Source organism: Chrysemys picta, chromosome 24 (assembly GCF_011386835.1).
Source record: "Chrysemys picta bellii isolate R12L10 chromosome 24, ASM1138683v2, whole genome shotgun sequence".
NCBI lineage: Eukaryota > Metazoa > Chordata > Testudines > Emydidae > Chrysemys > Chrysemys picta.
This window is the reverse complement of record NC_088814.1, coordinates 7,067,828-7,139,916: the sequence shown is the minus strand read 5'-3', so window position 1 is coordinate 7,139,916 and position 72,089 is coordinate 7,067,828. Positions and strand designations below refer to the sequence as shown.

At 48.3% G+C, this 72,089-nt stretch overlaps 1 long non-coding RNA gene across 1 annotated transcript; it reads right to left on the bottom strand.

Moving 5' to 3' along the window:
- Window positions 1-34,863: 34,863 nt before the first annotated feature.
- Window positions 34,864-61,632, bottom strand: LOC112058841 (uncharacterized). Its single transcript, XR_002888029.3, has 3 exons — window positions 61,390-61,632; window positions 47,338-47,416; window positions 34,864-44,150 (listed from the first exon to the last, which is right to left on the bottom strand). It is a non-coding gene; the product is annotated as an uncharacterized LOC112058841 (long non-coding RNA).
- Between the last annotated feature and the right edge of the window lie 10,457 nt (window positions 61,633-72,089).

Below are 72,089 nucleotides of genomic sequence, written 5' to 3'. Positions count from 1 at the left end.
AAATAGGATACACTTTCCATGAAAAAAAAAAAAAAGTTTGGTTGGGACTGCAATTGCCACAACTATTAACTATTTGATGGTATTAGATTTCACTGGAATCTCAGCCATCAGTTCACCAAAGGTAAACAGGGAGTGACTGCTATATGTGAGAGATAATCGCTCCAAAAACTAGCTTGCAAAGGAAAAATCCAAGCAGTGGCTTGTCATCAGCCCTCCCTGGGAGAAGAAACTGCACCTGCCCTTGAAGCAAAATACACGGTTTATGGTTCATGACAAAATGCATTCCACCGGGGAACTCAGAAGACTGCAAGGCAAGGGATTTTGCAACTTACATCTTGCAACAAACATGTTGATCTGATTCCTGTTTTGCATTTTTCTAGTAAGACTCTTCCCAACTCAGAGCTCCCAGGAGAGATGGAGAATTATTATCTCTATTCTACAGAAACGGGAATGGAGGCGCAGACTGTTCTACTCAGTCTCTGTCTCCAAGAGCTTCCAGATTGGGGCTTGCAGGGGCTCCTGCATGACAAGTCAGAAATACCAGTAAGGCCAAGTGGTGTCCGATTTTGGGGGTGCCTCCGTTTGTGGGTGTCCAACTCAAGATAGAGGTTAGTCCTGTTGATTAATGCACTGCTGGAAGGCACTCAAACTACCGTGATGAGCTGTGTACAAGAAGTAACATCAAAGACAATATCTAGAATAGAAACCGGGGCCTGCTTTTTAGAGGTGCATTCCCAGTGACTTCAGTGAGAGTTCTTGGGGTGCCCCGCTGCAGTAAAATCAGCATTGCTCCATTGAAGTCAATGGGCCAGATCTGCCAGCTGGAGCACCTCAGCATAGCTCCACTGATGGTGTCATTTTGCACCAGCTGAGGATCTAACTGTGGGTCTTGTTTTTCTTCTCCAGTTTTCTCAGAATGGTTCAGAAGCTGGAAGAGTAGATTGTTGCAACATTTCCTCCCATTGGAAGGCACCTATTTGCACCAGTATCCCCGGTGAAGGTTGTGGAACGACTTGTGTAAGTGTCCACCAACAGAAAGGCTGCACAATCCAACCCTTGGTGAGCTACTTCTAAGCCAAGTCTAAATTCAGCCTGGGTGTAAAAGGGTGTGAATTCCATTGATGTCAATGGAGCTGCACCCGCTGACACCAGGGGCTTGAATTCCACCCAGTCACGTCTCATTTTTCACCTCCTGGGGTTGTGTTTGTTCAGGAGGAGCCGACCCTGTCACCAGCAGAGGGACATTCCGCAGAAGATGTTGTCTGGAAGCACGCACGCCCCCAGATTAGACCATCCTCCAAACATGTTTCCATCTCGACATCACTTGGAAAGAGTCTGAGTCATTCCTGAACACGGACTAAATGCCCTGACATAAATAGCAATGAAAATACTGCTAACCCTGGGCCACATTGGGTAATTTTTCCTACCCTACTAACAAACAAACAATACAAACCCAACTTCTTCTACACTGTATAGATTGATCCATTTGGGGTTGAGCTGTAAAAAGTACTTTCGAAATCCACCCCCCCACCATATTTGGATGCAGATCTTCATTAGCCAGGAAGGAGCTGCCCAATGAGGACTTTCAACATGGCAAGATCGACAAATCAGCACCTCTGTTCAAGGTTTTTCCTACGGCTTCACAAGACTTTCCAAAAGCAACATTATGCTTCACAGTAGACACTATTTCACTCAGCATCACAGCTGTGCTCCACAGTACAGCTGAGCAAGAAGTAGTTATGTCCAGTCATAGAGTGTCCCTATGCCTCTGTTTGCCAGTAGCTGGGAATGGGCGACAGGGGATGGATCACCTGATGATTACCTGGTCTGTTCATTCCCTCTGGGGCACCTGGCACTGGCCACTGGCAGAAGATAGGATAGTGGGCTAGATGGACCTTTGGTCTGACCCAGTATGGCCGTTCTTATGTTCTAGAGTTGGCAAAATTCACTCCAACACAAGGTCCAAATCCCACGTATGCCCTTAAACTAGCAGTTGGGGGGATGTAAGGGGCACGTAGACCTAGCACTAGGCATTGGCATATGGGTGAATTTCACCCTATGAATAATATTCCTTAATAGTCCCTTTTTTTGGCTACTAAGCCAATCATGAAGCACTCTGGTATTCATTGAACGGATTCACAAGTTTTCGCCAGAGAGTGTGGAGCAATGGTTCTCAGCTTTTTCCATGCTTGGATCCCCTTTTGTATCCAGGGTGTGTCTACACTACATAATATACGTGAGCTCTGACATATGTTTAAGCCCACCTACACCCCCCCTTACAGTCCGCACACAAAGCTCCCTGACAAGCACCGTTACCCCCTCAAAACATGGATTGGCAGGCTTACCCAGGACTCTGGATACGAGCCTGTGTGTGCCGATGTAACATATCACCAACCTTGACCATCTTGCACTTAGGACGTGCCTGGCAACATGAGCTTCAGCTTAGTGTCTGGGGAGTCCACTGTTGCTATCCCCCAATTCCCTGGATCTGTCTGTTCCGACCCTTCTATCTTGGCAACTTTCTGCTTGCCTCCCATGACCCGGAGGCTTCCCCATTGAGTTCTACTTCCATCTAGCCAGGATCTAACCGAAGCACCCCTCCCATGGCTCAATGATATGAGAAGGGCAGGATGGTCTTCATCTCCTAACACCTGTTTACAATGCTCTGGTTAAGAACCATTGGCTCAGTTGAATAATTGTCGGATTATGGGTTGTCTGCAGATTGTTCTCTTTGACCATTCATTATACGTCATTTGTGTGGTTGGCCACCCAAGTCACATGGTATCGTAGTTGCTCCCTGATTGGATGAGCAAAACACTGAACAGGAGAGCAATGAGCGACACACTCACGGCCAGAATTTGATCATCTGTGTTACAGTCCAAGAGACATTTGGGGTTTGAAAATGATTTCGCAACACCCCACTGTTGTCCAGATGCTTGCAAATAAATACAACCCCCTACATCACAACACCGCCAACTCACTGTTTTTGTTTTGTTTTTGCAACAGTAGGACCATAGAACTGTAGGGCTGGAAGCGACCTTGTGAGGTCATCTAGTCCAACCCCATCCCCCACAGGATTAAGCACACCTCTCAGGGGTAGTCTAGGTGTTTGGCCAACCTGATCTTAAAAACCTCCGACAACAGGGAATCCATACCTCCCGCACCACCACCTCCGGTAAGCTATTCCAGTGCTTACCTATATTTAGAGTTAGAAAGTTTCTCGTGTGTGACCTACCCAGGTTCTCTCAATCCACGTTTTTTAAGCCATTCACCCTGCTCTGCTAATGAAAGCCCTTTCTGAATGTACACCAGGGAAGAGGCAGGGGGACATGACTTCAATCCTTTTTTTGCTCTCTTCAAATAATTTCCAAAAATAGACTTTTCCTCTGTTTTTCCTTAAGAGTCTGATTTTCAGAGCTGCTGGAGCTCTGGGTGTCGAGCACTTCTGAGCCACAGTGCCTACAGATTTGGCCCCCACCTCCCATTGGGCTAGGCACTGTCCAGACACATAGCCAGGAAGTACCTGCCCCAAAGAGCTTACCATTAAAAGGCAGAAAAAGGCGGAGAGGGGAAAAACAGAGATGAAGGGACTTGCCCAAGGTCACCCAACAGGTCATTGGCAGAATAAATAGGGACTAGAAACTCAATCCGCTGAGTCCCCATCCAATACTCTACCCACTAGACCATGCTGCCTCAAGAATAGAACCCAGGTTTCTTAGCCTGTCCCACTAGACGGCAGGGGCTGGCAGATAGGGCATTGCCCTGTACCTTATGCAGTTATGTACCCAGTGCAAAGTGGGTGTAAAAAGTCACCATCGTGATGTTTTATACCCACTGTGCATGAGTGGAAATGCCTGTGCAAGATGCTAGGTAACAAAACACCTAGCCTCTAGTGTAGACACGGCCACAGGTCCGACTGGATCATTTCAGAACCCCGAAGTGGGAGATAACGTAGGAAGGATTCGCTAGAGGACTGCACCAGGACTCAGGAACTTAACTCCTGACTCAGCTGCAAGCCTCTTATGTGACCTAGTTGGATAAGTCACCTAACGTCTTGTTTACACTGGAATACTCAGGCATATTCATCCAAATTAATTGTTCGAATGGACTGGTTAAACCACATTAAAACCCTGTGTGGACATTCTTATTCCTAATGAACATGGTTAGCTCATGTCACATTGGAAATAATTCACTACCAAAACAAAACAAAAACCACAAGCTAAATCGAATGAGGGTCACTTTAATTCTGAATAAGAGTGTCCACACTGGGATTTAAGGTGGTTTAGCTAAACCACTTTAACAGTTAATTCAGATGAATTTTCCAGAGACAAACCCCTACTGCCCCAATCTGTAAAACGTGGAGAAGACTTCACAAGGGTTTATTAGGATACAGACCATGAATAATTGAGAGATCTTCACATACTGGGGCAATGAAGGCCATATACATAGCTAGCTAGCGAGGCCGGGCACACTGTGGGGAGGTGCCTGTGGTTTATGATGAGCGCAGGCAGCTCAATTTATACCAAAACCCAAGTGTGGCACGTGGCCCAGACCAGAGAGATTCATTTCATCTGAGGGATCTGAGAGTTGTGTGCTATTGTTCACCTGTACATTGTTCTCCAGTCACTGGGACCAACAGCACAATGGAGAACTGGACAGTACAGGGCTCTCCCAAGCAGAGAGTTTGCACAGATCGATCACAATCATTTTCCTGGCCAGAAATCTACCTATCTTAGGGCTTTATCCTGCTGCTCATCACTCTAACATCCAGGCACCTTCTATGTCAAATCCCTGGTGGACTTCATGGTGTCTCTGCCACCTCTCCCTTTTCAGGGTCAAAACTCTGCTTGGAGGAGGGTTTTTAAGATTTTGTTAAATTTCCTCCCTTTTTTTTGTAGGGGTTTGGAGACAGGAGGGGGTGTGTTGGGGTTTAGATCTGGTGGGGTCTCTGTGTTGGGGTTTGGAGAGAGGAGGGGGTGTGAGTGTTGGGGTTTAGATCCAGGGGGGTGTCTGTGGTGTTGGGATTTGGAGAGAGGAGGGGGTGTGAGCGTTGGGGTTTAGATCTGGTGGGGGGGCTCCGGTGTTGGAGTTTGAAGACAGGAGGGGGTGTGAGTGTTGGGGTTTAGATCTGGGGGGTCTCTGTGTTGGGGTTGTACTAGGTTTGGGCACTGGGCAGGGAGGAATTCACCTTCCAAAGCATCAGGTATGGGCCACTGGTGGAGACAACATGAAAGATTTTAAGGCCCCATTCTGCGTCCTTCACTCATGTGACTCACAGATGCCATGTGCCCAGACACGAGTTGGGGGGCGCAGAACAAGACTCTTGCTACACAGCGTTCTGCGTCGCTACGGCCCGGTCGGTGTCCCCAGGGAAAGCAGGTGCCCATCAGTTGTGGAGCTGCAGGGGCCCTGCAGGGGCTGGGTATTTTTTGTTTTACAGGCACATAGTAAAAAAAGAGGTCCAAGTAGCACCCGTAGGCACATCCACTGGTCCCTGGCACTGTCCAAAGGGGAATAAAATCATCCTGTGCTTTTCACAATGACATTGGCCCAGCACAAGGACTAGGCACTGCTTTGGGACAGATTTTCGAGGGCTCAGCAGCCAACAACACCCATTCTGACACCGATGGGTGGATGCTCCAAAAGCCCTCAGCACCCAGCCTGCATCCAGCGTGATGAGCTCTTAGGAAAAATCTGGCCACTTATTCATGCACCTAACTGGGAGCGGAGAGCTTTGGAAAAATTCTGACCTTAAGAACATAAGAACGGCCATACTGGGTCAGACCAATGGTCTGTCTAGCCCTGTGTCCTGTCTTGACAGGGGCCAATGCCAGGGGCTTCAGAGGGAATGAACAGACCAGGTAATCATTGAGTGAGCCATCCTCTGTCATCCACTCGACCTTAACTTCCATTTTGAGGGCTTGTGCAGAATTTAAGTAGTTCATAGGCCCTACGCTTGCACTCTGCACAGGGGAGAATTTCACCGTCTTTAGTACATTCTGCCTTCTAGATCAAATGCTCCTCTTGGCCAAGACCTCCATTGTGTGTCTTACACATGACAGGGCACGTTGGCGCTTAATAAAGAATACCGCGTCTCGATATTCCTCCCCGCCACTTGCCTTTTAGATCTGAAGAGGACAAGCTCCCAGTCCAAGGCATTCTGTCTAGCAGAAGGTTGGGTGGCTTTATGAAAAAAGATACAATAAAGAGTCCAGGGAAACATTTGAAGCCAAATAAAGGGCTGAGCCTTGGAGGAGCTAATTCCCTTTGGGATCCAAACATTAACAGGTGAATGATCTTGTAGAAGGAGCTTTGTTTAATAGGAAGGCAGCAGGTGGCAGACTTTTAAGTTCAGGGCTTGTACGCAGACAATATGCCAGATTTCCCATTCACCCCAGTGTAACTCAGCTGAATTCAATGGAGTTACTCTTGAGTTACAGCCGTGAAAACAGGAGGAGGGGTGGGGGGTCCTATAGGTCAGATGAAAGTAGGAAGGGCTAAGGAAGGGGAAAGAAGGAGCATGTGCCAGGTAACAAACCTACAGCCCCTCTGAGATAAAGGAAGGTCCCGACAGTTGTAATTATGCATTAGAGGTGGAACAGCCAGGGGAAAGCCTGAAGCAAAGTGCAGAAACTCTGGATTAATGGAAGCCCAAGGAGAAGTTAATAACAAGACTAGCGAACTGTCAGCAGACAGCCTGGCGTCTGCCCTCCCACGCTCTACCACAGCCATATTAACTGAACAATAATACTATCTAGCAACCGTGAGCTGAGACACATGAATAATAAATAGGGGCTGGGAGAAGAATCCAGGGTGCCTTTGCAAATAGGGAGCGTGTTTCTTTTTTAAATTTATTTTAAAGTGGCTTTTTTATTGCACGAGATAAAGGAGAAAGAGAGCAGCTGTAAAACCGACCTCAGTAGGTGTGTGTGTGTGTGTGGGTGGGGAGTTGGCAGAACCATTTTCTGGATACAGTTTGGAAATATACACAGGGCAAAAGCACGGGAAGAGTTTAAACAATGTGTTTCTGCCATCAGCCATAACAGGTGTTCGGGTTGTACGAAATGTCGGCAAGAGATTCCGAGCGGTAGCTGCTCACCTGATGTCAACTGTCGTCACCCCACGGAAGCCACTGCAGCTCTAACAATTCACATCAGCGGTGGATCTGCCCCATCACACTTATAAATATGTCTGTCTAGAAACATTTTTAATAGACAGTGGTATATAAACAGAGGCTTAGATTTTATAATTAGCTACACAGATTGAGTATATATGACATGTACACAGTTTATACATACATATGCAGTTAATTACCTAATATGTATACAAGAGAGAATAGCTAGCTAGCTAGCTAAACAAGTATGGGCCCTGATCCTGTGAAGACTTATGCATATAGGGCTTGATTGTGCATCACGTAAGTCATTGTGAGTTTAGCCATTCACTTCAATCGGAGCAGGAGCAGATCCATACTTCACTTTACCCCCCTCAAGTCTTCCTACTGAAGACTACTCATCTGTGTTAATGTAAGCACATGCATAGCAGGATCTGGGATCACACATAGATTACATAGCTATACTGATATGTGGATTGTATCTGTAAATGCAGAGATTTCATATATAATATGTCTGGCAGAGTTTATCTAGAGACATTGATTGTTATCGCGGATCGCAAATGAACTCTGGGGGGGAAATTGTCAGGGTTCAAGTGGTTTTTTTTTTGTAAAATTGTTGTGATAACCATGTTGATAAGAAGTATCAATATTATTCATTTTTAGCAGGTAAAAAGCGCCTAGAACCATTTCAAGTAAAAAAGAAATCATGAAAAAGCTTCACAAAACCGCCAAAGATTTTGACAATTTTTCATGAAAGCTGCCTTTTCTCACAATAGACCAATTTCCATTAGCAGAAGGCATCAACCTGGGGTTTTGCCAAGTCACTTCTGTAACTTACCTTTCATAAGCTTCACTAATTCCCTGTTTGTCAGATCACTTCTTTTCTTCATGTGCCGATCCCCAGCTGGTAAAAATCAACTTAACTCTATTGAAGTTAATGGGCTAGATTCCCCCAGATAGCATAAAGCAGAACAGCTCCTTTGACTCCAGCACTTACAACCATACACCTGCAGTTTGTTTAAACAGATATACGTTTCAATTGCTATTTTGTGTTTCTCAGGTAAAATCAATTGACTTCAATGGGGCTAAAATGCCCCCTAATTTTGTTTACCCGTGACTGGATCCATCAGTGATTATTCATTTTGATTTTTTTCAATATATATATATCATTTAATCTTTTTTTGTGCTCAAAAAATAGAGCAAATGTTGATTTGTTAACTGAAAATCTTGTCTAGAATCTCAATCCAGTGTTAGTTCCATTTTTCACAGGGATGATTGTCAACTGAAATTCATCGGAATACAAGTGCTAGGTTTTCCGCTGGTGTTAACGGAAGTCAATGGGCCAGATCCACAGGTTGTGTAGATCAGCACTCCATTGATTTACACTAGGCCCATGCGCTGATCTGGATTTAAGGGGAGGGAGAACAGAAAAACAGTTCCACCTTCAAATATTACGTTGAGTGGGAAACATTCTTTTCTATTTTAACTGATCCAGCTTTTACTGTCCTATAAATACATGGCTCTCAACCTTCCCAGACTTCTGGACCCCCTTTCAGGAGTCTGATTGGTCTTGCGCACCCCAAGTTTCACCTCACTTAAAAACTACTTGCTTACAAAATCAGACACAACAATACAAAAGTGTCACAGCACACGGTTACTGAACAATTGCTAACTTTCTCATCTTTACCATATAATTATCATATAAATCAATTAGAATATAAATACTGTCCTTACATTTCAGTGTGTAGAGCTGTATAAACAAGTCATTGTATGAAATTTTAGTTGGTACTGACTTTGCCAGTGCTTTTTAATATAGCCTATTGCAAAACTAGGCAAATTTCTAGCTGAGTTGATGTGCCCCCTGCGAGACCTTTGCATACTTCTTGGGGTACATGCACCCCTGGTTGAGAACCATTGCTATCAAATACATAGGGCCTGATTCTTTTCTCACTCACACCAAGTATACACAAGTGTAACTCAGCTAGCTTTGAAGGAGTGACTCCCGATTTGCAGGTGTGAGCAGGAGAGCTGAATCAGGCCACTGTGAATGCATACAGGGTTTTCCCTCTCTTCCTGCTGTTCTTTCTCGCTTTTATTAAGTGCCTGGAACTAATTGTGGGAGCAATTTTCTGCTGGCTAAATTCTCAGTGTCACTGTTATTCCCCTTTTGCCCTGACATGTGAAGCCAGTTTGGAAACTAATTATGCCCCATCTGGAAACCTTTGGGGAAGGTGTGAACCTGTTAGTGAAAAATGTGACATATTTAATCAATTATTCCATTCATTAGCCCCAGCCTCAATGCCTTACCCTATTAATTTGACAAGAGAGCTAGTTAAAGGGGCTTTTTAACCTTTGTTTATTTCACATTGCCATTAACAGAGAGAGATAGAAAGCACCAAGCTGAATTTACACTGTCTGTATAAAATGTGTAGATCTATTTTCTCTTTCAGATCTCTCTCGCTCTCTTTTACACATTACCTGCAGCTCTACGTTGATCACATGTTACATCTTTTTTGAACTCTGCTCATGGTTTAATTAACAACACACAGTTCAGGGTAACAGAGGAGTAAGTCCCCGCCTTACATTTAAATAATGCTACTAATAAAACTTTGCACATGTAGAGCTAACTTCAATGAGTATGTAACAAACATCCAATTTGCTAATGGAAAAACCTGGGGTAGCCCTTTTAGTTGCCTGTATTAATCACCGGTTTAAACTTTAAGGAAACAAAGCTGGTTTAAATGTACTTCCTTCTCATTCCATTTTTAAAACATCCCTAGGATAGAACTAAAGACTGCTTAGGGCCCTGATCCTGCTACTCCTTAGACACCTGTTTAATATTGTGTAATCCCACTGAAGAAACCATCTCATGTGAGTAAAGATGAGCATATGAAGGTTTTCCAGGATCAGACTCTAAGACCACCTAACAATCTCCAGTGCTGGAGGGAGGGAATATTGTCATGTCAGTGAAACTGACATGACATTTCAAAGCAACTTATCACTGCTGTAAGAGTTAGGACTGGGTCCTGCAACTGGCACAGTTTGGGCTGATCCACTGCACGGGTGGAGCGGCACCAGGGTTTTTGGCGCCCTAGGCGGGGGTCCTTCCGCGCTCCCGGTCTTCAGGGCACTTCGGCGGCAGGTCCCGGAGCGAGTGAAGGATCCGCCGCAGAATTGCTGCTGAAGACCCGGAGCGCAGAAGGACCCCCCCACCGCCGAATTGCTGCCCCCCCAAAATCCTGGTGCTCTAGGCAACCACCTAGGTTGCCTAAATGGAAGCGCCGACCCTGCAGGTGGGGTTCCAGGTGATGGTAGCCCTCGGCTCAGGGCCATATTTATCACTCTGCTACCCAATTGGATAACTGATTGCTTTTTACATAGAGGTACATTTATGCAAAATAGGTCCAGTCCCAAACCAATGGGAGCTTTTTCATTGACTTCAATGGGCTTGGGCTCAGGCTAACCTCACTGTAGCCCAAGGGTCGGCAACCTTTGAGAAGTGGTGCGCCGAGTCTTCGTTTATTCACTCTGAGTTAAGGTTTCGCGGGCCAGTCATACATGTTAACGTTTTTAGAAGATCTCTTTCTAGAAGGCTATAATATAGAACTAAACGATTGTTCTATGTAAGGTAAATAAGGTTTTTAAAATGTTTAAGAAGCTTCATTTAAAATTCAATTAAAATGCAGAGCCCCCTGGACCGGTGGCCAGGACCCGGGCAGTGCGAGTGCCACAGAAAATCAGCTCACGTGCTGCCTTCGGCACGCGTGCCATAGGTTGCCTACCTCTGCTGTAGCCAATAAGAGTTTTGCCCTGGTCTTCCAAGAGGCCAAGCTCTCACCCTTCCTTTCTAATTTGAAGCTATGCCATTATTTTTCTGTCCCTGCCTCAGTTTCATTACTGGAGCACAATGAATCTCATTGGATGGAGCAGATGAAAAGAATCACTCATATTTATTGTGTAGCACACAGGGCCTTTAAATAGTGGAAAATACTCTCCCAGCTTCTTACAGATCACTGGGCACAGATGCTGATTTCTCCCCCTAGGGTGAACTTTAAAATAAGCTCAATTCATATTCAATCCAATTTTTTTGCTATACTTCCAAGGGATTGTGTCCTCTCCCTACTTCCTAGCAGACTGACTTTTTCATTTGAGAAGCTATTGTTTCCCCCTTTAGTGGGATCCATTCAGGGATTGTAACTTTAACAACATAACAAGGCAGTTTGTAATAACTAGAAGCAGAATTTTTTTTTTAATGATAATTCAGCGTGCTGGCCTCTGAGCAGGGAGTTTGATCCAAAAATACACTGATGAATTTCTTTCAGAATAATTTCCTAGAGGCACATGTCTCCTAAACGTAAACTTTAGCTTGAGGATGAAAACGGGAGGGAGCTGTTGTATTGCTTTAAGAGCGGAGAGATCGCTGGTAGTTGGTTTTACATGCCACTGTGCTAAGAACAATCATTCACGGGACGATGTGCTCGCCTCGTTAGCCAGTCATGGTTTGGGCAGGATTTTAATATGACATTTTTAGAGATCTGTGCTGGATTTAGCGCTAGGCTATGCTCTGAGATTCTTTCCAGGTGCTCTCTACAGCCCTAGTTCAGGAAAGCCCTTTGGCGCAGATCCTCAAAAGTATTTAGGTACCTAACGTCCATTGAAATCAATGGGAGTTAGACACCTAAATGCCTATGAGGATCGGAGACTTCATCACTTAAATCCGCCCCTATTCAGGACAGCATGTAAACATGGGCTCACCTGTAAAAGACGGTTACTCACCGTTGTAACTGTTGTTCTTCGAGATGTGTTGCTCATATCCATTCCATTAGGTGTGTGCGCGCCGCGTGCACGATCGTCGGAAGATTTTTACCCTAGCAACCCGGCGGGTCGGCTGTGGAGCCCCCTAGAGTGGCGCCTTCATGGCGCTGAATATATACCCCAGCCGACCCGGCGCCCCCTCAGTTCCTTCTTGCCGGCTACTCCGACAGTGGGGACGGGGGGCGGGTTTGGAATGGATATGAGCAACACATCTCGAAGAACAACAGTTACAACGGTGAGTAACCGTCTTTTCTTCTTCGAGTGCTTGCTCATATCCATTCCATTAGGTGACTCCCAAGCCCAACTTAGGTGGTGGGGTCGGAGTGAGACATTGCTGTGTGCAAAACCGCTGATCCAAAGGCAGCATCGTCCCTGGACTGCTGCACTAGTGCATAGTGAGCTGTAAACGTGTGGACTGATGACCAAACCGCCGCTCTACAGATGTCCTGGATCGGAACTTGCGCCAGGAAAGCAGTCGAGGAAGCTTGGGCCCTCGTGGAGTGAGCGGTGAGGTGCGGTGCTGAGACACCTGCCAGGTCGTAGCAAGTCCGGATGCAAGACGTAATCCAGGAGGATAGGCGTTGTGAGGAGACCGGTGAGCCTTTCATTCGGTCGGCCACTGCAACGAAGAGTTGCGTCGTCTTTCTAAAGTGCCTTGTGCGGTCAATATAGAAGGCCAGGGCCCTGCGTACGTCCAGAGAATGCAAACGTTGATCCTGGCGAGTAGCATGTGGTTTAGGATGAAAGACCGGGAGAAATATATCCTGGTTGATATGAAAAGGAGAAACCACCTTAGGGAGAAAGGCAGGATGTGGACGAAGCTGCACTTTATCCTTATGGAAAACCGTGTAAGGGGGCTCGGATGTAAGCGCCCTGAGTTCAGCAACGCGCCTTGCTGAGGTGATGGCTACGAGGAAGGCTGTCTTCCAGGATAGGTACAGAAGTGAACAGGTGGCCAGTGGCTCGAATGGAGGACCTGTGAGCTTGGAGAGAACCAGGTTGAGGTCCCACGTCTGAACGGGCTGACGTTGTTGTGGGTACGTCCGGTCTAAGCCCTTGAGGAATCTAACGACCATCGGGTTAGAGAATACCGAGGATGCGAGTTCCCCTGGGTGAAAGGCCGATATAGCGGCCAGGTGAACTCTAATTGAAGATATCGCCAACCCTTGCTGTTTTAGGGAGAGGAGATATTCCAAAATGAGAGGAATAGGTGCCTGCAACGGGGACGTGGCTCGTTGTTCGCACCAACAGGAGAACCGCTTCCACTTGGCCAAGTATGTGGTCCGTGTTGAGGGCTTCCTACTGCTCAGCAGAATCTGTTGGACAGAGTGCGAGCACTGCTGCTCTGCCTGGGTGAACCATGGAGCAGCCACGCCGTGAGGTGGAGTGATTGCAGGTCGGGGTGACGCAGGCGGCCGTGGTCCTGAGAGATGAGGTCCGGGCATAATGGAAGCGGGATCGGTGTCTGAACCGAGAGCTCCAACAGCGTGGTGTACCAATGTTGTCTCGGCCACGCTGGGGCGATCAGAATCACCTGTGCCTGGTCTCTGCGCAATTTGAGCAGTACCTTGTGGACCAGAGGAAACGGAGGGAAGGCATAAAACAGGTGGTCCTTCCAGGGAAGGAGAAACGCGTCCGAGAGGGAGCCCGGAGCTCGACCTTGCAGGGAGCAGAACACGTGGCACTTCCTGTTGTCTCGAGATGCAAACAGGTCTATCTGGGGAAACCCCCACTTCTGGAAAACGGAATGTATGATGTCCGGACGGATAGACCACTCGTGTGTTTGAAAGGACCTGCTGAGTCGGTCCGCCAGAGTGTTCTGGACTCCAGGGAGGAACGATGCCGTGAGATGGATTGAGTGGGCGATGCAGAAGTCCCACAGGCGAATGGCCTCTTGGCATAGCATTGACGAACGTGCTCCTCCTTGCTTGTTGATGTAAAACATGGCGGTGGTGTTGTCGATGAGAACTAACACACAGCGGCCACGTAGGAGATTGAGAAATGCCTGGCACGCCAGGCGCACCGCCATCAGTTCCCGAACATTGATGTGCAGGGCTATCTGGGGTGCAGTCCACAGGCCCTGGGTATGGTGTTCGTTGAGATGGGCGCCCCAACCCAGGGATGAAGCGTCTGTGACCAGGTGTAGAGAGGGTTGTGGGGCGTGAAACGGCATCCCCTCGGAAACCACCTTGTGGTCTAGCCACCATGTGAGGGAGGTCAGGACCGAGTTCGGGACCGTGACCACCATGTTCAGGCTGTCCCGATGTGGGCGGTATCTTGATGACACCCAGGTCTGGAGTGGGCGAAGCCGAAGTCTGGCATGCCTGGTTACGTACGTGCAGGAAGCCATGTGACCCAGCAGGGTGAGGCACGACCTCACCGTGGTAGTTGGGAAGGCCTTGAGTCCTTGAATGAGGCTCGTGATGGTGCAAAAGCGATTGTCTGGCAGGATGGCTTGTGCACGTCTGGAGTCTAGAACCGCGCCGATGAATTCTATTCTCTGGGTAGGTTCTAGAGTGGATTTGTCCTTGTTGAGTAGGATACCCAACTTGTTGAATGTGTGCACTATTATGTGGACGTGATCTCGAACTTGTTCTTTGGTGCGACCGCGTACCAGCCAGTCGTCTAGGTACGGGAACACCTGTATCCCTTGCCGACGAAGGTACGCTGCCACGACAGCCATACATTTCGTGAACACCCTTGGGGCCGAGGATAGGCCAAAGGGAAGGACTGCAAATTGGTAGTGCACCTTGCTTACCACGAACCGCAGGAAGTGAAAGTATGCATCTTTCATGTCGAGGGCGGCGAACCAGTCTCCAGGATCGAGGGAAGGGATAATGGCCCCCAAAGAGACCATGCGGAACTTCAACTTTACTACGAATTTGTTGAGTCCGCGCAAGTCCAAGATGGGTCGCAGACCTCCTTGGGACTTGGGAATGAGGAAGTAACGGGAATAGAATCCCCTGCCCCTTAACTCCACTGGAACCTCCTCTATGGCCCCCATAGCAAGGAGCGTGGAAACTTCCTGTATAAGAAGTTGCTCGTGAGAAGGGTCCCTGAAGAGGGACGGGGAAGGGGGGGAGGAGGGGGGGATTGAAGAAAACTGGATAGCATATCCCCTGTCCACCGTGCGAAGGACCCAACGGTCCGAAGTTATAAGGGACCAGGTCCGGTGGAAATGGGAAAGGCGATCCCGAAAGGATGGGGCTGGATCCTGTGGGATGACTGGGGCGCCGTCCTCGACCGCACCTTCAAAAGTTCTGCCTGGGGCCTGAAGGTGGTCTAGGTGGCCCCTGGTTCTGACCAGGTTGAGGGCCGGTCCACCTTCTTCTACCACCTCTCCCTCGCCTCCGGGTCGAGTCCTGTCTCTGACGAGGCGGGGGGGGGTAGAAGCGCTGAGGCTGCGGTCTAAATGGCCTGCGCTGAGGGCCCACAACATGCATCCCCAAGGAACGCATGATCGTCCTGGAGTCCTTGAGGCTCTGCAGGCGAGAGTCCGTCTTTTCTGAAAACAGCCCTTGTCCTTCAAAGGGCAGATCCTGCAGGGTTTGCTGCAGTTCCTGAGGCAGACCCGAAACCTGGAGCCAGGAGATCCTCCGCATAGCGATACCTGAGGCCAGGGTTCTCGCAGCAGAGTCCGCTATGTCTAAGGAGGCCTGTAAGGAGGTCCGAGCCACCTTCTTACCCTCCTCCACCAGGGCTCCAAACTCCTCCCTGGACTCTTGGGGAACCAACTCCTTGAACTTCCCCATAGAGTTCCAGGAGTTAAAGCTATAGCGGCTCAAGAGCGCCTGTTGATTAGCCGCTCTAAGTTGCAACCCTCCGGCTGAGTAAACTTTACGGCCGAATAAATCGAGGCGCTTAGCCTCCTTCGATTTGGGCGCTGCGGCCTGCTGACCGTGGCGCTCCCTTGCGTTCACTGATGCCACCACCAGTGAACACGGCTGGGGGTGGGTATACAAGTACCCGTAGTCTTTAGACGGAACAAAGTATTTCCTTTCCACCCCTCTCGCTGTGGGTGGGATAGAGGCAGGAGTCTGCCATATCGTAGATACATTGGCTTGTATCGTGCGGATCAGGGGTAACGCCACCCTCGATGGGGCATCCGCTCCGAGGATATTCACGATGGGGTCGTGCACCTCCACTATCTCCTCCGCCTGCAGGTCCATATTACGGGCCATCCGACGCAGAAGATCTTGGTGAGCCCGAAGATCTATTGGAGGTGGACCTGTGCACGATGTGCCCGCCACTGCCTCATCCGGAGAGGAAGAGGAAGATGCCTCCGGTGGGACAGGATCCAAGGGAGGGTCCTGGGCTCCCTGCTCCTGGGCCGGAGCATCACCTGCGCTTGAGTCCAGGGCGTCAGGTGGTGCGGACACGGAAGCCTCCATGCCCCCTGGCGGAGGCCGAGAGATGGTGGACTCCGGGGCCCTTCTAACAGAGTGACCGGAGCGAGAGGTCGAAGCAACTGGAGCCCCTTGCGCCTGATGGTACGCCCACGGGGTCCAAAACGACCAGTGAGAAGGGCCATGAGAATGGTCCTCTGTTATGTTCTGCCAATGGCCCAAGCCCTGTTCCTCGGCTTGCCCTTGAGGGGGGTATGCCGATCTCGAGAGGTCCTCCGAGGAGCGAGACCCCGATCTCGATGGCCATGGCGGTGCCGAGAGTGTCGAGACGATTCCCGTGGGCTGCGGTGCCGCACGGTGCCGGTCTGGAGATGATCTATCTCCACGCGGTGCCGGCGATCGGTGCCGGGACCGCGACCGGTGCCGATGACCTCGTCGGTACCGGGAGTCGGATCTGGACCTCGACGAGGACCTGGAGTATGCCCGGTACCGGGAGCGGCCTCTCGACGTCGAGCGGCGACCGTAGCGGTGCCGAGAACTACGTCTCGACGTTGATCGGTGCCGACGATCATAGCGGTGCCGAGACGTAGAGCGGCGCCGCGAAGATCTTGGCCGCGAGTACGACCGGTGCCGAGACGATATTCGGTGCCGGGACTGCGAGCGGCGTGGGGACCTGCTTCGGGACCTGGATCGGTGCCGAGGTTCCAGCCCTTGTGATGGAGGGCGCATCAAGGCAGGTTTCCCCCTCGACTGGACCGGGCGAGTCAACGGTGCCGTCGGTGCCGGTGGTTGAGGCGGTGCCGGCTCCGTGAGAGCTATTAAGTCTCTCGCCGCCGCGAAGGTCTCTGGCGTCGACGGGAGGCACTGTATCACCGCCTGCCTCGGTGGAGACGCCGTCTGCACCGGACTCAACGGCCTCGGCGCCGGAGTCGACGGTGCTGGAGGCACCTGTTTCCGGTGCTCCACCGGCGTACGCGGCTCTACCCCCGGCACTGGGGGAGCCAGCGTCTTCGGCACGGAGGTCCCCGTCTTATGGGCTTTCTTATGCCCTGGGGATAATGACCGGCGCCGAGGCACTTGCTGTGCTTTCGGTGCCGACGAGGTCCGGTGCCGGGAAGGCTCATCTGACGCCACTCGCGTGGTCGTCATGGCCGGTGCCGCCGGGGCACTGCGCACCGAGGCGCTAGGTGCCGGGGCCTGACTTGTAGATGGAGCGTCCGGACTAAGTGCCGCCTCCATCAGGAGTTGCCGGAGCCGAAAGTCCCGCTCCTTCTTGGTCCTTGGTCTGAAGGCCTTACAGATCTTGCACTTATCTGTTTGATGGGACTCTCCCAGGCACTTCAGACAGGAATCGTGCGGGTCGCTCGTGGGCATAGGCTTAGCGCAGGAGGCGCACAGCTTGAAGCCGGGAGCTTTGGGCATGAGCCCGGCCCCGCGGCCGGGGGAGAAAGGGGGAGACGACCCCCTTAATCCCCTGAACTATTATAACAACTAGACAACTCTTAAAACTATTGAACTATTTAACTATAAACACTAGGACTATAACTATAACTATAACTGCGAATAACGAACTAAGCTAGGGAGAGTGGAGAACAGCTAAGCAGCGCTCCACAGTTCCAACGACCGTCAGGGGCGGTAAGAAGGAACTGAGGGGGCGCCGGGTCGGCTGGGGTATATATTCAGCGCCATGAAGGCGCCACTCTAGGGGGCTCCACAGCCGACCCGCCGGGTTGCTAGGGTAAAAATCTTCCGACGATCGTGCACGCGGCGCGCACACACCTAATGGAATGGATATGAGCAAGCACTCGAAGAAGAACTATGTATTTAAGTCCCATGGTGTCCTGAACAGGAGCTTAACAGCGGGTTTCATGTGAAGCCTTAGATCTACTACCTATAGAACTAATAGCTGAACTGGACATTTGAAAATCTGTCCCCTTATTGATCAGACCCACTCTGAGCAGAGTTACATGAGATCAGGCTTGAGCCTGTCCCCATTGAAATAAGCCGCAAAGCTCCCATTGACGTCTATGATTTAGGGTCAGTCTACAGGTGTTTCAAATGCCAGCAGCGGATGGGCTGTCTATTAAAGGGTTCCCAGTGTTGCTAACACTGGTGGAGATGAACCAATGTTAGCAACAGGGAGATATTTGTGTAATATTTCCCTGGCGCTCACAGATTACTGGTTAATTATCCCCTAGAACCTAGCACAGGATGGCACTGAGGACAAAGGGAGATTTGTGTGTATGACAATCACAGGACCATCTAGATCCAGAGACTGCTTAGCATATGGGCCCAAATTTTCCAGAGAGCTCAGGGCCAGATTTCCAAAGGCTCAGCCCGCTCAGTTGGGGCCAGATTTTCCAGAGAGCTCAACTTCCTTTTATACTTCTAAATACCGATCAGATTTTCTAAAGACCTCAGCACTAGCGCAGGTCACAATTTTTCAGACAATACCTCTTTTTTTGGACCCAAAAATGCACGTTCGGGTTGACCAAACCATGTCACGAATCCATGTCCATTTTGCTAAATTGTTTCCGTCGGAAACCCCCCCACAAAACAACCCACCGCCCCAAAAAAAAAAAAAAATTAGAAAAAAGGGAACATTTTGTATTGACATTTTCACAACTACACATTTAGGGTTTTCAATTTGAAACAACTTTTGGTTCTGAATTTTAATTTTAGTAAAGGAACAAAGCCCTCAAAAATGAAATGAAATGTTTTGTTTGAGCCAACACAATTGTTTCTCTCTCTCTCTCTTTTTTTTTTTGGTTTGCATTTTTCCATCGACCTAGCTGTGTCCACACTGAGGGTTAGGTCAGCATAGCTACCGGGGTGTGGATTTCTCACATCCCTGAGTGCTGTAGCTACGTTGACCTACATTTTAAGTGTAGACCTGAATCCAAGGAGGATGAGGTGCTATCCAGCTATCCACCTCCATTGGAAGGAACAACCTCCTAAGAACTTTTCTCTTCTCTGTCTTCACCATGAACAATGGGCAGTGTATCAGGTGTACCTGAGAGAGTGCCCTGGGGTGAGTTGGGAGCTTTGGCTTGTGGTCGAGGCCCAGGACTAGCCGGCAGGTCTACACTGCAGCTAGCAGGCTAAAGAGAGCGGTGTGGATGTTCCAGCCACTAGCTAGGGGGTTGAGTGGGCCTAAGCTCAAGTGCCTAGAGGCAGTGTAGACATATGCCTAAGGTCTGTTCCAGTCAGAGGTGAAGGTAAACCGGTCCGGTCCGGTCCAGTACGGCGTACCGGCAAGAGCCAGTATGCCGTGCCGGACCAGACCAGCTTCCGCGGTGGTGATTTAAAGGACCCAGGGCTCCGGCCGCTGCGGGGAGCCCCAGGCCCTTTAGAGCGCCGCCGGAGCTCCGGCAGCCGGGCTCGGACTCCGCGGCGGCCGGAGCCCCGGGCCCTTTAATTCCCCCGAGCCCCGGGGCTCCCAGACGCCTCTGCAGCTGGTACTCCGGGGTGATTTAAAGGCCCTGGGGCTCCCAGCCACAGCCGGAGCCCCAGGGCCTTTAAATCTTGAAAGGCCCCGCCTCTTCCGGTTGAGGCCTCGCCCCCGCCCAGGACTCTAGCATACCGGTAAATCCTTTAAGTTACTTTCAGCCCTGGTTCCAGTCTCTGTTCCAGGCTCACTGGGCTTTGCCTCTCAGTTTCCCAGCCTATCATATCATGTAATACTGATCCTCGTTTACTGACGATTCTGATGGGTGCCTTTGTCTCGGCTAGATCGGTACCAAGGGGCTGCTGAACTGGCATAACCCCAGTGTTGAAACCCTTCCCCAGCGCAGCGCTATCAGTACCTCCAAAGGAGCCCTGGGGGTTAGGGTTACTCTATGTCGGTGGTTTGGGGCTCATCCCTGCAAATCACCACAGAACTGGCCCTCCCCTCCATTGCTGGGCCGATGCTAGCGCAGGGATGAACCGGCCCTTAGAGACTCTGGGCCAAATTCACGGTCAGCGTGCACCCGGCGCACTCATGTACACTAGCACGCAGCGAATGTGAACGAGGGGCCAGCGTGATTGGGTAACGTTTTGGTCTGGTTTGCATCGGTGCGAATGACAACGCGTGGTGCAGGAGAGCGGAGAATCCAGGCTTATGGAGAGCGGTGCCGGAAAAAGGAGAAAGGGCTGGAGTCCGCTTTCATTTTCACTGGTGTCTATCCAGATTTACACTGGGGTAAACCAACAGCAGGATCTAGCCATTCCCCGGAGAGCGGCAAAGCGCGGATGTCCCACTAGATTTGGCCTTCCTCAGTGGTCCCGTAACAGGAAACCCTTTCCCGCCTTCCTCCCCCTGAAACCCGCTCCTCTCTAACTGGGACCCCTCTTCCCACTCAACAGGGGAAGAGTAGAGTGGTTGCAATTCTCCAGCAGAGGCCCGATGGCCCATTCCAAGCATATTTCCGAACAGCGCACCAGGAGGGGCACATCTGCAGTGCCAAGCCTCCTGACAGCTGGCTCTGCTGCTGGGATGAGTTGCGAGGAGGACCCAAGCAGGGGGGGATATGAATAAATTAGCTTAACACATCCCAGAACTCCTGCTGGGGCTCTTCAGTGCATTTTTATCTGTACTGCCCAGACTAGCACCGCTGGATGTGTCAGGGCTTGCAGGCTTGGGAAAGAATTTGCCGAGCATTTAAAGAGCCGACAGGAAGGGCTCAGGCTCGCGGCTGACAGCACATTCAGTCCTCATTTCTGAACACTTTGCCTGCTGATGACAGAAAATTGCTTTGTTGCCCGGGCTCTGGAGGAATGAGTGACGGGAGAACTGCAGAGTTCACACTAATTGGCAAAGTGGAATCCTTGGGAAAGGGGGGGGGGGATAACCTCCCCCTCACACACACACACACCTACTCTTTCTGCTGAAAATAGACAAGCGATTTAATCCCCCCTCCTGAATTGTATTCCATCAGAAAGTGCATTTAGCAAACGCCATGTGTTAGATTGACTGAGGCTAAGTACTGGCTCCTGGCTTTGGGAGAGCCTTTCTGCTTAGCCAGCGGTGGCTAGTCATAAAGACAAAGTAGCCCAATAGCAAAGATACAGCAGTAGGTGGAGAGCGCAACATTTTCTCATCAAAACTTTTTGGGGGGGATGAACAACATCTTTTCAATCAATTTCAGCAGAAAAATTTCATTTTAGTCAACGTTTTTCAATATTTATCAATAAACCAAAGATTTCACCAAAAACCAACTATCTTGTAGTGTGTGTGTGAGAGAGAGAGAGAGAGACTGAAAATTTTTTTTGCAGGAATTATTTTGATTTGGGGCGGGGAGGGGAGAAAAAGAAAAAAAGATTGAAATTTCTTGTGAAAAATAACGGGCATTTTTTGACCAGTCCTAGAGATTAATTCACAGGCACATAATGCCAGAGAAGATGCATTGCCTGTGCGTGAGCAGGAATGACTGAGAGAACCTTCACTCCTTTCCTTCAGCCCGGAAAGAAGTGTTAGAGGGACAGGTGGAAGGTTTTGGGATCAGATCCATTTTATTTCAGGTGCTGTGTTAACAACCCCGGAGATTAAAAGACGGTATTTTCAAAAGAACTCAATGTCGGTCTGATTCTGCCGTGGTTGATGTCACCGGCAAATTTCAGCGGAAGCAAAGTTAGGCCAATGACAAGTACTTTTGAAAAATCCCCCCTCCCCACAATCTTCCATTTACTCACAAGACAAGCAACAGAAGTGTGGAATTAACACCACTGATTGAGGCCTTTACCCTACACGTCCTACTGGTGTTTTAAAGCCAAGATTTCCTCTTATGGCCTCTGCCTCTGGTGACATTATAAATGTTGGAAATGTGACATCACACAGTGACCCCTGCGATGTCACAAATACAGAACTGTGACATCATTACCATGGTCCAAGCAGGAAAATATGGGTTAGGAAATAGAAAGGATAAAAACTTTCAATCGATTGCCCAAATCTTCACTAATTAGCAGCAGCAGACAAACAATCAGTGGAAAAGCAAGCTGCTTTTTGGTGTCACTTCTCCTCCCCCGCCCCCATCTCCCTGTTTGTGCTGATGTCACAATCCCTCTTTAAAATGAACCTACTTAAGCCTCTAGGACCAAATCCTGCAGTCCTGACTCAAGCAAAACTCTTGTTGAAATCAACGTGACCTTTGCCCGCACGAGGGCATCTTGCCCAGGAGGAGATGGGGCAGTGGATCCGAAAGCAGAATTGGGGTCCATTGTAGACTCTGGTTCACGACAGCTCAAGCCAAACATGTACTGGTTTACACATTCAGTGGAGACCGTGGTAGTGTAAGTGCAGAATTAGGCCAATGATCTGAATTCAGAATAGGTCCCTCTGGGGTTCACAGACTGTCAAATCGCCAACAGCCCTGGCTAAATGCCTTACTGGACAGTGAAAGCAATAAAGGTATTTTTAAAAAGTGACCCTATTGCTCCATGGAAGTTATAGGACAGACACCGAGATGTGTTTGGTCAGGAAAGGGCGAGAGAACAGACACTTGCTAGGCTGAGCTGCAGCCCTTCACATCCTTCCCTGGTTCAAATCCAGTAGCATCTGAAATAGCGGCTAGCCCCATCCCTACGGCACAGTTCCCACCTGGGAACCCCACACAGCAGTCCTAGGGAAGAGGGCTGAATAAACAAACGGGCGAGCACTATGTCTGGCTTCCATGAACAGGAGTTAGTAGATCTGATGCGCAACCATCCTACAGAACAAGCCTAGAGACTGAATTTCCCCAAGAGATGATGGTCTCGTGGGGAAGGAAGAAGGTGCATTAGCAGAAATATACTCCCATGGGCAGGGCATTAGCCTGGGATTCTAGAACAGGCTCGGCTGTGTGCACTGGGACAAGTCACCAGACTTCTGTTTCTCCCGTCTGTTTAGACTGCCAGCTCTTTGTGGCAGGAGCTGTCTCTGACTACGTGCATTCACAGCCCCTAGACGTACGGCACTCTGATCTCTCGAATGGGGCCTATACCTGCTATGATAACAGCAGCATGGGCCCCCGGGCACTTAGTGGACATCTACCCTGCAAGAACAGGCCAGCAAGTCTCAGAGCCTGGGTCTAGAGACCCAGGCTTGTGCTACAGTGCTCAAAAGAGCAGAGTAGACTTTCCCACTCAGGCTCTGAGTCCCAGCCCTCTCGCTGGGTCTCACAACTTGAGCTCTACGTCGAACAGGAACGTCTGCACGGCTCCTTGAAGCACCGAAGCGGGCGCCCCGGGAGCCGGAGTCTGTAGCGCTGGACTCAGATGTGCTGCCAGGGCTTTATTAAGTTATCTTGTAGCCATCCCCTTCGTGAGCACGGAGACTGAATTCCCGTCGGAGTTCAGAGCCGGCCCTCCTAGTCAGCTGCACTTTCCAATGAAGCTAGAACTAAAGCCACGCCCTGCTGCCGGGGCAAAGTGACAGACACCGCGCTCAGTTGGGGCAAAATCAGCCGGTGGTGGTGTCATCCAGCCATGGCCTTGCCCCAACAAAAAAATCTCCCTCTCCCCCCCCATAACCAGCTGCCTGCCAGCATGTTTGTAGGAGGTCATTAACTGGCGCTGACGATGCTGGGCTCCCCGCAGCCTGAGTTCTGTATTTACATATCTGGGGAAGCCTGAGCTTCAGGGGGAAAAAAAAGGGTGATGGTAGATGTATAATTAAAGTACAATTAAGAGGCGCCTCGGAGTCTCTTAGCAAGCAGGGCGGACAGACTATGACCATATTTCAGATCTACGGCTTTACTAACCAGCTCTCTGCTCAGCGATCAGCTGGGCCGTACAGCCTAGGCGTCTCCAGCCCCAGCTGGAAGGGCCGGTGGGTTGATGACAGCTCACACGCCGAAGCGAAGGTGGCGCTTTGCTCCTCATGCTGGCGACAGCGTAAAGGGCTCAAGGGCTATGAAGTCATTGCTCCAGCAGCCATCTCTCCTGGGCTGTTGTTCCTGGGCCAGATCCCGATGGGGAGAAGAGCCCTCAGCGTCTCACAGGATTGGTCTCCTGGGGCACAGCGGCTCTGGTCCTCAAAGGCTTTAAGCAAACGGGTGATTCTAGGTCCGATCGCTGCAAACAAGCCTGGGGTTATTTTTCAGCAAGGTGAACACCAAATTTATTACCTTAGGCCCAGATCAATGGGAATTAGGTGCCTAAATACCTTTGATGATCTGGCCCTTAGCAGCCTGCTACTGCCCCAGTAGAGCATGCAGGAACCCACCTTCACCTCTGCAGTGGTGGGACCTGCTGGGAGGGACAAGAGGTGGCCTAGATGCCTGGTGCAAACTCCTCCTAGCGGAAGAGATTCTGGGAGGCCTCGAGTGACCATTTCCCCTCATCCCCCTGCCGTGGAACCACCCCCGGAGAGGCCAATCCATGGGGGACCTGGGAAACACAGCCTGACCCCCAACTCCAACCACCCCAGAGGGACAGCTGGGAGAAACCCTTCTTGCTCCAGCTCAAACCATCCGCAAGGGGACCCCAAAAGGGATCAATTCCCCTCCTCCAAATCCCACCTGCTTCAGAAGGAGAACTCCAAAGAGACTCTCTTAACCTCTGCCTAGCCCACCCCCACCCCCACCGCAAAATCAAACCACCCCCCATGAGGGGGAAACATAAGCCCACCAAGATTATACCCTCTGCTGGCGGATACCAGGAAGAACCTATGGAAGCTGCTGTGGGTATGAGAAGAGTCGGGTCCTTTCCTCTTTACTGAGTTCTGCTCCTCTTTCACGCTGTATGTCCCCAGGACTCTGTCCATATTGAAGCCACTTAAGGCCCATCACCCTAACATCTGACGGCCACCTCTCAGCAAGCCCTAAATCCCACCCCGCTCTCCTACAGAGTCGGTCTTCCCCAGCCACTTGCTGGTTTTCTCTCCATGCGCCAGTCCCTTCTGTCTACTAGGTCCGCGTCTCCCCTCTTTAACTCAATTTTCTCACCTTCCCTGCGTCCCAAACCTCCTCCTCAAGAAGAAAAGCTCACTCCCATTCCATGTGACGGATCCCGCCACCGGCCTTTGCATTGTGATTCCCCCCCATACACACTGCCTCCCTGAGAGTTAGCTCAGAAATTCAGCGGTACCTGGCAATATTTTTCCTTCCACTGAAATTGTCCTAACTGTCAAGGTGACGTCTGAAGCGCCTGCATCAATTTCTGCTGCCAGATGCCAATGTGGCGGTAGCTCAAAATTTGCATCTTCATCCAGGGCTTTCCCCAGCCACTCCTGCTAAGAAAAATACAATGCTGCTGGGTTCGACAGCAAATCACCCTTTTTGCTCACTGCCTGCTGGATGCCAGCAACCCAGGGGAACAGCTGGTTAGGATCCACCTATTTGAATGGAAAAGCCACCTGCAGAAGACACCCATCTCTCCTGCCACTTTCTCTCCACCCCCACAACAGCCCACGGCTTCCTCATTAGCTCTGGTTCACCAGGCCTTGAATGGGGACTGGAATTCTTTAATCCACCTGTGACCTGCAGTGGAACTTTCAACTCCTGAGCCATGTAACCCAATCCAACTCAATACAATGGCTGGAAGACATCTCTTGTATCGGCCATCCATTCACGTTTCACCTCCTTCTGGTCACACAGGTCTGGGGAGCGGGGAAGCAGTGGGAGTAACTTTGCTTTCAATATCAACTGACAGATTTTCTAAAGTGAACGCTGATCCTTTGTCTCGTCATCTGCTTGGAAAATCCCAGCTTGTCAATCGGCGTGTTTTCCAAGCCACTTGTGGTGAAGCAGTATTTGTCTGGCTGGTTTGCATAGAAGTCCCTCCTGCTAGCAACACAGTCTTACCAGCCAGCTGGTAGTCCTGTTGAGTCCAGCTGCCAGACCATCATGAGCTGAGATCTTATCAGCTTCTTTACGTTAAGCAGGTGTGAGCATTTGAAGAGGAACCATACAAAGAAAACCCAGATTGTTGCAAGAGTTGTGGGTCCAGTTATGCCATTACTTCCCTCTGCCCCCCAACTGCAGTATGGACGGTCATTGTGAGGATATAACAGCAGTGAAAATGGACATCTTTCCATGGCCAGCAACTGTTATTACAGGTGACTTTCTATGCCCCTCCAGCCCCATGGGGTCATCAGGACATCTCTGCCTGTGCTCCCCAAGGGAGGATGCTAAACTCAGTGATGGGGAGGAAAATAAGTAGGAAAGCAATATCATTAAACTTCTTACTTGCAATGAGATACAGCCTTCTGGTTTCCATGACAAATGAAAACACGCCTTCATGTTAACATGGAAGACTGAGTTGTGCTCTTGAAGTGCGCAAGTTTTCTCCACACTAGCACAGCTCCCAGGAACAGACCTTCAGCATCTTCTTCTTTCCCCATGTAAATGTCTGATCCTGCACCATGATGAGTGACCTCAACTCCCACTAGAGTCAACGGGCCAGAGCCTCAGGTGGCGCAGATTGGCATGGCTCCATTGGAGTCAGTGTGCCAGATCCCCTAGCAGGCGTAAGTCACCATAACTCAAGTGACTTCATCTGAGCTTCCCCACTTCGCACCAGCTGAGAATCTGGCTCCATGAGACTGGAGGGCTCTCAGTGCTAGAGCCGGGCCCAAAAGTATTTTGTTCTTCCAGGAAAAATGTAAAAAAAAAAAGAAAATGTGGGGGGAATTCTGTGTCATTTTTGTTTAAAAAAATTGGCATTCTGGTCAGAATTCCGCCCCTCCTCCCCATCAAAGTTCCAACCAGCCCAAATCAACACCTCACAAGTTTAGGCTGAAAGTGACATTTCATGACTGTTTTCTTTGGGGAGGGGAGGCATTCAGGATGGACGGGGTTCCTTTAATTAGCAACAGGAATGAACTGAAGGACATGCAATTTCTTGGGCCTGATTTGCCCTTGCTGTGCAACTTGGAGAGGCTGTGATGTGGGTAAATTCCTCCATGCGTGTGAGATCCTCACATACCATGGAGATGGGGGGTGGCATGGAGGTACCGAGAGAGAATAGAAGCTTCTTTTGGAAATCATCGATTCCAAGGCCACAAGGGACCATTGTGATCATCTCGTCTGCCTCCTGCAGAACACTGGCCAGAGACCTGCCCCCAAATATTTCTTGTTTGAACTAGAGCAAATCTTTTAGAAAGACAGCCCGTCTTGAATTGAAATGTACATTCACAGAAGTGTGTTTGCCCCACCGTTCCTTCAGCTGTAGAGTCTGGGGCCCTTCTGAGGCCAGGGAATCACCCACCATTTTCTCCTTAGTGCCCCGTCAATGAAAGGCGCAAGGTCATCTCCAGTGTTTTCCAGCCTTTATCATCAGTTACCAAAACATGCAAAGCACCTTTTAAGCCACTGAGGGTTAATGGAACAGAGCGGGGAGGAGGTGGAGTGCGGAGCAGCCACTTAGTGCTGGGACAAAGCCGTGGATTAGGTCTCTACCCGGTGCCGGATGTGGTCTCGTGCCTGGATCTATTCCTTAAAAGACGGAGCACAATATAAATATGGCAAACAGGCGCAGGAGCGTATCATCTGAGGAGGCTCTGGAGAGGTACCTGCGTGTGTGTTGGGGGAAGCGAGGGCTATTATATTAATTGAGATGAATAAGGGGAGCCCAAGGTGTTAAACTGACCCTTTCACTGTCCAACATTAAACAGGTTCGGCAGGCAGAGACTTCAGCTGGCTTAGTCAAGGATGTTTAGAGGATGCTGTGAAGGCCAAGACTATAACAGGGTTCAAAAAAGAATTAGATAAGTTCATGGAGGATAGGTCCCTCAATGGCTATTAGCCAGGGTGGGCAGGGATGGTGTCCCTAGCCTCTCTTTGCCAGAAGCTAGGAATGGGTGACAGGGGATGGATCACTTGATGATGATCTGTTCTGTTCATTCCCTCTGGGGCACCTGGCATTGGCCACTGTCGGAAGACAGGACACTGGGCTAAATGGACCTTTGGTCTTACTCAGTATGGCCGTTCTTATGTTATGTCCCGCGGCAAACACACCATTAAAAATCCTTTTCACTTTCTATTAAAAATACAGAAAACAAACAACACCAGTTAAAGCATTTGAAATATAAAGTTTTAAGTACCAGTTTCATTTTAACAGCCTCCCTTGTTCCCATCACCGAGAGTCTTTAGAAGCCCACCCTTCACCCCTTGGTTGTCACCTCTTCAATGGCATTTAAGATGGTAATAACTGTCCTTTTAGGAGAAAGAGCACTTAGCTCCAGTCCCTGTGAATTCTCGTCGTTGCTGTTGTTGTTAAAGTCTGATCCCGTCTTCTAAAAATTGAAAGACAAACGCACACAGCAGGGGAAAGAAAAGCACAGCAAAGATGGAAAATGCAGCTTCGGTCTCTGGTGTTGACTCTCACTTGCAGCCTGGCTGCTGGAAACACACAGGCCCAGCAAACAGTCTGATCAGCTGCTCCAAGACCTGGCAAACTTGTGCCGACATTGGGCTGTTTAAAGCATTGCATTTAGCTGCCTTTCCGGTCACAGGACGAAGGCAGTGTTGCAAAATATGTAGCCTTGGCCGGCTAAGCCAGTGAGTCTTATTGAACAGAAGGACAAAGGAGAGGGATAGGCTAGAGATGGAATAAGGCAGGGAATGAAAAGGCCGCATTTGGAGGCAGGGTGGGAATGAAGTCTCACATCCCAGGTGATGGTGTCGATGTCATCTGGGCCCCTCTCTCACACCCAGTCTGGTCAGAATGTCTCTCAGGATTAGGACAAAGAAGATCCAGGGACCTAGAAGATTATGGGGATGGCGGCCATCTTTCAGTCAGCCAGCGTTGTGCTAACCTCATCCCTCTGGCTCCCCTCCCACGAGGTTTTTTAAAGGACCCCCCAGAAGGGAGCACTGGGCAGAACAGCCCATCCCCTCATAATTTTGTCCACCAATCAAGTCTAATTTCCGGCACACCAATTTTGGTTCATTGATTTCCGGTCTCACACTTCTCTCGTTTACCAGGCACGGTCCTTGTATTATGCCAGGAGGCCTTTCTGTTTGGACTAATTCAGTCTGATCCTGTTTGCATCTCTTCCCATCACCATTTGCTGGGACAGGCAATGGTGACACTTCATGAACGATCACTCACTTTCCAAAGTTGAGCTCACAAGTAGGGTAAATTTGTAGACCTCATTATCACAACAGGAGTAACCAAAATATCATCCCAGCTCCTGGAGTTGGCTTTATATCCAGTTCTTCCTGGAAAACACCACACGACAGCTACGTTTTCTTACAGCTCGGCAGGCTTTATATCTCCTTGTATTTGCCTACCCTGCTGCCAAATACTTTCCATGAACTCAGAGGCCGAGTGTCAAAAAGCACCAGACACTCACTTGAGCCCGTCTGACACGCTGGGAGGAGAAGAGCAAGACATTCAGCGAGGAGAGAAACCAGCTCACCTCGCAGAGTCTGTTGACCAAAATCCCAGGAGGATGGAGTGAAGAAGTGAGTCAAAGGTAAAACAGCTGGGCTCCCATCTGGATGTTCAGCTCCATCCACGTGCTCTGCTGCCTGCAAGAAGGCTGAGGTTTCTCGACGCAAACTGAAGTCAGCATTAGCGCTGGAAGAAGTTTTCCACGGGGTGATTTTTCCCTGAAAAAACGGCCTTTCTTACAAATAAATAAAATAAACCTTTTGCCCAAAATTGTCGACGTTCCCCAGATTTTCCCTTTTCTGATGCATTGTCAGTCAACATGTTGATCAAAAGTTCTTCATTGATCAAAAACCAACAAGTAAGAAATTCTAGTTTATGGTTAAAAAAAGTTTCATAAACAAAATTTTCCATTAAAAATCGCATAAACATGGAAAAGGGGCTCATTTTGATCCCCGGGAAATCAAAACACTATAATAATCCAGTCCGATTTTCAGGCCAGTTCTACTCAGAATTAATAGTGTCACAAATATCTGCAAATTTCTCTTTCTGTGGTACTTACGTGGCCCAATCCCTACAGTATATGAGAGCCTTACACTCTTTTAAAATGTTTTATATGCTCACAACGCCCCTGTAAGGCGAGGCGCTGCTATTATCCCCATTGTACAGAATAGACGAGGAACGGAGAGATTAAGTGGCTTGCGAAGGTCACATAGGAAGTCAATGGCAGAACAAGGAACTCCCAAATCCAAAACCAGTGTCCTGACCACTAGATGGCGCTGCCTCTAAAATCAAGGCTTCGTTTGTTCGCAAACGCTACGGATCCCGCTATGAAAGTGGAAACTCATCCAATACGGAGCTCCAGCCAGGGAGAGTTCATTGACTAGGCATGGAAATCTGAACTAGCGTAAATGGGAGTAGACTCACTCTGAACAGGGATGTTAGACTAATTCAGGCCTTGGCTACACCGGGAATTTGCTCCGCTTTCAGCCATTGCTGGTAAATCCCTAGTGTCGTCAGGCAAAGCTGCTATAAAGCACTATGAGCCCCCCAGCCCGAGCGTGCCCTTTATGCCAGGGGCTGCAACAGGAACCAATGCAGAGCTCGTCTCCTGTCCACAGTGTTGCCACCGCTTGCCATTTATCAAGAGTCTTGCAATAGTCACTGTTTTCTTTACAGCCCCAGCTCCTGGAGTCATGTGATTATCTGAGCATCTCAGCTTTCCTTTAAAGAAACAAGCCAGTAAGTTTCTAGCCCTTGGGGTGGCAGAGAAAAGTTTGAAAATGTGGCCACATGTCTCCTAACGGCTCAGAAATAAGAAGGGAAATGCAAAGAACCTACATTTAAAAAATCCAACAAGCATGATTTTTGAACCCTTGGAGGTAGCAAGACTGCTGGGAAAGCAGAGAGCTTCCATGTGGCAGGACCGTTCCTCAGAAAAGGGAGAACCTGTAAGGCCCTGGAACACAAAGAGGCCTTAAGGCATTGGCGAATACAAGCGGGAACGACCCACTTAGGGACAGCTGCTGGCACGTTTCTCCACGTTGTCCTTCACCTGATCCTCTACCGTCTCCATGTGTGTCGCATGTGGATGCAGGTCTGGGTCTGTCACGGTGAGGGCAGGCGTGTGTGCACAAGTGCATTTGGATAGGATGGCTGTCGTCCTGTGTGCCCGGGGATGTGCATTTGTAGGAGTGTCTTCGTCCATCGCTTTGTGCGTGCCTGCGTCTGCGTGTGTTTGAGTGAGCCTGGCTGTGTGCGTGTGCTGGTTGGACGAAAGGAGAGGGCAAGGGAAAAATTGTTCCAGGGCTCCCCTAAAACATCTGTAAGTGAAACAGGAAGGAGTTGGGCCCCAGTGAATATGACATACTGGGCCCCCAAATGTCTCTCGACGGCCGTGCCTGGGTACATGTCAGGGCGTGTACACACGTTCTCTTTCATGGAAGTGGCTTCACAGCAGGCGGCGGAGTGCTGTCCGAGCTGCCCACGGATCTAGTGTTTGCATTTGAAGCCAGCCGCTCTCTGAGTGCACACCCAAAGCCATGCTCTGCCACCAGCCCCCCATGAACACACGCTGGGGTTACTGCCCATATTACTGAGCCTTGGACATGCGTAGGCGATCTTGGCCATCTGCGTAAGATCAGCTCCGAATGTGACGAAGTGAAGACAGGGCAGGAGGCGAGTGCCCAGTTTCCACTAACTCGAATTTTCCATCGCCCTCCTTCCCCCACCACATCATCCCCATGAGTAATCGGGAGGGGCAACGTCTGTCTGGGCAAACTGCAGCACTGGGGGTCTGCTGGCGGGGGCCCAGCCGGACTGCAGCAAGGGGGACGGGGACCTGTTGACTTTCCTGGTCCTTTCTGGCTCCTTGGGGTCTGATGCACTTGATTGTTATTCCCAATGAACTACTCGGGAAGTGGGCCCTCATTAGTGTTTTTAAGAGCGTGAAAGAAACACAGCACTGCAGGGGACCTGCCAACTTTGCCTTCAGGCAATAAACCTCTCCAGCCCTCTGATTATTTATTGTAGGGCGGTAGCTCCTAGTTCTGGGCCAGGTCCCCAAGGTGCTAGGCACTGTACAAACACAGAGCAGAAAGACAGTCCTTGCCCCAAAGAACTAGCAACCTAAAACGCTGCCTCCTCCTTCTTTGCAGATAGAGCCTTTAGGGACAGAGGCAGGAATAGAGAAATCCTGTCTCCTGTCACCCAGGCCTATGCTTTAACCGCTACATCATCCTTCCTCCAATACAGAGAGTCCAGTCTGTGGGCAATGGACATGCACTCTGTCCAGTCTCTCAGGTACCCTGGGTTTTCCCACTAGTACTCTGAGATACGTCCTTTCTTGGAGGGTGAGAAGCGGGAATTAAAATCATCCTCCTCGGCATTTGCTCTCTGCCCCCCGTCATACACTCGGAAAGTAGGGCTGGGGGAGCAGGTAGCTGGAGGAATAGCTCAGTGGTTTGTGCATTGGCCTGCTAAACCCTGGGTTGTGAGTTCAATCCTTGAGGGGGCCATTTAGGGATCTGGGGCAAAAATCTGTCTGGGGATTGGTCCTGCTTTGAGCAGGGGGTTGGACTAGATGACCTCCTGAGGTCCCTTCCAACCCTGATATTCTATTGTGAAAGCAGCTCGAAAACACATCAGACAGAAACCTTCCCATTTGGATGGGAGCAAAGCTATGACCTGGGAGGGATTCTTGGCTTTGCGTGAGGGGGTGTGTGTGTGAATCTAGTAGGCAGCTCAGCAGGTATCACGTGGACCTTTGACTTCAGAGAACGTAGCTCCAGTCTGACCCACGGGAGCCTTGGAGGACGGAACCGGGACGTGTCAACGCAGCTCCCTACGCTACTGGATTCATGCTGCCCAGATCGCCCAGCGAGAGACACCCGCAGTAAAAGAGGCAGAGAAAGGAGACTGGCTCCCCATCAGCAAAAGTGACCCGGGCCCAGGAGCTGCACTGAAGTGAGCCCCCAGTGCAGATGGGATGCAGCTGTGTAAGCCCCATTTTGCACTGGTGTGATACAAACTGGTCCATATGGAGCCCCAAGGATCGAGGAGGTCAGACTCCGACCCTCATAAGCCACTCTAGTGGCATACAGGGACCTCAATAGCCTGGGGGAGAATTCTCCCAGTGCAGGGGTGTAGGGCCAGCCCTGAGCTGTCCTTCCTTGCAGCCCCCTAGCTTAGGGGGTGTGCGAAGGCCGAGTACTCAATGCTGCAGCCATTCTGGGTAGAGCAGCCCTGAGGCAGCTGTGGAGGACCTGGTCTAAGTGAAGGCAGCTGCTGGGGGCTGCCCCAGCGGTGCAGGTGGCCTTTGCCACTCCTCATTGTGGGGTGCACCCTTGGCTGTTACAGCTCAGGAGGTAAAGCACAGAACCTAGGATTGTTAAATGAACGGGGGGGAGGGGGAGGGCTGGGCGAGGCTTGAGGAAGAGGACGGAGCACCTGCTGTCACAAGAGAGTGTGACATCAGTGTAAAAATCTTGTTTATGTGGCTTCTGGAATGCAGGTGATTTTGCAACCGACGTCTGGTTTCCCAATGCGCGGTGTTAAAATTCAGAGTGTCCGTGGGAGGACACTGAGGAAGGGGTGGATCGCCATGGACAGGAAGAAAAATAATAAGGCCTGGAGGAAATATCAGAGACAGAATTGGGATCAGGGCTGAGGATTCTGTAATCTATGGGTTCTCCCGCTGGGAGGGGGAGAGGTGTCACGGCCACCCTGCTTTTCTTTATGGCTTGACAGGATGCTGTTCCTGAGATATTTGTGTTGCAACACGGGGTTTCTGGATGGAAAAGGTGGAGCTACATTATTTTAAACCTCGCTTTGTATTAGTCTTCCCACATACCCAGCCCAAAACATAACCCCAAATAAGGTTAGCATTCCAGTTCTGCATAGGAATGCCAGTGACTGTCTTCACTCAGGAGTTATCTCACACCCCTCATCTCAAAGAACTTGAAATAGTAAATTAAGTAAATAGCATTTATCAGGTGGGGAAACCGAGGCACACAAAGGTGAACCCTGCTTAAAAAAATAATCACAGAGTTGGTCAGAAACAGAACACACACACTTCCTGTATCCCCAATGCAGCACCCTCCTCTTTGGGTAACATTTCCACTGGGCACAAGAGTCTCTCAATGTCCTTTCAACTTTACATGCCTCTTAAAAACGGAGGGTGGGGCCCACCAGCAAGGTCAAGAATGGGACTCGGAACTCTTGCACTGTATTCTTGGCTCTCCTACTAACTCGCCCTCTGACTTTGTGTAAATCATTTCACCTCTCTCTACAGTAACTCACCTGGTTATCACAGCAAAGCAAGGAAAGGCCAGATGGCTTGATGGGGGGGGAGGTTATACACAGCCTTTTTATTTCTAGGCCCTCTGATTCAAATCCAGCCCACGTCAGCCCATGACATCAGACAGCTGTTCAGTCTTCTATTTAGGAGTTTCTGGTCTCAGGACGGTTCATAATAAATAGTATAGTGAGTCACTAAAACCACATCTGGCACTGACAGGTCACTTTTTGTTAGCCATCTCTGCAGAGAGACCAGGCACTGCATGGGCTACAGAGACAAAATTGTCCTCTGGTCCCTTGTGGGCATCCCTCAAGGTCGGGGTTAAGCCACGTTTGCATGAGGGAACGTGGGGATGAGCTGAGAGGTTCTCAGGACAAACAGAGGGTTTCAGTCTCTAGGGCTGGCAGTCCAGCACCTCGTAGATATTGTCACCCCTCTGCCAGCGGTGTCAGATTTTAGGTCACTTTCCTGTTGGAGGAGAAGTCAGTGACACGGCTTCTGTAATAGAACTTGTTTTATTTACACACAGGCACCAGTCCTGAACCAGAGACAGTCACACAAACAACACACCCCTTTCAAAACTCTCAGCCCAAACACCAACGCCTGGTTCCAAAGAAGCCACCCAGGCCCAAGAACTGATTCTAACACAAGAGATTAAAGGAGACCGCAAACCCTGCTGCTGCTTGCAACAACTCCCCACGAAAGAAACATCACAAAACTAACAATGCAGCATTTCTTCGAATACTGCTCACCTGCTGGAAATAACTGGTAAGACGGCATGTAACAGCGCCATCTGGTGACTTCATTTCTCTTTACATAACATAAGAAACCATATCTTTCATGTCACCTTGGAAAGCAGTAGGAGATTCATCCAGACCAGCACTAAAAGGAGGAGGAATCCATGTAGTGGTAGAGCTCCTCCCCTAATGTTTATGAAGCTTATGTCTTCTCCAACATAAAGATGAAGGGGACCAGAAAGATCAGTGGCAGCTGCTCAATCAGTCAGTTGAAAAACAACTCTTGTGGATGGTCCAAAGTCTATGGATTAGCCATCGCCAGGGCAGAGCTGTGTATGGGGCCTTAAGCTCTTACACACCTTGCCTGGAGGAATTGCCTGTGTCTTAAAGGCATGAGAAGGAGACGTCTGCCCTGTTTTAGGCTGGCAACACCCCAGCTCCCAGAATTCCAGGTTACGTGAAAGGTCTGGTCAGTGACGATGCAGCCACCTGTGGATCGGCACTTGATGAGTGAGATTCTTGCACCTTTCTTGACAGGGCTTGGGATCAAAAACAAATATGGGCCAGCGTGCGGGTGTTGCCGCAGCAACAGGCTGTATGCGAACTGAACACAAAATGGCGGCTGCTTTCAGCAGAACCGTTCCTGGAAATATAAAGCTGCAGGGCACAGAACACTCCATAACTACTTATAATACAAGATGCTTATTTTTTTTTAAAAAGAGAGAGAGACCCTTCCAAGGCTCCATCAGCAGGCCAGAGACTAGAACCAGGCACAGAGAGTGCAATCTAACCAGAGAATTTAACCGTTCTTGAGTACCTCATTTCCCCTTTCCCATAATTTAGAACCAGTGGCAAGCCAGGACACTATCAGTGAGGCATGCGATTTTACACTTGCATGCATGGAGTGGCCTCACACGGATGGTACATGTGAAGTCGGGCACTGCGAAGGACGACATTTTGTTCTGCATACATGTTGGGGGACAGACCAAGTTGTCCTGTGGGTACAGCTCGTCCTGCGGCGTGCATTGCATCCATTGATGGCTCTTCACTGCTGAGAACATAACTAGCCATTTCACAGAGTTGAGTAAATGCATTGATCACTAAATCCCCCACATTCCCATCCCAGGGACCAAACCCGCCTCTAAAACTAATAACTACCTTTTATACTGTGCTTTTCATCCATAGATTCTAAAACACATTACAAAAGGGGGGGTAAGTATCATTGTCACCATTTTACAGATAGGAAAACAGAGGCAATGAGGGGGAAGTGACTTCCTCTAGGTGCTCACAAACTGATTGTTTAATCATTTGTTCCAGTATCTTTCCAGGTATCAAAATTGGGCTGGCGGTCTATAATTCCCCGGGTCCTCTTTGTTCCGCTTTTTAAAGATAGGTGCTATGTTTGCCCATCTCCTGTCATCTGCGACCTCACCTGTTTCTTCCATGAGTTCTCAAAGATAATTGCTAATGGTTCTGAAATTGCTTCAGCTAGTTCCTTATGGATGAATTTCGTCAGGTCCTGGCAACTTCAATACATCTAACTTATCTAAATATTATTCCACCTGCTCTTTCCCTATTTTGGCTTGTATTCCTTCCCCCTTGTTGTTAATATTAATTGTATGGAGTATCTGGTCACCGTTAATGTTTTTAGTGAAGATTGAAACAAAACAGGCCTTAAACACCTCAGCCTTCTTGATGTCACCAGTTACTAGCTCTCTTGCCCACTAAGTAGAGGACCTCCTACACTTCCCTACATCTTTCTCTTGCTCATAATGTATTTAAAGAACCTATTCTTACTGCTTTTCATGTCCCTTGCTAGGTGTAACTCATTAAGTGCCTTGGCTTTCTTGATTTTGTTCCTAAATGCTTGTGCTAGTCTTTTGTACTCACCCTTAGCAATTTGTCCATGTTTCCACTTTTTGCTTTTCAGGTCAGAAAAAGCTCCCGATGGAGCCATCTTTCCTTCCCATCAGGATATCGTGCAGTGGTGTCTTTAATATTGGCGCCTTCAGAAACTGCCAGCTCTCCCAAACTCCTCTTTCCCTTAGATTTTCTTCCCATGGGACCTTACCTACCTGTTCTCTGAGTGTGTTAAAGTCTGCTTTTTTGACATCCACTGTCCTTGTTCTGCTGATCTCATGCCTTCCTTTCTATCTATCATTTCATGATCATCCTCATCCAACTTGTCTTCTATCTTCAGAGTCACTGCCAATTCCCCCCTGTTAGTCAGAATCAAGCCTAAAATGGCTGTTACTTCCTCCACTTTCTGGAACAAAAAGCTGTCTCCAGTGCATTCCAGGAACTTATTGGAAATTTTGTGTTTTGCCATATTACTTTTCCTACAGAGGCCTGGGTAGCTAGAGTCCCCCATTACTACTAGGTCATGTGTTTTGGATATTTCTGTTATTCACTCTAGATATGCCTCATCTCCCTCCTTGTCCTGACTTGGTCTAGGGTAGACCTCGGCCATGACCTGCCCTTTGCTGCTTCCTGCCTTGGCTTGTCTGCAGACGCTTCTCCTAGGACTACATCTTCAGGCCTCTCTTTCTCTCAGGAAGTCTGACTCCTTTTGTGGCTTCTTCCAAATCTGCTCCTGCCTCTTCTTGGCAATTCCCAGCCTCTCTGGCAGCTACCCTGAACCGCTTCATCCCTGCTCCCTTCAGGACCAGGATAGAGATTTCCTGTTGTAGCTCTCCTCTCTTGCTGGTTCTGCAGTCCTTGATAGGAACCACCCAGCCTGTTCTCCCCAGCTGGGTCTAATCTTTAACTACTTGTCTCCCCTCCAGCTGCCACAGAATGCACTAATTGGGCTCTCTAGTTCCCCGTAGCCCTGACACTGCCAGTGTGGGGTTTATAACACTCCATCACAGCTGGGTATTATTATTAACCTCTGCCACTGACCTGCTGCATGGCCTTGGGAAAGTCATTTCACCTCCCTGGACCACCCTGTCTACTTAGACTTTGGGGACAGGGGCTATGCTTGTGCAATGCTCAGTACAAAGAGGCCATGATTTCTCCCCGGATCTAGAGGCTCTATTGCAATACAAATAACAATAAGGGAAGTTTCTAAAGGTGAGACCATAGCTCTCTGGCCATTAATCTGTCTGGAACCAAAATCCCAACCCAAACCCTGCCAAGATTCATAGACTTTAAGGCCAGAAGGAACCATTCTTATCCTCTCGTCTGAGCACAGACCAGAGTTTCACGCACAAAAACCTGCTGTGGAGAGAATTATTCTTCCTTGCTATGCATTTACAAGGGACGAAGGCCGTGGCAGTGCCAGATTTCACAACCAGGGTTGGTTGTGGGGGCAGTGGCCAGCACCAGATGCTCCAGAAGAAGGTGCAAGAACCCTACAGAAGACAGCGATGGGATAGCTTGTTCCCAGGATAAGTTCCTTCCTGACCTCCTGTCAGTTAGAGGTCAGTTCATGCTCTGAAAATTGAGAGTTTATATCCTGTCCCAAACCCTTTATTTATTTATTTTTGGAGTTACTATTATAACTCCGGATATTCTTGCTATTCAAACACATGCCTAATCACTTCTGGAATCCTGCTAACCTCTTAGCGTCAATGACAACTTGTGGCAATGGGTTCCACAGGATAACTATGAGTTATTTCATCCTAGAGGAAAGTTATGAGATAGACTCTTATCTTGGCCTCTCAGAAACCAGTTGCCTGTAATGCATTACATTACAAAGACATCTTTTGTTTCAACTCCCCTTCTCTCTCCTCCTGGATCCACCTGGGCACAGAGATCTCTGCCTGCATTCCTGACAGCATAGTCACCTTGTTTGGTTGGTGTCTGATCTGTTTTGGTTTCTCGCTTGCCCTGGAAAACACCACCCACCACCTCTCCTTCTCCTCTCTGTGATCTCATTGTCTTGGGCACAACACGGCGTGCTCAGAACAGGCGCCACTTTGGCAGAGGAAGAGGACCCCCTTGTTTTCAATGGTTTTGGATACATGTTGCCTTTATAACTCTCTCCCTAGCTCTCGCCTGCCTGAGCATTCACCAGCAGGGGACATACTGCTGTCTTCTTCTTGGTTACACCTGCAGGGCACCCGGCCATTGGGATGGTCTCTTGGTTCTTGTCCTATCAGTGGACATTCCATGGAGCTCTGATAGCAATTTAGCTTGAAGCCAGGCCCTTCCCCACAGGGTTGTGTGGGTACCTCTCACAGCCTCTCCATGGCTTCATTGTTCAAGTCCTCAGGGCCAGAAAATTGTTCGTGGGGGGGCCAGGCCGCTGCATCTCCCTATGGAGGTGCCACACAGCAGCCTCATTGTATGTCTCCAGGCTTGGTAAACAACATTTCCCCAGAAGACAGTTGCAGCTACTGACTGGGTCACAGGCACTGGAGTGTGTCTGTGAGAACACCCACCTCCCTGCCCCCAGAGACAGCACACACTGCAAGTTGGGCCAGAGATCTGCAAAGGCTTCCATTCTCTCACACTTCTCGGGGACCGGATCAGCAGGGGCAGCGGAGATGCTGACTTGCTGGTGGACTTCATCCAGTTCTTTCTGGTGTTTCCTCCCACCTGCATGCTGCATCCTTCCTTTTACTGGCTGCCTCCTCTTGAAGCACTGACCAGGCTGAACACTGCTCAGTGTTTTTTATTTGAGCCTGCGTCTCCAACACGCAAGAAGACAAGCTATTATATTACCAGGCCAGATAATATCCCTGGTTTGACGGCATTCTGCACTAAATCAATAGGCTCTGCAGTTCCTCCTTCTGTGGTGCCCCCATGGTGGGAGAGATTTGCACTCAATTCTACCTGCTTGTGCTCATTCGAACCAGCGTAGCTACAGGCCAGGGCATAAGAGTCCTTGCAGAATTCTACTGGACATGAGCTTTGCCAGGTTTGGGGCCGGCTTCTCTGCAAACCTGGATCTCAAGGTATGTCTACACTGTAATCCGGGGATGTGACTGCCGCTCATGGCCAAGCTAGCTGTAATCTAGCTAGTTTGGGTACTGAAGCTGTGGCATAGACTATCAGGGTTGGAAGGGACCTCAGGAGGTATCTAGTCCAACCCCCTGCTCAAAGCAGGACCAATCCCCAAACAGATTTTTACCCCAGTTCCCTAAATAGCCCCCTCAAGGATTGAACTCACAACCTTGGGTTTAGCAGGCCAATGCTCAAACCACTGAGCTATCCCTCCCCCCAAAACCCACCTGGAATCCTGGGTAATTACTGGGGTGGCCATCGGTGCTGGAACTAGGGGTGCGACAGCACCCCCTGGATTGAAATGATTTCCATCATCTACAAGATCTGCAGTTTGGTTCAATGGCTCCCAGCACCCCCACTATACAAATTCTTCCAGCCCCCCCTGGGGATGGCTAGACTGCACAGAAGCCCAAGCTCTCATGGCTTTACTAGTCCAGTCCTGGAGCTACCTCGGATAAAGCTAGCCCATAGCTCCGTGACTGCAGTGTACGTGTACCCTCAGTTACACTAAGGCCTCTTTGTCACAGTGGCGGGAAATACTCCCCCGTGCAAGGGGACAACCTGCTCAGTACAGAGCCGGTGTCAGAGCCCATCTCTGACCCTACGCCCCACCCTGACTGTAGGGATGGATCAGGGAATGGCTGGAGTTGCTATTCCATAGTGCTCACTGGGAATTTTTCAACCAAATGTTGTTTTTTCCATTGAAAAATACTGATCCAGCAAAACCAATGATCAGTTTTGACCACTTTCCTGTTTAAAAACATTTGGGAAAACAAAACGTTTCAACAAAAGGAATTGTTGAAAAATCCTCAACCAGAGAGAGAAATTCCCGATTCTCGCTTTGATCTGAAAAGCGTGTTTTTCTCTCTGCTGGACAATAACCTGATCTCAACACAGGTGTCGTGTTCGCTTTTATCTCACAAGTTCAAGATTTCTACTAAATAAAATGTTGAAAGTAAAAGAGCGGTATTTAGGTTAAATGCCTCATTTCCAGCACTCCTGGGATTACTCAGACTGCAGTGATGTTTATGATCCTTTTGCATTTTCATGAGCTCCTTCACACGCAGATCAACCAATTACGAATGAACGCTGCTGCTCTTGTTTTGACGGAGATAAAGAAAAGAGGCTGTAGTCCTCTGCTACAGCAAGCCACACAATGAAAATGTATAAAGAAACACACACACACGCATGCCTCAATCAATCCAAACCAGAAAAGCCCAGAAGGACCTAATTTAACCTGTTTGCAGTGTTGTCGTAGCCACAAGAGAAACAAGGTGGGAGAGGTAGTATTCTTTTCTGGATCATCTTCTGTTGGTGAAAGAGACGAGCTTGAAATATATTACCTTGTCCACCTTAACGAGGAGTCCAGTGGCACCTTAAAGACTAACAGATTTATTTGGGCATAAGCTTTCGTGGGTAAAAAACCCACTTCTTCAGATGCATGAAGAATGACTCCGTGCATTGGAAGAAGTAGGTTTTTTACCCACAAAAGCTTATGCCCAACTAAATCTGTTAGTCTTTAAGGTGCCACCGGACTTCTCCTTGTTTTTGTGGCTACAGACTAACACAGCTACCACTCTGATACTTGTCCACCTTGTCTCTCTAATTTCACCTGGTCAGTTTCAGCTCAGTCTATATGGGAGTGACTGCTGAAGCTAACAAAGTTGTCCCTGCTTAAACCAGGTCTCAATTTGGCTTCTGATTCTCATTCTTTAAGAACATAAGAGCGGCCATACTGGGTCAGACCAAAGGTCCATCCAGCCCAGTGTCCTGTCTTCCAACAGTGGCCAATGCCAGGTGCCCCAGAGGGAATGAACAGAACAGGTCATCATCAAGTGATCCATCCCTTGTCGCCCACTCCTAGCTTCTGGCAAACAGAGACTAGGGACACCAGCCCTGCCCATCCTGGCTAATAGCTATTGATGGACCCATCCTCCATGAACTTATCTAGTTCTTTTTTGAACCCTGTTATAGTCTTGGCCTTCACAGCATCCTCTGACAAGGAGTTCCACAGGTTGACTGTGTGTTGTGTGAAAATGACAATGAATTCTTTGATGGTGCAAATAAATCAAACCATGAAAAACTTGTCTCTAGCAGCTCAGTGCTGTGAGCCACACCTAGACAGTCCCAGCACTTCACCCTTGGGTGCTCAGATTAGACTGTGAACCCTTTGCGTCATTATTCTCCTTCAAATCCCTCCTTAAAACTCCTTTTCCATGGTGCCTACAAAAAACTGGACAACAGTTAGACTGCAGGCATGTGGAGATCACTGCCCATCCTACCAAACAACACTGTCTCCTTGTTTCTTTGTATTCCTCCTGTCTGTGTTCACCTGTTGTCTCTTGTCTTCTACATAGATTGTAAACTCTTTAAGGCAAGGGCCATCCTTTTGTTCTGTGTTTGCAGAGCACCTAGGACAAGGAGTCCTGGTCCAAGACTAGCTCCTAGATGTTCCGGCTATATAAAATATAAATAAAGAATAGCAGCGTTTCCCACTGTGAGTTTGTACAGTGCCTAGCACGATGGGGGAACCATGAGCTCAGCTGTGTCTTGTAACCCAAAGAAATAAAAATGTCAGTGGTGAATCCATGAAGGGGCAATGCAAGGGAAGGCAGCCGAGTTTTGTTCTGGGCTAAATTAACCCAAACAGCCCCTGTCTGGAACATGTCTCCGCCACGCAGATGCATCACTTACACCAGCCTGTGTGTGATTAACCCCCTCAGCCTGCAGGGGAAGAGCGCAGCTAGCCACTCCGCCTTTGATCTGAGGCAAGGAGATTGGTGAAACTGAAGCGTATTTATTTTGGCATAGCTCAAAGGGAGGAGGGGGAGGAGGCAGTGGGGGTGGGTGGAAAGTCAACTCTTCTAGCAAGCACGTTATACAACTCACCCCAATGGACCCTGAGCAACGCCTGTGAAAGGACAAGATCTCTCTCTCTCACACACACACACACCCCCCTCCTATTAGAAGAAAGGTTTGTTCCAGTGAATTCCCCTTTAACCAAAGGGAGGCAGTGTGGCCTAATGGATAGAGCACAGGCCTGGGACACAGGATTTCTATTCCTACCTCTGCTGGTGGGCTGCTGTGTGGCCTTGGGAAAGTCTCTTCATGCCCCCGTGCCTGGATGTGCCATTGCTATGAGACTCCCTATGGCTAACACGGTAATATCACTCCTGCTGGGGAAACTCCTTTGAAAAGGGAATTGAGTGATGAGAACACACGAGCCCCATAGAGCCCAGGTGGGATTTCAGCTTCATAGAGCTGGAGTTTATGACAAACAAAATACTCACTGACATCTAGAACTACTGGCTGCCTCTCCATGGCCAGTAAGGCTTTCTGGTAAGGCAACTCCGTCAGGGAGCCCAGTGCCACTTTGCTGATGAAATATAGTTCAGGACTCCTCTGTCTATCCTTAAACAATCAGGAAATCTCCAGGGATGTTAAACATAGGGCACTGTTCCCTTCCGATCCTAGATCCCAGACCGGGGAAGAAGAGATCCTGAAACCCACCCAAAAGATTCTGAGAGCTGGAATGCTTGCTGTCTATCCATCCCCAATAATGAAGGATGATCAAAGCGATGGGTGTGAGCCAGAACGCTGAATCCAAACCCTGGGTTCTGATCGGAGGCTGCAGCTCAGATCCCTCTAATGGCTAAATGTCAACACTCCAAGATTTGGGAAAGTTTAGTTGCAAATTTCAAACCCACATACAGAGAAATGTGTCAAACCCGGGAATTCCTTTTGGCTTGTTATTATGGAGGCGTAGGTAGCAAGTCCATGGTTAAGGTTGTGTTGAGAAAAAACAGCTAAAGTAGGATTTTGCTGCAGTTTGTAGGGATATGAAGTTGGGATCCAGGCTTAGTTTTGGAGTTCAGGGTCCTATTTGGATTGGTATCTGGCAGCCTCTGGCTGCTTATCGGAAGCTGGAATATCCCAGTTTTGTTTGTTGTGTTGTTGTAGCCATGTTAGTCCTCTCTGAATATCCCAGAATAGACTCACACGAGCATCCTTGTCTCAACCAAAGACACGAGGAGAACATCAATCTTGGTCAATGTTGGAACTTCTAGAGCTCATCCCTGCCAGAATCCAGAGTGCACAGACTGCAGGAAAAGAAAGAAAGAAAGAAGTATATTTCAGAGCTCTCCAAAACATCTGAGTTCTAAGGATGGGCCCAAGACTGAAGGTGGGTTCTTGACTCCCATCCTCCTGACCCCAAAACTGTCCCTCCCTATGACCCATTCCCAATAGTGACAAAAGGGGTAGAAAGAGCCTTACCTAACAATCTGAGGAAGCTGGGATTTCTTTTGCCAAGTATGATGGTTTAATCAGACATTCAGCATCTCTGATTGCTTTGTGATGAAAAATTAGGTTTCTGACAGAAAATTTTTCCCCCCCACAAAAGATGACTGCTCTATGCAGAAAAATTTTGATTTTTCATACGCCTGAAAACCAAATTATTTTGGCCAAACCCCGAAAACTGTCAATATTCAAATTTCTGGCCAAAAAAAAAAATCAACGTTTTCCAAGAAAAAAAACACCATTTTTGCAACCAACTCTATACAGGGCGTTTTGCAGCCACCAGACGATGCCCTTTAATAAAAGTTTCATGAGAATGATGAATCCTCAATGAAATCACAGGATCACACGGGAGGGAAAGGGAGGACAGACGTAGTGTTCGAGCCGCCCTCCCACCTCTGCCTCTCGGTGGGCTCTAAAATCATTCATTTCGCCAGCAAACTCCAGCTGACTCTCCGAAAGTATCCCAGGATTGTTCCCGTTCCACAGAAGTCCTGCACGACGATGACTCATTTCTCCATGAGTCTAAATCAGCTCCTGTTTCCCGAGACGACACTGTTTATGAGCAGGGATGGAGCAAAGTAGTCGGAATAATTTAATTTACCCTCTCCCAGGCCCATTATAAGCCTTTGCGCGTTTCCAGAATGGAGCTGTATGATTCCACAATGGTTAGACATCCTCTTATTTTAAACATGCTTCCAGTTTCCATCCAGGACCAGCAGGAAACATGCTGAAAACCCGTGAGAAAGCGTCTTCATGTGGTTATTGCGGGCCCTACGCAGAAACAGAAGTGGCAGGATTCTCCTGGGATGAGTCGGTTAGAGAGCTCTCCTGCCTCCCCTTGCCAGCTGGAGAGGGCTGGATTGGTCAAATGAGCTTATGGATACTCCAGGTGAACAAAAGGAAGAACAGGAGGACTTGTGGCACCTTAGAGACTAACAAATTTATTAGATGCATCCGAAGAAGTGGGCTGTAGTCCACGAAAGCTTATGCTCTAATAAATTTGTTAGTCTCTAAGGTGCCACAAGTCCTCCTGTTCTTCCTTTTGCGGATACAGACTAACACGGCTGCTACTCTGAAACTCCAGGTGAACAGTAAACCTTCAACTGAACTGTGACATGTGGACGAGATCTGAATGTTACTGTACTCGTCAGCCACATGTCCAAGGCCGTCTCGTTAGTATCCAGGGCAAGGGAGGACCCACCAATCACTGACCCATCCGCTCCTACTATCTGAAACTTGAAGGATCTTCATTTCCCTAGAGGGACAAACTGGTCAAGTCCTCAAGGTGATCAAGTCAGCATTGGACCGGCGAACGGATGATGGGAGGTAGGAAGGGTGGGACTGGAGGAAGAAGTGCTGCTGCTTTGGGTCCATTTTTACATTTTGTCTCCTAAGTTCTTGTGTATCAAGGGCATCCACAGCTTTAGAGGGGCGCCCATGAGAGCAGAGGTGGTGTACGATTGAAACGGAAATCAATCGATTCCTGACAAGAGCTGCTTGCAGCATGGGCAGCAACTCCACGGACTCCTTCTCCCCACGCTAACGGGTGGTGGTGGTGGGGTAGAAGATGAGTATTCTGAGTATGTACTATCTCCGTGTCCACTTCCTTCCTTCTCACTACCCTGCCCTTCAAGAGCCAGCACTCAAATTCCTCCCTGTATGTTCATTTCCTAAAGAGGATGATGGTGACACTGGATATGTGCCCAGTGGGCATCTCTCCAGAACTTGGGCTCTTCTCAGCCTTCTGCCACCAGCTCCAACCTCCTAACCCTCTGCTGCCCCTCCCCACTTAATGACTTTAGAGGAAGAAGACCTCAAATCTTCACCCTTCCCCTCAACCCCCCACCCTCAGATCATCTTGTCCAATCCCCTGCATCAAACAGACTGGGGAGATGAACATACTGCTACGCTGGTTGCCCTAGAAATACACGACAAAGAGAGGCAAAGATCTTGTGGACAGGACCAAGGGCCCAATATTGTGCCTTGAGCAACAGAACTGCCAACCCTCTTGGCATTTCTCATTCAAAACAATGTGTCATTTCGGTAGCAGAGGAAGGCCCAGCCTTAAACGACTTGTCATTTGCTCCACTGCTGGAGGCAAAGGTGTAACCACTGCCCCGCCATCCACCCCGCTGCTTCCTGTTTTCCCTAACACCAGTGCACCTGGTGAACACCCTTGCTCATGACTGGTGCTTTCTGGCTTCCCTTGCACCAAGGTGCGTGGTTTATTTGAAACAGGTCACCCGCACACGATGCCGGATCAAAGCAAGAAGAATCCTATGCCGATGACATACCATGTCTGCTCAGTTGACTGTAGCTTTCTACTAGCTACAGCCCAACACAACCAATGCCTAGGTCAAGTTGTATTTTTAGAGCTAGTCTCCCCGGGACAACGTCACGGAGCATGGTAGGAGAGCAAACTGAGCTGCTGCTGAATAAAAATAAGGAGTTGGACTGAGGGTTTAATAATAACCACTGCCACCCCCAGAATCCAAACCTTTGCCCAACTCAGCGAGTCACTTTACCCAATGGTGCTGAGACGTTCCTTAAGGTCCCTGCCATTTGTACAACTTTCTGGGTGTATTTCTATGGGCATGGGCCAAAACAGAAGGGGCAGCACAGGCCAGTCAATGAGGCACTGGGCTGGGAGTCAGGAGACCTGGGCTCTATTCATGGCTCTCCCACCGTGTGACCTTGCGTAAATCATTTGCCTTCTCTATTCAGATGGCAAGCTCCCACTGTATGCCCGTAGAGCACCAAGCTCAATGGGGCTTCTAGGTACTACAGTAACAGCAATGAGACGTGAACTAGCCCAGGGCTCTAAATTCACCTGTCACTAACTTCCTTGTGTGACCCCCTCCTTCGTCTGAAAATTGTGGGACAAGTTATGAACAAAAGAGACAAAACCCATCAGACCCTCCGTAACTTGGAACCGCTCATCCAGGCCCCTCTAATTTTACTTTTTCCCTACATAGCCGTAGTACTTACTTTAATTACTTGACTTTCCACCGTCATGTTCCTGCAGCCTGTAAAGACAAGCAGGGCTCGGGGCTCCAGTCAGCAGTCCCTAGGGATTTAAAATGTGCTGTCAAAATCACTTCAGACAAGGAAGGCCAGCACTCTCGAGACATAAGCTATTGCCCAGTTTTCTCTTCTCTGCTAGACGCACTGATTCTAAGGCCAGAAGGAACCATCAGATCGTGTTGTCTGACCTCCTGCATAACACTGGTCATTGCATATCACCTGGTTACTGAATTGAGCCCAATAACGTGTTTGTCTAAAGCCGCCAGTCTCAATGCGAGATGGAGAATCCACCGCTTCCCTCAGGAATTTGTTCCAGTGGCTAAATTATTCTCACTGTTAAACTGCGTGTGCCTTATTTCCAACTGGACTGGTCTAGCTTCAGCTTCCAGACATTGGTTTCTGTTCCGTCTGTCTCCCCGCATTTAAAGAGTCCTTTACTAGCTGGTATTTTCTCACACACAGCAACCAAGTCACCTTTTAATCTTCTGCTTAACAAGCGAAACAGATTTAGATTGTAAGTTCTCTGCAGCGGGGACCATCTTTTTGTTCTGGGTTTGTCCAGCACCTGGCACAAAGGGGCCCTGGTCCATGATTGGAGTTCCTGTGTGCTATGGAATACAATAATAATACTAGAGTTCTTGAAGTCTCGCACTGTAAACTTTAGGAATACATCCATTTCCCAGATATCTTGTTAGGTAACTGAAAGGGTAAAGACCTCCTGCCTGGAGAGAGAAGGAAATTAGGTACATGCCAAGGAAAGAGAGAAGCTGAGTATTTCAGACTGGACCGGATTCAATGAGGACCTAGCAAAGGTAAAGTTATATGAAAGTGATAAAGCAACGTAGCTTGCATCTGACATTCACTATGGGTGCAAAATAAAGAGAGACTTATTAGTTGTATTACAGTGCTGTCCAGAGGCCCCAGCTGAGATCGGGGCCCAGCGTGGTTGGTGCTGTACAAACACATAGTGAGAGACACTGTATGCCCTGAAGAGCTAGCAATCTAAACAGACAAAGGGTGAGAGGGGAAGTGACTTGCCCAAGGTCACACATCAGGTCAGTGGCGGAGTTGGGAATGGAAGTCAGGTCTGGTGAGTCCCACTTCAATGCCCTACCCACTAGACCACTCTGCCTCTCATTAGACATTAAGCAGGCGGAAAGTTGGTGAGGGATACAGTAGAAAAAGCAGCTAACAGGTGAGGCAGGGGGTGCTTTTTTTATTAAAACCCTCCTGTTTCTTTCTACATCTCTTCTCCCCACTCAGTGGGTCAGCTACACTTGTTTAGCTCAGCTGATGCTATTCACACCTGCGATAAAGCAATGTAACTTGCATTGCTGTCGGCCACACATCCCCGAGACCTCCGCACACCAAGACTGAGACTGGCCCATTAACATTTCTGCCACCGGGGCCTGCTCAGGTGAATAAGATGAGCAGGAGCTGATGCATCAGACCCTGATCTCAGAGACACAGGTGAAAATCTGGAGTAACTACATTGGCTTTCCAATGAGACTAAGGCAGGGCTTGGTTTAAATATTAAGAGCTCCATGGCACTGGTTGATGGCACTGGTTTGGCATGAGATCCTCCCCTTTCTAGCTCGGCTTGTGGCATCAGAGTTATTTAGACATATTAGAGATTGGGCAACCCTATTCGTCCATCTCATTGTGAGGAGGTGGGAAGGGGTGTTCCTGAACCCAGAGGAAGCTGTCTTACTGCTTCCCCTGGGTAGCTTGTGCCTATCAAGTCATTGCTCTGAGTCTGCTATGCCTGCTCCTCCCAGGAGAAGAATGCCCTTGGGAGCGACCGATGGAAGTCATTTTGCAAAGTAATGCACATTGGAAAGCATAATCCCAACTAGACATATAAAATGATGGGGTCTAAATTAGCTGTTACCACTCCAGAAAGAGATCTTGGAGTCACTGTGGATAGTTCTCTGAAAATATCTACTCAGTGTGGAGCGGCAGTCAAAGAAGCGAACAGAATGTTGGGAATCGTTAGGAAAGGGATAGATAATCAGACAGAAAATATCATATTGCCTCTATATAAATCCATGGTGCACCCACATCTTGAATACTGCATGCAGATGTGGTCACCTCATCTCAAAAAAGATCTATTGGAATTGGAAAAGGTTCAGAAAAGGGCAACAAAAATGATTAGGGGGATGGACCGGCTGCCGTATGAGGAGAGATGAATAAGACTGGGACTTTTCAGCTTGGAAAAGAGATGACTAAGGGGCGATACGACAGAGGTCTACAAAATCATGACTGGTGTGGAAGAAGTAGATAAGGAAGTGTTGTTTACTCCTTCTCATAACACAAGAACTAGGGGGCACCCACTGAAATTAATAGGCAGCAGGTTTAAAACAAACAAAAGGAAGTATTTCCTCACACAACGTACAATCAACCTGTGGAACTCTTTGCCAGAGGATATTGTGAAGGCCAAGACTATAACAGGGTTCAAAAAAGAACTAGATAAGTTCCTGGAGGATGGGTCCATCAATGACTATTAGTCGGGGGGGGGGGGGCGCAGGAATAGTGTCCCTAGCCTCTGTTTGCCAGAAGCTGGGAATGGGCAACAGGGAATGGATCACTTGATGATTCCCTGCTCTGTTCATTCCCTCTGAAGCACAGAATACTGAGGTAGATGGACCTCTGGTCTGACCCAGTATGGCCGTTCTTATGTTCTTATTTTGAGCCATTCTGCTCTGTGCAGAAAAAAAAGTCTGGCCTACATTTCTGGAGAGCAACCAATCCAAGGGCAGGTGCATTCCAATGCCCCAAGTCACCGGCAGCTCACACAGTCCCACTTGGAAGAGTGCATTCTCCTGGGGTGCGTGTATGTGTTGGAGGGCACATTCCAGCATATTTGGATCCTACAGAGTCCTCCTCTATATGGGCGTGTGACACACAGCATTCACCCGCAGTCACATCTTTATAATAATGAAGGAAACTAGGCAGGAAAGCACAGAAGAGCAAGATCCTACTGTCAGATCTGCCACAGAATTCCTGTCGGACCTTGGGCAAGTCACTTAAAACCCCCAAAACTCTGCATGCTTCAGTTTCCCCATCTGTAAAATGAGGATGACAATATTTACTCACAGGGGTGCTGAGCTGTTGAAAATTATGTGGAGAGAAGGTGCCAGGAAATGCAAAGCCAAAATCTCCATTTCATAACGAGCACCATCTAGTTTAACAGAAAATCTGCATAATGGGCTTCAGGAGAGGTGGAAGACAGTGCTTCGGAGCCAGCAACCAGGGATTCCTAATGGAAGTGCACCAGTAGGAACATGCATATCTGGGGCCAATCCTGGTCTCATCCCAAATTTGGTACAGTTCCATTGCTTTTGGCAGAGTTACTCGAGATTGACAGCAGTGTGAGAGAGCACAGGTTGTTTATTTTCATGTAATCTACTACTTCCTTTTGTTAGTAACTCTGCACTTCGCTCGTCTATAGAGGGATCACAACACTCTTAGCAAACATTTGTGTGCTGACAGACACACTTATCCAGCTCTGCACAGACACATCCAGGTGACCTAGAAATGCAAAGCACTGACACGGGCCAGCTCTGAAACTCACAACTAGCCTGCCAGCCCATCCCAGTAACCTAATGGTCACCCATTACTTGTCTTTCCAGCTGGGCCTCTTTGTATTTTGCATGGCCTCATGGTCCGGAGTTTTCACAGGAGTTCAATTCCTATTAGGCAGTGAACGGAGTGCATGTTGAAAAACCTGGGCATCAGGGTTACAGTGGGAACTGCTGGGGACCTGAGCACTTTGGAAGGTGGGGGTCCAGTTGTGGCGGCTGCTCACCCTGGAAAATCCAGCCCTGATCTCTTTTGAAAATCTGGTCCGCAAGACAAAAATTACTTCACTTCCTTTTAGTGCTCTGTCTGGCCAGGGCCAGTCTGCCCCTGCCTCGCCCAGACAGAATTAAGCCATCAAAGCTGATGTTAAAAAAAAAAAGAATTTCTAGGCTGACAGCGTGCAAATGACACTGGTGGGTGATTGACAAATGTTCCAGTGGACAGACCAGGCAGCCTTAGTTCTAATTACAGACTGTCCCTCTGGCAGGACCTGTCAGATGACTCTCACTCCCATCTCATCCTGCAAAGTGTCTCCTTGTCTTTCCTTTTGCACCTCTGTGCGGCGGCTCCTTCATCAAAGCTCTGAGTCATTCTTCATCAGGTAGGAGTCTGGCGAAAGAAACCTCTCCGTCCACCTGCCACGCTTGTCATGCACTCCCTCTTGAGTTGGCAGGGAGACAGTTTGCATCCCGGAACATGTTAGAGATCAATAGATCTCCTCCATTCTCCTGGGAAGAAAAGATGAGTGATATGAGCCTGTGACTAGTGATAGAGTCATCAAAGGAGTTTAGCACCTGAAATTATTCAGCGCGCATGCAAAGCAGGGGCAGGACGGGTCAATATTGGAATGGAAATCTCCAAGCAGCATCTTGGAGATTCAGTAGACGGCCCCCTTCTCTTCATGGGGTGGGTCAACCCGTGACACAGAGCTCAGATTTTAAGTTTTGTGCAAGGCATGACCGTGACCTTGACACTTGCGGCTAACAACTCACCAAAGTGTTTTTCATGCTCCAGACTCTTCCTGCTAAGGATTCTGGGAGATGTAGTCCAAACAGGCAATTGATGGATGAGGAAGGATTACTAAGGAGTGCTCAAAACACTAAGAGCCATTTCCTACTCTTTGCTACATCAGTATAAAGTAAAAGGAACTCCACTGAAGTGAATGGATTTACACTGGTGAAACCATGAGCAGAACTCGACCCAGTGTACACATATGACCACATTACACAGTCTACGGCATTTTTCAGATAGTCCCAGGACAGGTGGTGAGCGGCCCTCCTTTCTATGCCTCGGGACCAACCGCGCCTGCACCAAGACACAGTTCTGGGAAGTGGGAACCTCTTTGTTTCTCTACCTTTCTGATAAATTGGAGGGCACTCAGAGAAGAGCAACCAGATGATTTTGTGGTGAAGGCACTGGCCTACAACTCAGGAAATTGGGGTTCAATTCTGGGGTTTTCCACAGGCTACTTGTCTCAGCCTTAGACATGTCACCTAGTCTCTCTGCGCCACGGTTCCCTTTCTTTAAAATCGGAATAACAATGCTTCCTTTGTCTGTAGACTGTTATTGTGTGTTTATATAGCATCAAGCCCAATGGGCCCCCACTCGACAATGGTTGGGGCCTGGACACGCTATTATAAACCGCCCAAAGATTGAAGTGAGTGACTTACGTGGAAGGGTTAAGAGAAGTCTAGGGCCCTGATTCACTGCTGCGTTACTCCAGTTACAACAGCGGTGACTTCAATGGAGTTACACTGGCATAAAACTGGAGAAAAATGCAGAGGTTAAACAGGCCATATAGATCTTGGCTTGGAGATTATGAAGGGTGGAGGACAAGGTAGGCTAGGTTTGAAGAGTGTAGCATCCTCCCTTTAGGAAGGATACAGCAATAAAGGAGAGGAATTATTTAGCATACTGTAAGGAATTCTAATGAGGTGTAATGGGACAAGCAAGATCTAGTTGTTTGTAAAGTTCTCTGAAGTAGAGAAAGTCTCCATTACTTGGAACATTTAAAGATAGCCTGGACAAGACACTGGGAATTGTTTAAGAAGGAAGAGGTGTGCGTTGGGAGACGGAGAATCATCATCAGTAGAGTTGGTCAGAAAAGTTTTGTCAAAACAGTTTTCTGTTGGAAAACGCTATTTCAACTAAACCGAAAATTTTCATGCAAGAGTATTTTTTTTTTTTTGGTGAAATTTTGTTTAGGAAAAAAAAAACTTTCAAGACCATTGAAATTTTGGACATTTTCAGAATGCAAAGTTCCAATATGTTGCTTCAAAACAACTCTTTGGTTTGCAATTTACTTTATTTTATATAGAAAAATTAACTCAATTTAAAATGGGTTGAAAACAAAACAAAATACTTTGAATTTATTAAACCCAAACAGTTCGATTGACCTGACGTGGAATTTTTTCCAGAATTTCATTTTGCAAATTTTTTTTTTTTTTGAATTTTTGGCTATTTATCCCAATTTGAGACGCAAAAAAATTCAAAATATCAAAAATGTTCATGGGTGACAACATCTGCTTTCTGACCAGCTGTAATGATTGTATCTATTACAGTAGCCCCTTGAGCGCCTCACCAAACCGGAGAGTTGTGCTATACACTGTAAGAGTTAACTGAGTGGAATTCTGTAAAAAGCAACAGAGGGTCCTGCGGCACCGGACCCTCTGTTGCTTTTTACAGATTCAGACTAACACGGCTGCCCCTCTGATACTTGAGTGGAATTCTGTTCATCCACCGTGGAAGGAAGAACATTTAAACTGGCAGTTCCAAGAAGTCTACTACAGATGCTTCCTGCCCGATGCTTAAAGTTCTTCGCCATTCCCTTCACCCATTATAATTCCCCAAGACAAGAAAAGAGAGGTTTTTCTTTTTCCACTGTTTTGGCTCAAAGTGTCTGTCTTTTCTCCTTCCCATCTGGGCCAAATCCTGGTCCCACTGAAGCTGACGGGAGTTTTGCCATGGACTTCAATGGTGCTAGGAATTGGCCAACTATTTTTCTTTTGTTTTTCCTCTCCTTTCTGAAAGGTCAGAGGGCCAATGGGAAACAGACCCCTCCAGCACACAGCCAAAAATAAAAATTAGAAGCACATGTCTTCTGCTCCTAGAGAGGCACACGTCGGGCTAATCACTTCGAAGAGTTCGTTTACAGCTGTTTCTTTTCCTCTAAATGAAGGAAGGAACATTCCATATCATTGATATTTCCCCCTCTTTCATGTGCTCCATTGGTGTCACCATTCTCTTCTCCTCTCTTTTAAGTCATATTCTTAAGACAGCCAAGCTCCCAGGTAGGTACCAAAATGAGTGGCTAGATTCATAGAATATCAGGGTTGGAAGGGACCTCAGGAAATCATCTAGTCCAACCCCCGGCTCAAAGCAGGACCAATCCCCAGACAGATTTTTACCCCAGTTCCCTAAATGGCCCCCTCAAGGATTGAACTCACAACCCTGGGTTTAGCAGGCCAATGCTCAAACCACTGAGCTATTCCCCCCATTTTGCCTGCATTGAGCTACCCCCCCCCAGATTGCCTGAAGAGCTCTGTGCCTTGGGCGCACACTGGATGCGGAGCACTTTGGAAAATGCAGCTCTCAGGGTATGCCTGTGCTGCACTAAAACATCTGTGGCTGGCCCACGTCAGCTGACTTGGGCTTGCAGGGCCTGGGCTGAGGGGCTATAAAATTGTACTGTAGACTTCTGGGCTCAGACTGAAGCCTGGGCTCTGGGATATAACCTGAACATCTACACTGCAATTGTATAGCCCCACAAGCAAGTCATGGGCCAGCCGTGAGTGTTTTAGTGCAGTGTAGACACATCCTGTGTGTCACACCGGGAGATGCTGGTTCTTGGACTTTTTGGAAAATCGGGCCCTTCTTGAGGTCTCTAAATGGGAACTGAGCTCTTTGAGAAACAGCCCTTATTACGGGTGCTGAAAATCTCATCCTTGTTATCTAACTAGTCTTTTATTCTGCATCAGGCCAGGGCTGGCTAAGCCAGGAGCCAGGGTTAGGCTGCCCTCCCCTTCACATTTGCTTTGGCAAACACCACCTTTAATATCAAAAACTGGCGGGGGGAAGCCCATATCTTGGAGAAACATTTGGATCCTGCATGATTATTAAGCATGTGATCTAGTTCCCATTGAAATCAATGGCAAAACTCCCACTGAGTACAATGGAAGCAGGACCAAGGCCAACGTAACTTGTTTAGATTGACACTGTGTAGTCAGCAGCCTCGCCAATGACTATTTTATCCAGGTCTAGGGAGACCCTCTGTGGAGACCCTAGGCAGCACGGTCTGCGTGAGACAGTGTGGGGAGCCAGAAGGAACCCCAGGGTCGGTCTGTGCCCAGCAGCGGCAGGGAAGAATCCCCTGTACACTTATCAGAGTGAAGCAGAGCAGGTTGGAATTTTTCTTCTGGAACTTTTTGCTGACAAAAAAACAGCCTTAATAAAAAAAAACCAACGAAAAAACAACAACAATTGGAAACCCCCCATGGGGAAATGGAAAATTGGGGAGTGGAGGGGGGCAGAAAAATGACCAAAAAAGGGGGAAATGTCCCAAAACTGACACTTTTTCCATTTTCTTTTTTTTTTTCTCAAATCAAACAATTTCAAACGTTCTAAATTCTTCTTTCTTTCTTTTGCTGAAACAAACATATACTATTTTTCATCCAACTTTACGATCAAGGCCAGTCTTCACTACAAAACCCAAGATAGAAAAAGCCACCCTGCAGGAAAAGAGCATGACAGATAGACAGGCCTTAAATGTACCCCGAGTGCTCAGCAGTATCCAACACCTGCCTGTCAACTGATTTAGTGGGTCAGGAAGCAGCCCGATTAGCCTCAGTTTCTCAGGCTTCCTACGATCTCCCTTCTGGTGTTTATTTCCTAAAGATCTCAGAGAGCATCAGTTACAGCAAACCATGCTGGCCTTAGACTGCCAGAAAAGAGTACTGCCAACTCCAAGGATTTAAAAATCATGAATCAGGCCTAATAAAATCCCAAGAAAACAAAGAAAAAATCATGAGATTAGATTAAAAAAATATGATTTTTAAGCCATCGACATTTGTCTTAAGCCTTTAGGGTCATGTTTTCACCCTATTATCCACAAATGAAGGCTAGAAACATACTTTAGAAAACATTTAAAAATGAATTCTGAGATTCTTACACAATCACATGACTCCTGGAGCTGGGGCTTTAAGAAAAACTCACAATACTGGGAGACAATAAAATTGCTAAAGTTAGGAACACTGAAAAACCAAGGCAATCCCAGTGTAGTTTACCACCACAGCCCTGCAGGAACTGGCACAGAATCTCCTTTACTCCAGCGCAATGCTAGATACTCTTATGGTATCTCCTGCCTGCCCCTTGAGAAGCTGGGGTAAATGGCTAAATCAGGTGCATGGCAATAGTGAATCATGCCCATGGGATCTTGGACCAATACTGCGGGACAGTGTAGTTTTTTGGTTTTGGTTTTTTACTATGGGTGTTTGGTCTCTTCCGACCCTCCATGATGTTTCGTCAATGAAGGCTGTCACACAGCTGAAGGTGGAACCGGCAGTGGCAGCACCTGATTGACCCGTGTGCTGGCCTCACTCCCCGCATTCCATTTAGGAATGATGCAATTCAGCGTGACAACATAATACCCGACCTGTTTATCCCCAGGCCTCTCCTCATAGCTGCCTTAAGAATGGGGAAGGTGTTTAACCTGCATAGCTTTGGTGGTATCTGCAAAATGCATGGCCATAAATAGGCCATATCTTTACTGGAAGCATGAGGCTGTATCTGGGTGGCATTCCCTGTACTGACCGGACAGCTGCCTTGAAGAGATTGCCCAGCCATGGTGGCACCTGAGCAAATTCAATCCACTCAGGTCAGGATGGAAAGGGCCAGTGTTAGAGGCAGGCCATGCCGTCGGCAATGCTAGAGAGGGGCCTGCTTTTTGTTCTGCTTTGCCAAGCACCGAACACTTTGCATCGCGGAGGCCGCAAAGCTGTGTTTTGCTCACTGGCTGGTTGAAAACACAGGTGGCAGGGAAACCGAGAGAAGGGAGTTCTCCTGGCCTCTGGGATCCCTGAGCTTCCTGGGGACAACTTTTTGAAAGCTATAGACGGAGCCAGTCTCTGCACATCGGAACCTGACCCTAGATCCGGTGCCTGACAATAATGGCGACTTCCGGATCATGAAGGACAAGACGCACCTCTCCAAGCTGGGCATTGGTAAGGAGCTGCCCAATAGCCCCAGGGCTGCAGCAGTCCCCAAGTGTGTTGTTCTCCCCTTCCCAGCAGGAGAATGGGACTAGAAGGTGCATCTGCATAATCATGAAACCGCCAGCCCTGCCTGCCCCCCAAGCCTCCACCGGCTGCTGAATTTAGGGATCACCCCAAAAGACAGCTCCATGGCATGCAGAGCATGGGAGGTCCCTGAATTCTGCACCCCATCCTCCTGTGCAGCAGAACTTCACCAGCTCCACCACATGTTGGATCTTTTGCACCCAGGAGAGGAGGGGGCAAGATTTGCTCCCATTTTGAATAACACCAGCAATGCTGGAGGTAGCCCACGCTTTTTGAGATGGTAATACAGTACAGCCTTCATTCCCATATCCTTCTGCAAATTCACGTGCTCCTCCCATCTCTCCCAGCTGCTAACCAAACCACTTCCTCCCATCCCTGGAGGACAGGGCACCAATAAAACTGGAGTTGCTCAGCAGCAGAGAACAAACAAGCCCTTTATGAAAGGCAGCCTAGCTCTGTGGTTGGATTATGCCGCCACTTAGGAGACCTGCATTCTATTTCCAACTCTGCCACTGACTTTCCACGTGACTGTGTGTGCAAGTCATTTCCCCTCCATTCCTTCTCTGTAAAATGGCAATAGTAATGCTTTCTTTACCTGTCTTGTCTTTGTAGATTGTAAATTCTTTGGGACAGGGACTGTCACTTATTATATGTATGTACAGCACCTTGCACAACAGGGCCTTGATCTCAGTCAGAGCCTCTAATCACTATTGTTATGTTCCTGGCATAAAAACAGAAATTAGATAAAAAACATAAAATCCTCTTGCGGGGAGGTTGCAACATAATGCGACTTTTGTTCTTAGAATTCTGAACGATAGCACACAAGAACCAAACACCAGCGGGAGACAAAGCAGGCTGCTCCCTAAAGCAGAGAGGCACAACTCACCCCCACTGTACTGTAGATTGGCTTTCTGCTGCTAGCCTCAGATCACATGCTTCCCTACAGAGCCCCTTAGCCTGCAAGCAGGACCAGGAAACCGTTCTTAAATTGCAAGTGATAGATCACAGTTTTCACACAGTTTTCAATAGGCCACAGCTATTGTAACATAAATTATAAATAATAATATTAATGTGACAGATTCTCCTCACATGCTGGCGTAACTCCATTGTCTTCAGTGGATTTGCTCCCGGTTTACATCAGTGACAGTGAACTTGTAATCAGGTCTGTGGTAAAGTAAACAGGACTCCACACCCATGGGAGTTGCACTAGGTAAAATTAAGTCAATGACTTATAAGTTAAGACCGATGTGTTAATAACAAGAGTTTTGGATATACCAGTTGTGCATTCTCTCTCCTTGCCCACAGCAATCAGCACAGAAGAAAGTGCCTACTGCAGCTATAAACCTGTTTTTGATTAACACTGCTGTCCTAAGACCCTCCTTCCCCTTCGGTTGTTTGTCAGAGTCCATCCAGACCACTGGGTGGTTTCTCTATAATTTCAGTGTGGCCCAAACAGTCTAAATAAGACCCCTGGCTTTCCAAACCACAAGGCCTCTATTAAATTAAGGGTTAAAAGGCAATTCCAGGCACGTCTATCAATTTTATGGTGACTGTTCTGTCCTTGATGTTTTCCTATGTGACAAGCTCTTGGCCCAGTTTCAGATTGTCATATGGACTCTGAGTCAGTCCTTCAGTGGGACTTAAAGTTAAGCATGTGTGCTTACATGCTTTGTTGAATTGGGGCCTTCAGAAACTACCTGGTGCAGCTGAACTGGTTTTGAAGTATAAAGAGATAAAGGCTTCCAAGTTTCATTTTTTATTTACAGTTTTAGATGTGTTAAAAAAGTAAAACACTCCAAAGCAAATAGCAAAATTTTGCATGACTCTTGCATTCACCAGGGGTTCTGTCCATTATTATTATTATTTGCAATGTCTCTTTTGAATTCTGGGTTGAGAGGAGAAGCTGCTCTGTTTGATGACTAGAAATGAAAGTCCTGCCCCCTTAGGTGAGGGAGAAGTCACAATGCAAACTACAACTGAGTGAGGGGGGAAATGAATAAACAGGGATGGCGGTACAGGTCATAGGGTCAAAATAAAGGCATCAGAAGTGGGGGGAGGAGGGAAGGTGCTGGATTGATAATCTTAGAGCGTGGAGTCTTCTCTCTATCCACAGAGCTGGGCAAGGTTCCCCACACACACCACCCACCAGTGTGCCCCAACTCTGACCTGGTGGAAATGGCTCTAGGAGTGAGGCTCTGGCTGTATTACAGTGCATGGAACTGGAGAAAGAGGGTCAGATTACAGGAGGAACCTAGTTTGGGGGACACCAGGGGCTCATATATACAATCTGATGTCAGGCTACTATCATAGATATAGAGGGCTGCAAGGGACCTTGAGAAGTCATCAAGTCCAGGCTCCAGCCCTCTGTGCTGAGACAGGACCAAATAGACCTAGACCATCCCTGACAGGTGTTTGTCTAACAAAGCTCCAGTGATGGAGATTCCACGAACTCCCTTGGCAGCCTATTCCAGTGCGTGACTATCTTTATAGTTAGAAAGTTTTTCTTTTAACGTAACTCTCTCTTGCTGCAGATTAAGCCAATTGCTTGTTGAACTACCTATCAGACAAACACTGGCCTCTAGGCATGCTCAATAAAGATCTCCCTCTTACAACTCTGCCTGCCCCACTGCATCACTTACTGCTAATGAAACACCAATGCTTGGCTTCTCAACTGCTACACTGGACAAGGTGGCCTATTGTGGTGATAGAGTTCTTTTGCAATATGGATTCATCTACTATGAACTAGACTGAGATCCACTAGTACATTTCACACGGGATAATCAATAGCTGTGAGATGATAACAATGTTCAGGCGCCAAAGTCACTTCACTTTAAGCATTTGCGTGAGTCCCATTGACTTCACATGGTGTGAGCACATGGGTTAAGTGCTTTGCTGAATTGGGATGAACTGAAGCATGTGTCTATAAGTTTTTGCTGGATTCAAACTTATGACCTAGAGGTGAAAGGATTCAAACTAGACCTTGACTTAGAACTTACGAACAATCAGACATGTGCTTATTTCAACCGGACTTTTTAAAGTTAAGCACCTACATAAATTCTTGCAGAACTGGGGCTCTTCTGAGATAATCTTGTGGTGAAAGACTTCATCTTCCAATGCCAATACTTTGATGAGAAAAGATCGAAAAACATTCACGTAATAATATTTACTTGCATGCACAAAGCTCTTTTTACCTGAGGATTTCAAATCATTTTATGAGCATCATTTCAGCTTCACAAGGCCCTCCTGTGAGGTAGGTAGGGATGAGTAAGCATTATTATGAGAGAGGATTAAAAATGTTTGCGTTCTGCTCTTTTGATGACAAACAAGAAAAAACAGAAATGTGTTCTCGTTTTTCAGTCAATCCTCTTGTCGGTTAACAGTTTCCAATATTATACTTTGGATAACGTTCCACATTTTAACAAGAATGTGTGTGTGTGAGGGAATCTATAAAATCTTCCCACCTCTCATTCGGCTAACTTTAATTATCACCGTTTTGTAGAAGGGGAAACTACAGACAGAAGTGTTAAATGATTTGCTAATGGTCACAGAACAAGTGAGTGGCAAAACTGGAAACAGAACTGAAGAGGCCTGAATCCCTGAACCATTTCCATCCCACATAATATTTAGGTTTTTTATATTTACATTAAATAAACTCTCTCATGCTGGCTGTTTGCCTGAAGTGCAGGCAGGTATTAAGCCCGTACAATTATTGTTAGGCAATTGCCTGTAATATTACACACGTAACAATAATAACGCATACAAAATCAGTTTAAACGATTTAAGGTCATGACACCACCCAAGCCAAACCAACAATCTTTCTAGGTTATAAAGTGCATGTTGTTTATGCATAAATCTGTCACAATCCTGCCTAATTACCTTGCAGAATATAGTTTTCTCTTCAGGAAGCTTTGATACCATTGAAATGTTACACATCGCTGAGAATGATGGATTTGGGGTTGGTATGTGGAGAGACAAATATTTTGCAGCCCACTTGGAAAGCAGGATTATAACCCGTACGGAGAAGATTTAGTTTCAACTGCAGTGGCAGCTAATGACCTTTTTGACAGGTGAGGCACAGATCACAAAATAGTTATTTCCACCTCCACCTGATGCATAATTTAATAGCTATTTAAAATCTTACCTTATTTATAGCGAAAAAACAGCAGAAAAATCCAGGAGCTGGAGGCATGTGCTACCCCCCCATCCCCTCCCGCCTCCCCCCCTCAGCTCCCCACTGCTACCCAGGCTGGAGCACGAGACAGGTTCAGCAATGACTCCTCACACACGTGTCTGGGGCCCACGCCCTGGGGAAGGGGCCAGGCAGGCACAGGGGCTAAACCCCATCCCTGTCCCCTACACCGCAGGCTTAACAGCTACAATCCTGCTGTGGTCTCACCAAGCCGTGGTTACCACAGCAACACCCTTATAAAGTGACTCCTGGGTGTGGCAAGTTGCCATGGTAACAAGGCCACTTCTTGAGGCACTATGCGCTATACCAGGAGCTGAGCCTCACGCAGCACCATTTTCTGGGGTTGCGTTTTGCTCCTGGAGAGAGGGAGCCGTGATACTGGAAGCAAATCACAATTTGTCCTCCAATCCAGATATATTTATCAATTCAATAGATAAGAACGTATGTCGCTTCGGGCACTTCTTGGTTAAGCTGTGCCTCACTTGCCCGTGCTCATGTGCCTCCCCGTTCAGTTCCCAGGCTGCTACAAACCCCCTGTATGACCTGAGGCAATCCCTCACTCAGCTCTTCGGTTCACCCTCCAACTCTACACGGGGGGTAGTAATAACTCATTTGCCTGCCTTTGAGGCAAGGCCCGTCTGTTTGCCGGTAGACCTTAATTAGCTCACTCCGTGCAGACCCTTGAGTGTCCACACCTACAGTTAGGTTCAGCCCTACTGGGGCTAAGTCCTGAGAGCAAGGAACATAGCAAAACCCAGAAGATCTATCTTAACTGTACGAGAAGTAAACAAAAGCCAATAAACTCCACTGGAACAAAAGAACCACTGAGATTCTAATCATACCTCCCCGCTGGCCCCTGGCTTCAGAAGCTGATGGCTGGTACTTGGTCCTTGATTAGTCAAAGGTGGTCGGAGGGTATGAATGCACGAGGTGCCATTGTGGTGCCTTTGTGGACAGGATAGCCAAGCTGATGAGCTACGTGGTCCCCCCTCCGTAAATGTTTAGTCTGTAGGTGGTCTGAAGCCGAGGCCGCCCTGGAATGAATGGGCTGTTTGTTCCTGAGGTAAAAAAATGAAATGAAAGAGTGCAGAGAGGAGAAAGAGAGCATGCTGTGATTCTCCAGGAAGGATAAAGATATCCTATGAAGCGCTGTGGGAATCAGAGGCCCTGGGGACCCTGAAATGCCGGTTGCTCATAGCCAGGGATAGAGGGAGCCATCCATAGGGCTCGCTGACTAACTTGGAGCCAGTCACCGCTACAGTTGACAAGGAAATGGCACCGAGCTGGGGACAAAATCTGTTTTGGGCTGAGAATGGAGGACAAGATCTTTGGTCCCCAGAGCCCAAGGATCCCCCTCGTTGATGCAGAAATTCATTGCTCTCTGAAGAGCCTTTTGATGTGAAGCAGTGACCCCTGCAGCTCCAGACTCACCCTGTTCTACTTCATCCAATACAGCCCTCAGTAAACACGAACAAGTGTCTCCGCAGTCAGACATCTGACTTGTAAGTGAGGGCAGCTATGGGCACCAGCAAGGGCGTCACCAGCACAGCACAATATACAAAAGAAAATTCCTCTGGTACCCATGGAAATAACTGCGTTGGTGGCACCTCCGAGGAGATCTACCATGCAATGGCTTCCCATGTATGGAACGTCTCCAAGGCAGAGATGCATGGAGAGTTGTGGGGAGTCTGCTCTAAGGGGTGAGTGGCCAAGACTTGGTAAAACTTCCATCAGTCTGCGTAAAAAAGAGATGAGCCAAAACACTTCTGATGAGCCAGCTACCCAACCGTTGCCTGTTCCCCCAACCAAATTAAGGGTATGTCTATGCTGTAATCACAGGGTATGAGCACAGCTTGAGCAGACACTCTCGAGCTAACTTTAATCTAGCAAGTTTGGGATCTGGAGCCGGCTAATTGCGGCACAGATTCAGCCGGTGAGGCGCTGGGGCCAGCGGCTGCAGTGGGGATGGCTCCACAGGGATTGAGGGTGCATACGGTGGGGAAAAGTTCCGGATGTGCCCCACCATTCTGCACACCCCCTTCAGGATGGGAAACTATCACTGTGTAGTGTAGGGCCATCGCAATGCATTGTGGGATGCCTTTCCGGGAATTGTGAAGGTTGGATCTGGCTATGGTGCCTTCCGCCATAACAGGCTTCAGTGGCTTCTGGCATTTTCGCCATTGTGCCAGGGTGACAGTAGAACACCCACTGGAGCAGCTGAAACAATGGTATCAGCAGTGGGATCGTTTGGCTTCCGTTCCTAGTGTAGACACAGCCAGTATTGTCAGGTCGAACAGAGAACTGGGTGCCTCCTTAGAGATAAATTCCCCAAGGGCTCAATCCGGAGGTCACTGGTTTGTTTTTATTAACCCTCTGCCCCCCACGTTCACTTTAGTTCCTTGTTTCTTCCTTAAAAATAAAAAAGGCGCTGAAATGCTAGTGGCATTTGTGTCAGGGAAATGCTTGCAAGGGAAGCAGATGTGGGGGTGGGAAGCCAAGATGAAAGAAGGTAAAATTTCCTCTAATGACCTTCCCCTGGAATGGAACCTTCCCTCAGAGGACTTTTTTTTTATTTTTATACTGGTCTGAATTGGGGCAGTTGTGCTGCTGGGTTTGATTCTTCTGTTTACAACCCAGAGCCTGGCAGATAAACAGGCTGATAAGACACTGGGAAGGAGGGAAACCTCATCCGCAAACTCATTACACGACGTTTTAAAAGTCGCGGGGGGCGCGGGCAGGGGAACTCCTTGGTTTGTAACATTTTCCGTCAGGTTCGGAATGAGGCCCTGGGAAATATCCCCCAGAGCATCGCTTGCGAGGGATTGTATGACCCGGGAGACTATGGTATGGAAACTGTTACAGCCGCCGCACTGAGTTGTCAACCACCAATGCACCCGCCTGGGGACTGATTTTCATTTACACTCAGGCCTATCTGCTGGCACTCGTTCCCGGTTGGGAGGCCATTGACTTTAAAGCAGTGACTTCTTACACTGGGGAGCCGGCGTAAGAACAGCCTCAGTGCCCATTGCTTGCTGGAGAGTTTCTCAAGTGGTGGGACGTGGGTCTCGGGGAAGGGGGGAGGGTCATGAAGCCTTGAGAATTTGATTACAAGCAAAAGGAAAGAAAATCTCGCTCCCCCCACAGCCTTGCCCTTCAAGGTCAAATGTCCCCTGTCAACTTCTCAAAACACCCCCCCACACACTACATTATACAAGGTTAGGATGGAGACATTATTTTACTGAATAAGGGGTCACCAATGTGAAAAGGTCAAGGACCATTGGGCTAGGGGATCTGAGGAGTCCCTAGCACTGCCATAAAAGAGGGCGAGACCCACTGTGGGTCCTTTGAGGCTTGAACCAACACACACACACACACACACAGAGTAACACTTTCCCTCCGAGGCTCTCAGAGCACTTTGCAAACACAAACAAACTCAGCCTCACGATCCCACTGGGAGGCGGGTCGGTGTCATTATGTCCCGTCGGACAGGTGGGGAAACGGAGGCACTGAACGGAAAGGAAACTTTGCACAAGGGCAGTGGCGACAGCAAGCGCGAGGCAATGGAGAATCAGGCCCCTTCGGTCCAAGTGCATGTAAGTGGCTTAAAAACATGGAACAGGGGAACGGCAGGCAGCAGAAAATTGGGTCCTTTTCCTGAGGGGTCCCTGATGTGCTGCTCAGTTAGTTTAAGGATGTCTAGATTCCATGGTGATGGTGCATAACACGTGTGTTGATAATCACCCATAAAGCGTAACCAAGGCCCTGAGCTTCTGCCTGTTTGATACTTAGGATCTTAAAGGTGATGGGGGAGGAGCCGAGCTTGCTCTTGACCCCTCTTTTGCTTTGTTTTATGAGGGAAAAGGGTTTGAGGGTTTTTTTGGTAGCGATAAGAAAGAAAAAGTCCCACTTGCTTTTTACATTAGTCTTTGTTATTACATCAGTGCATCGAGGCCTCCAGCTGTGCTCATTGTCATGGGCACTGTATGTACAGAGTGAGACAGCCCCTGACCTGAACAGCCTAGTGTCTAAATAGACCAGACAAGGAGTGTTAACATCTCCCTTGGGCAGCTGGGAAACTGAGGCACAGAGCAAGCGACTGAGTAACTTGCCCAAGGTCACACAGGGAATCTGTGGCAGAGCCCAGAATTGAACCCAAATCTCATAGGCCCATCTCTACAAGGACAAGCGGGTCTCTCTGTATCTGGTCTCATAATCCCTGCTGATGATGAAGGACTCTGGGGGGGATTTGGGAAACTAGCGGGACATTGCATCACAAGAGACAAGTCAGTGAAACTGATCCTGGGATGAGTTTTTACAGTTAGATTGTTTAAAACTCTGTGGGCCAGATTCTCATTGACACTAGTGTTAAGGGGCCTTAAAGTGAGAGTAAATGACTTATCTGTCTACTTTATGGCCACTTTACACTCCCAGAGTGGTGTAAAAGGCACTTAATGTAACTACCTGGAGTCCTGCTCTAGTCCTCCAAGGAGACCTCCAGCAAAATCAAGCAACACAAAACTCAAGAGCCCTGATGTTTCTAAGGTTTAAAAAAAATAAAAAGGCAGAAACAAACCCCTTCACCTTTAAAATTAAAATTCCATAAGCTTCACCCTTCCAGGCCTTTGTTTTAAATATCATAAAGAAATAAAGTCCATTACTACAATTCCCCTTCCCAGGCATTGAATCACCACTATAAATCTTCAATTTTATATCTCACCTTCAAAGCATCCTCTAACACCAGTAACCAGAGGATTTGCTCAGAGGAGACAGCACCACCTACTGGATCACCATGTCCTCACACTTTCCCAGGAGGTCTCCTGTCCAAGCACTGCCCTAAGCACATCCCTACTGAGCTGATCCCAGCTGCTGCTGTTGCAGCACGAGGTGATATAACTGAAGAGACTAACGTGCCTTGGGTGTTTTTACAGAGAGACAGAAAAAAAAAAATCAAAGGCAAGCTGGGAAAGGGTTAACAAACAGATCAGTGCTTGTAACCAGGCACCCTGGCTGAGCCCCAGAGCTCTTGTGTTGGTACCTAGGCGCCTACCTCTGTCTCTGGGGTGGAGTCATTCTAACCACAGGGCAGCCTCACCTGCATTCCAACAACGTGAGTGACAGCTGTGTGAGTAGTTTTTTGGGCCCAGTCCTTGGCAAGATAAAAGATGCCTCCTGCCGGGCCAAGTCAGCCTCGCCCTGGAAATCTCCTTAGTTAGTAGAAACAGGTTAACAAGCCCAGAGCCAAGGAATCAGGACCAGCGGGTGTTTCTTCTGCGGGATGTTTGGAAGTGCATTGCAACTGCCAGCTTGCATCTCTTTAGATGTCAGAACAATAACCTAGCACGGCATTAAGGGAGGAATAAAGGTTTGAAAGCAGGAACAACCACGTCTGGATTAAGATACAGGCACCAAAGGCCCTTGCTTAGATCCCTGCTTCGCAGAATCCTGAGATGACGTCAGACTCTCATCTTTCACTTAGTAAAGCTGTATCTGGCTCTACTGTTTGCAAAGAAAAGCTGGAAAGAGTGAACAGGGTGTCCAACTCTCTGGCAGCATCTGTTCCAGAGAGCCTCCAGGGAATCATAGGACTGGAAGGGGCCTCGGGAGGTCATCTAGTCCAGTCCCCTGCACTCATGGCAGGACTCAGTATTATCTAGACCATCCCTGACAGGTGTTTGTCCAACCTGCTCTTAAAAATCTCCAATGATGGAGATTCCACAACCTCCCTGGGCAATTTATTCCAGGGCTTCACCACCCTGACAGTGAGGAAGTTTTTCCTAATGTCCAACCTAAACCTCCCTTGCTGCAATTTAAGCCCATTGCGTCTTGTCCTACCCTGAGAGGTTAAGAAGAACAATTTTTCTCCCTCCTCAGTGTTACAACCTGGAAGACATCCATTTCCTCACCCCCACCATAGCAGAGCATGCCCCTGGCTTGGAGGGTACCACCCTGCTGCTGGTGGGGAGGAGGTAAAGGAGCTCCAGTTTTAAATGGGCCCTCGACTGTAACACAAATAAATAATAATAAAAACTCTTGTCTAGCACTTTTCATCAGCAGATCTCAAAGCACTTTACAAAGAAGGGCAGTGTTGTTACCCTCATTTCACAAATGGGGAAATGGAGGCACAGAGAAAGGAAGTGAAGTGACTTTCCCAAGGTCACCCAGCAGGCTAGTAGCAGAGCTGAGAAAAGAACCAAAGTCTTCAGAGTCCCAGTCCAGTGTTCACCCCACCAGACTACACGGCCTCATGACTTAAATATGTTGTGCCTCGGTTTCCCCATCTGTAACGGGGTAGAATGACACCTGCTTTTATAAGGCACTTTGATTTCCACAGCTCAAAAGCTAAAGTATGTTGTATGTTCCATCCCTTTCCCTTCCCCTTGGTTTGCCTCACTTATTTAGGCTGTAAACTCTTTGGGGCAGGGACCATCTCTTGCTTTGTGTTTGTACAACACTGAGTACAATGCAGCCCTGATCTTGTTTGGTCACCAGCCACGCTGTAAGAAACATGATAAATAACAATCAAAGTATTTTTTTTTAAATTCTGTTTTGTTGCAACACCCAACTGTCCTGTTCCAGGGAGGTTCTTTCCCCTGGCTCATCTCCACAGCACCATCCTTCCAGAAATGCGCCAAGTGATGTGTCTCACAGACGCGGCAGTTCAGTTATTCAACTTTGTTAAATATTCCCCATGCGAGGAAGAGGACAGGCAACTGTGCATTGATTTATGCCCTGGGCTGAACATTCTGATCTGACGCGTCTCACTTACCCCTGTGTCACTCTGCTGACAAGAGAGGGCTTCTCCAATTGACCTAACCAGCACCCCTTGGGTCTTCACCGGTGCAACTGCACTGCTGCAGTGTGGTAAGTGTGGACAAGCCTTTAGACAGAACATGGAGATTTAGGAAGACAAAGATGACAACTTTTCAACTCCCCCCTACCGCCTCTGGGCAAATTCCCAGTATCTCTTACGCAACAAACTCATGAGACTGACAAGGAACATTCACAAGGTTTATATGATCAGTTCCTGCTGTTTATAAGGCACAATCCTGATGTATACAAGGCAAATCCTTGATGCTCAGAGGGCAAGTTCATAGTATTGACATGGGATTATAAAAGCAGAGGAAATCCACTAAGTCCTGAGAGCTGTGGCTCAAGAAGGAATTGAATTCGGTCATGCGTGATACTCAACAGGGAAAGAGATATAGAGGGAGCTGTGGGGAAAGGGGCTGGTCCATTAGGAGTGCATCGATGGACGACTGCCCCGGTTCCATCCGAACAGGACAACAGCTGGATCTCAGCCCTTTAAAAAAAATAGAAGGAACCCAGCAGCAGCCCAGCCATTTAGGTGGCTAGTGAGAGAACTCGTTGTAATTCATGCTCCACTGTTAACACACATGGCTTGTTATCTCTGTCTGCACCCAGCTTCCCAAATGGTGCAGATGGGTTGTAACCCAACTAGGGCTCCTGGGGGATTTCAGAGAGACAGGGCCCTGGAGGAGATGGAACCCTGGACTCTCTACAGTTCCATCCTCGGGCGTCTAGGCAGGTTGGTCGCTCTCAGACTGATGGGGCCCACTGAGGGCTGTTGGTGATGTGTGAGATGATCTATCCATCTACCTCAATGAGCTGCAAATAGCACAGCCCCCTTCACCTGCCTGGTCCACTCACAGCTCATGGCCTGTCTGGAGAGAGCTGGGCAGGGCTAGCAGGTCCCCAGCCATTTCAGTGGCCTCCTCTATGATTCAGTCATTGATGGTGGAAACTTGATGACTAACTAACCATGCATGACAGACTCCAGTTTCACTCCCTGCCCCCTCCCCCCCAAAAAAAACAATGCTACCCTCCTTCTATCGAGACTTAATTAGTTCCCTTGGTGGAACACCTTTCCCCTTGCTGCTTATCCCACATGGACTGAGGGGAGTGGAGAATCAGTGCCTTAAATGTTGTCTTAAACCCACTAGAGAGACAAGGTGGGTGAGGTAATATCTTTTAATGGACCAACTTCTGCTGGTGAAAGAGAGAAGCTTTCAACCTTACACAGAGCTCTTCTTCAGGTCTGGAAAAGTGTCAGAGTGTCACAGCTAAATACGAGGTAGAACAGGCTGTTTAGCATAAGTATTTACCATCTATTGTAAGAGATCATTCAAGATGAAGTGGCCTGTTAATACCTCTGGAGTCATAGTCAAAAAAAGGGGATTAGTGGATTACAGCTGGATGTAATAAATCATTAATCCAGTGTCTTTATTAATATCCTGGGATCACGGCTACACCAACGCAGCAAACAACAATGGTCTGAAACCCATTATCAATTGACATGAACTGCTCATTCCCTAGCCGTCTGGAGCTGCCCTTCCTTTCCAGCCCGATTCATTCATGCCCAGAACATGGCAGACACTTCTCCACGGGGGGCTGTACAGCAATTTTATCTAATTGCTTTTTAACTATGGTCACAATTTCTGTTGGGTCTGGGTCCTATCAGGGAGGGCAGGCCAGGCTCCATTGGCTGGATAAACACACCAGGAAGTAATCCCAGGAGCACAGGCTCCTTCCCCCTTTATTTCTCTGTTCCCCACCCTAACCCAACAAGGCTACAAGGAACCCCATGGACTGGAGCCCCACTGCATATTCCTAGCAAAGTGCATGGGCATTGCCTACTCCCAGGGAAAAACATGCCAACTCCAGCTCCTCACGCAGGTGTCAGAGCAAGTCAAAGCGGTTGCTTGAGAGATACACTGGGGACGGGACAGTGGAAAGGCCGGACTGCACAGGGTTGGAGGAATGGGCCGCACCCCCAGCTGGGGGTAGTTTTTATTCCCTTTCCTTGTTTCGCTTATTCTGGTCACCCCAGGAGACTACCCCTAACATCCAGCACAGCATAGAGGGCTCCCAGCGTAGACCTCCTCTCTTTAGAGCACCACCCAGTCTCCTCCCCAGCTGGGCTCCAGCTTCAGTTAGGCCTGCCCATTCTCCAGGTGGACCCAGGTGGGTTAATCAGCCTCTCAGGCCCACATTAACCCTTTCACCCTCTGTATGGCGTAGACACCCCATCATGAGAGCCCATTGTCCCCTGCCTTCTCTTCTCTAGCCCCTCCCTGCATTGTCATCTCACATTGTCCTGCTCTAAACTAGAGCTCTTCGGGGCAGGCAAGGCATCTTTCTCTGTATCATAAGGTGCTATAAATATGCAAAAGTTTGTGTATGTACAGTAATAATAATGTTCAGGCCCTGGAAGTAATTAGGTTTAATGGATGTTCTTGCTGCTGCTTTTTATAAGGCAGATGTTGCCAGTGACAAATTATTTCGGAAGTTAATTCCTGCTGGGGTAAAATCCACGTCTCATCACCACTGCTTCCCTTTCTTTGCAGTTAAGAAAAAATCCAGTGCTGCGTGGAAGCACGTGGGTTACTCTATCACACAGATATTCACTCTGCACCATGCCGTTGCTATCTGTAAAATCTTAGACACACACACACACACACACACACACACAAAACCTTTCTCCCAACAGCAAGGCTGGTAAATTGCAAACTCGGGGCTCATCAAACCAGCAAGGACGGGACAAACTGAGCAGTACGCAAAGGAAGACGCTTGCATCGCAAGTTGGCATCTGGCTGCAGTTCCCCTTGGGAGCAAGACTGGCGAGGGCTGGCTGTAATTGACCCCCTATTCCTTTAAATAGACCCAATTGCCTCTGGGATGGGAAAAGAGCAATGTCCGAATCAGCCCGGAATGGACCCAGCTGTCCTGGTGACCCTTGGCCTGAGGCTCAAACCTTCTAACCCCCTCAGCGTCTCTCCAAAGACCATTAATAGTTTCTGACTTTATAGCGCATCTTTCATTCCAAGAGCTTTAAAAGCCCTGGGCAGAATTCTAAGCGACGTAAAGGAATGACGCAGCAGAGGATCTCAACATAATTCAGCTTCCAGGTTGGGATATTCAAAGAGTTCAGAGGCCCCTTGAAATTCACCAGGGAATGTTACCTTTTTTTTTTTGAAGTCCTACTTTTTCTTTTTTAAAAGGTGAAATCGACAGTAAACTTGAGCATGTCCCTTCTGAGACACAATCAGCATGACGTGCATTGCTGGGTTTCCACGCTGCGTGTTGCGGGTGCCTCAGGGGGTCTACACTGCAGTCAGACTGGTGTGACTGCAGCAAACGGAGGCAGCTTTGATCCAGTTAGCTCAAATAACAATAGCCGGGAAGTCGAGGCAGCACTCCCGGGACCCTAAATGTGGACAGCCTTCTGACTGCAGTGTAGACAGGCTCTCAATGGTGAATTGTCCTTCTTTGGGTCACCTTTTTCTAAGAAGCCACTAAAATGAAGCCAGCAAAATTTGCCCATATGTGACGGAGAGTAGAACTTATCCCTTAGGCCTGGTTTACACACAGTTTTTGAAACTAGTTCAGTTAGAAGTGTGATTTTCTATTTCCTGATATAGTTACACCGGCACCCATGCTGCCCCCTTGTGAGGTGCTCCCCATAAACACCAATAAAGCCACCTCATCGTCCTCCTTCAAATCTCCTCCTTAAAACTCTCCTTTGTCAATAAACTTGACAGCGGTCAGGCTGCTGGTGTCCTGAGTCTCCTGCCTGTCATGTTGACTCTCTGCACTCCCCCCTCTGTCTGTAGCCATATGTCATCTCTTGTCTT